This window comes from Manis pentadactyla, chromosome 4, assembly GCF_030020395.1.
Source record: "Manis pentadactyla isolate mManPen7 chromosome 4, mManPen7.hap1, whole genome shotgun sequence".
In the NCBI taxonomy this organism is placed as follows: Eukaryota; Metazoa; Chordata; class Mammalia; order Pholidota; family Manidae; genus Manis; species Manis pentadactyla.
The window spans coordinates 30,564,776-30,629,195 of NC_080022.1; the positions used below are offsets into that span (position 1 = coordinate 30,564,776).

At 49.5% G+C, this 64,420-nt stretch overlaps 5 protein-coding genes across 7 annotated transcripts; 3 read left to right on the forward strand and 2 right to left on the reverse strand.

Moving 5' to 3' along the window:
• Positions 1–1,365: 1,365 nt before the first annotated feature.
• Positions 1,366–13,812, forward strand: LOC130683211 (polyadenylate-binding protein 4). The gene is given in 6 exon segments (XM_057499448.1): positions 1,366–1,543; positions 11,958–12,048; positions 13,131–13,193; positions 13,195–13,217; positions 13,333–13,463; positions 13,696–13,812. Coding segments are annotated over 6 exon segments (603 nt in total).
• Positions 13,813–16,927: 3,115 nt separating this feature from the next.
• On the forward strand, positions 16,928–28,523 carry PPIE (peptidylprolyl isomerase E). 2 transcript variants are annotated; one of them, XM_036876519.2, is made up of 10 exons: positions 16,928–16,994; positions 18,016–18,114; positions 19,188–19,231; positions 19,729–19,755; positions 20,909–20,990; positions 21,505–21,605; positions 23,809–23,932; positions 26,609–26,794; positions 27,796–27,938; positions 28,125–28,523. In XM_036876519.2, exons 1-10 carry the CDS (start codon positions 16,964–16,966, stop codon positions 28,191–28,193), a joined length of 906 nt encoding a protein of 301 aa, XP_036732414.1. In that variant the 5' UTR covers positions 16,928–16,963; the 3' UTR covers positions 28,194–28,523. The 2 variants fall into 2 exon arrangements, with proteins under 2 accessions (XP_036732414.1, XP_057356033.1); XM_057500050.1 differs by having other exon boundaries at positions 16,932–16,986.
• Positions 28,524–33,223: 4,700 nt separating this feature from the next.
• Positions 33,224–58,290, reverse strand: BMP8B (bone morphogenetic protein 8b). 2 transcript variants are annotated; one of them, XM_036876520.2, is made up of 7 exons: positions 57,661–58,290; positions 46,609–46,798; positions 46,062–46,210; positions 38,204–38,398; positions 37,340–37,419; positions 36,703–36,813; positions 33,224–34,835 (listed from the first exon to the last, which is right to left on the reverse strand). In XM_036876520.2, the coding sequence occupies exons 1-7, from the start codon at positions 57,992–57,994 to the stop codon at positions 34,686–34,688; spliced, it is 1,209 nt and encodes a 402-aa protein (XP_036732415.2). In that variant the 5' UTR covers positions 57,995–58,290; the 3' UTR covers positions 33,224–34,685. The 2 variants fall into 2 exon arrangements, with proteins under 2 accessions (XP_036732415.2, XP_057356031.1); XM_057500048.1 differs by having other exon boundaries at positions 37,340–37,500.
• On the reverse strand, positions 42,241–43,998 carry OXCT2 (3-oxoacid CoA-transferase 2). The gene is given in 8 exon segments (XM_036876500.2): positions 42,241–42,875; positions 42,878–42,945; positions 42,947–43,019; positions 43,022–43,198; positions 43,201–43,305; positions 43,308–43,382; positions 43,385–43,862; positions 43,936–43,998. Coding segments are annotated over 8 exon segments (1,281 nt in total). The 3' UTR covers positions 42,241–42,633.
• On the forward strand, positions 50,739–55,090 carry LOC130683335 (uncharacterized). Its single transcript, XM_057500049.1, has 2 exons — positions 50,739–51,431; positions 53,441–55,090. The coding sequence occupies exon 2, from the start codon at positions 53,808–53,810 to the stop codon at positions 54,963–54,965; it is 1,158 nt and encodes a 385-aa protein (XP_057356032.1). The 5' UTR covers positions 50,739–51,431; positions 53,441–53,807; the 3' UTR covers positions 54,966–55,090.
• Positions 58,291–64,420: the final 6,130 nt, after the last annotated feature.

Sequence of the window (64,420 nt, forward strand, 5' to 3'; positions counted from 1 at the left end):
CCTCCTGGTCTTTGTTCAGATGCAACCTTTTCAGTGAGGCCTACCCTGGCCCCTCCATTTAGAATCATAACTCATGCCCCTAACTCCATCCTTCTTGTCTTCCCCTATTTTTTATTTCTTTTCTTTTTTGCCCACAGAATTTTGCACTTTCTAACATCCTACATAATTTACTTAATGTTTATTGTTTTTCATCTGCCTATTTCTTTCCCTTTCTCTTTTTCATTCTGGGACTTTATTTCACATATGTTGGTAAGACTGATGGTGTACCACAGGTGTCTGAGGCTCTGTTCTTTTTACTTCCATTTTTCTTCTCTCTGTTCTTCATATTACATCATTACCATTTAACTATCTTCAAGTTCACTGGTTTGTCCTTCTGCCATCGCAGATCTGATGTTGAACCCTTCTAGAGAATTCTTCATTTGCTGTTGTACTTCTAACTCTAGAATTTCTGTTTGATTCTTTTTTATAGTTTCTAATATTTTTGCAATATCCTATATATTGACTTACCATCATAATATTTTCTTTTGATTTTTTAAACAGTTTCTTTTTAATTATTTGACATATTTATAATAGCCTTGTCAATGTCTTTGTTTACTCAATAGAGCATTTGGGCCCATTCAGGGAGTTTTCTTTGTATGTTTCATATACTTTTGTCAAAAACTGGGCATTTAAAATAATATATTGTACAGGATCATGGGAAGATGGCGGTGTAAGTAGTTCAGAGGAAATCTCCTCCCCAAAACATATATATTTATGAAAATACAATAAATACAACTATTCCTAAAAGAGACACCAGTGGATGCAGTACAACAGCCAGGATACATCTACATCTGTTAGAACTCAACATCACATGAAAAGGGTAAGATACAAGCCACGGCCAGGTGGGACCCAAACGCTCCCCCACCCCAGAAGCCAGTGGGAAGAAAGGAGTCAGAATGGGGAGGGAGTGAAAGCCCAGGACTGCTAAACAACCAGCTTTAGAAATCCGCTGCCAGAGCGCAGACACAAGGTGCATGGGGTGCTGGATATTAGAGAAACAGAAAAGCAAAACCTGTGGGCAGGTCCCTGCAACTGGTGCCCCTGAGAAAAAGAAAAGCGAGTGCTTTCTGCAAGTCTTAAAGAGACAGGGACCCCGTAGCTGGATGACGTTGTCCTGGCACACTTAGCCAGCAGCTGGGAATCCCGGGGAATCTTAGGCGCCCTAAACCACAGGGAGGCAGCGCAGCTCTGAATCCCCTCACAGCACTAAGTAGCCTACCAGTCGTTCCTCTAACTGGTGCGGACCCCAACACACCGGCCCAGTAGTGGGAGAGTGGCAGCGCGTGCCGGGGGCGGAGGCGCCGGAAGGGACCAGGAGCAGATCGCATGCACCAACAGCGCCAGAGGGGACCCGGAGAGGCTTGTGTGAGCCCGCAGCGGTGGCGACCGAACAGCCTGGGTGCAGCTCGCACACACCGGCGGCAGTGGAGCCAGAGGAGCCCGGTAGAGGCCCATGCGGGAGAACCCCATGCGCACCAGCAGCAGAGCCAGAAGGAGCAGGCATGTTCCCAGCAGCTGACCCAGCCCGACGCACAGCCGCCTGGGCCAGACCCAAAGGCCGCTTCTGGCACACAGCTGCCCGGCAGGGGCACCGCTATCACAGAGGAGCGCACCTGGCATGCCTGCCACTTCCCACAGGGCTCCGCGCTGTTCTGATGGAGACCCAGCCCACAGCAGCTTAGGGGACTAACCTGGTGGCTGCTCCGGGAGTGCGGGTAACCGACACAGGCAGCAGAGAAGGGCAAGGCATCCAGCAAGCAGGAAAGGACTTTCTTCTCCCAGCTGACACACCCACAAACTGTCTACAGCCACTGCTATCACCATGAAAAGGCAAAAAAATTTAGTCCAGTCCAAGATAGTTCAGACAACATCTGAGAGAGGATCTGCAGAGAAGACCTAACCAGTCTCCCGGAAAAAGAATTCAAAATAAAAATCATAAACATGCAGACAGAGCTGCAGAGAAATATGCAAGAGCTAAGGGATGACGTCCAGAGGGAGATTACAGATGTCCGGAGGGAGATTACAGAAATGAAACAATCTCTGGAAGGATTTATAAACAGAATGGATAAGACGCAAGAGGCCATTGATGGAATAGAAACCAGAGAACAGGAATGCATAGAAGCTGACACAGAGAGAGATAAAAGGATCTCCAGGAATGAAACGATATTAAGAGAACTGTGTGACCAATCCAAAAGGAACAATATCTGCATTATAGGGGTACCAGAAGAAGAAGAGAGAGAAAAAGGGATAGAAAGTGTCTTTGAAGAAATAACTGCTGAGAACTTCCCCAAACTGGGGGAGGAAATAGTTGCTCAGACTACGGAGGCACACAGAACTCCCAACAGAAGGGACCCAAAGAGGACAACACCAAGACACATAATAATTAAAATGGCAAAGATCAAGGACAAGGACACAGTATTAAAGGCAGCCAGAGAGAGAAAAAAGGTCACCTACAAAGGCAAACCCATCAGGCTATCATCAGACTTCTCAACAGAAACTTTACAGGCCAGAAGAGAATGGCATGATATATTTAATGCAATGAAACAGAATGGCCTTGAACCAAGGATACTGTATCCAGCACGATTATCATTTAAATATGAAGGAGGGATTAAACAATTCCCAGACAAGCAAAAGTTGAGGGAATTTGCCTCCCACAAACCACCTCTACAGGGTTTCTTAGAGAGACTGCTCTAGATGGGAGCACTCCTAAAAAGAGCACAGAACAAAACACCCAACATATGAAGAATGGAGGAGGAGGAATAAGAAGGGAGAGAAATAATCATCAGACTGTGTTTATAATAGTTCAATAAGCAAGTTAAGTTAGACAGTAAGGTAGTAAACAAGCTAACCTTGAACCTTTGGTAACCACGAATCTAAAGCCTGCAATGGCAAGAAGTACATATCTTTCAATAATCACCCTAAATGTAAATGGACTGAGTGCACCAATCAAAAGACACAGAGTAATAGAATGGATAGAAAAGCAAGACCCATCTATATGCTGCTTACAAGAGACTCACCTCAAACCCAAAGACATGCACAGATTAAAAGTCAAGGGATGGAGAAAGATATTTCATGCAAACAACAGAGAGAAAAAAGCAGGTGTTGCAATACTAGTATCATACAAAATAGACTTCAAAATAAAAAAAATAACAAGAGTAAAGAAGGACATTACATAATGACAAAGGGCTCAGTCCAACAAGAGGATATAACCATTATAAACATATATGCACCCAATACAGGAGCACCAACATATGTGAAACAAATACTAACAGAATTAAAGGAGGAAATAGAATGCAATGCATTCATTTTGGGAGACTTTAACACACCACTCACTCCAAAGGACAGATCCACCAGACAGAAAATAAGTAAGGACACAGAGGCACTGAACAACACACTAGAACAGATGGACCTAATAGATATGTATAGAACTCTACATCCAAAAGCAACAGGATACACATTCTTCTCAAGTGCACATGGAACATTCTCCAGAATAGACCACATACTAGGCCACAGAAAGAGCCTCAGTAAATTCCAAAAGATTGAAATCCTACCAACCAACTTTTCAGACCACAAAGGTATAAAACTAGAAATAAATTGTACGAAGAAAGCAAAAAGTCTCACAAACACATGGAGACTTAACAACATGCTCCTAAATAATCAATGGATCAATGACCAAATTAAAATGGAGATCCAGCAATATATGGAAACAAATGACAACAACACAAAGCCCCAACTTCTGTGGGATGCAGCAAAAGCAGTCTTAAGAGGAAAGTATATAGCAATCCAGGCATATTTAAAGAAGGAAGAAGAATCCCAAATGAATAGTCTAGTGTCACAATTATCGAAATTGGAAAAAGAAGAACAAATGAGGCCTAAGGTCAGCAGACGGAGGGACATAATAAAGATCAGAGAAGAAATAAATAAAATTGAGAAGAATAAAACAAGAGAAAAAATCAATGAAACCAAGAGCTGGTTCTTTGAGAAAATAAACAAAATAGATAAGCCTCTAGCCAGACTTATTAAGAGAAAAAGAGAGTCAACACACATCGACAGAATCAGAAACGAGAAAGTAAAAATCACGACGGACCCCACAGAAATAGAAAGAATTATTAGAGAATACTATGAAAACCTATATGCTAACAAGCTGGAAAACCTAGGAGAAATGGACAACTTCCTAGAAAAATACAACCTTCCAAGACTGACCCAGAAAGAAACAGGAAATCTAAACAGACCAATTACCAGCAATGAAATTGATTCAGTAATCAAAAAACTACCCAAGAACAAAACCCCCGGGCCAGATGGATTTACCTCAGAATTTTATCAGACATACAGAGAAGACATAATACCCATTCTCCTTAAAGTTTCCCAAAAAATAGAAGAGGAGGGAATACTCCCAAACTCATTCTATGAAGCCAACATCACCCTAATACCAAAACCAGGCAAAGACCCCACCAAAAAAGAAAACTACAGACCAATATCCCTGATGAACGTAGATGCAAAAATACTCAACAAAATATTAGCAAATCGAATTCAAAAATACATGAAGAGGATCATACACCATGACCAAGTGGGATTCATCCCAGGGATGCAAGGATGGTACAACATTCGAAAATCCGTCAACATCATCCACAACATCAACAAAAAGAAGGACAAAAACCACATGATCATCTCCATAGATGCTGAAAAAGCATTCAACAAAATTCAACATCCATTCATGATAAAAACTCTCAACAAAATGGGCATAGAGGGCAAGTACCTCAACATAATAAAGGCCATATATGATAAACCCACAGCTAACATCATACTGAACAGCGAGAGGCTGAAAGCTTTTCCTCTGAGATCGGGAACAAGACAGGGATGCCCACTCTCCCCACTGTTATTCAACATAGTACTGGAGGTCCTAGCCATGGCAATTAGACAAAACAAATACAAGGCATCCAGACTGGTAAAGAAGTCAAACTGTCACTATTTGCAGATGACATGATATTGTACATAAAAAACCCTAAAGACTCCACTCCAAAACTACTAGAACTAATATCGGAATTCAGCAAAGTTGCAGGATACAAAATTAACACACAGAAATCTGTGGCTTTCCTATACACCAATGATGAACTAATAGAAAGAGAAATCAGGAAAACAACTCCATTCACAATTGCATCAAAAAGAATAAAATACCTAGGAATAAACCTAACCAAGGAAGTGAAAGACCTATACCCTGAAAACTACAAGACACTCTTAAGAGAAATTAAAGAGGACACTAACAAATGGAAACTCATCCCATGCTCCTGGCTAGGAAGAATTAATATCGTCAAAATGGCCATCCTGCCCAAAGCAATCCACAGATTCAATGCAATCCCTATCAAATTACCAACAGCATTCTTCAATGAACTGGAACAAATAGTTCAAAAATTCATATGGAACCACCAAAGACCCTGAATAGCCAAAGCAATCCTGAGAAGGAAGAAAAAAGTGGGGGGAATCTCGCTCCCCAACTTCAAGCTCTACTACAAAGCCACAGTAATCAAGACAATTTGGTACTGGCACAAGAACAGAGCCACAGACCAGTGGAACAGAATAGAGACTCCAGACATTAACCCAAACAAATATGGCCAATTAATATATGATAAAGGAGCCATGGACATACAATGGGGAAATGACAGTCTCTTCAACAGATGGTGCTGGCGAAACTGGACAGCTACATGTGAGAGAATAAAATTGGATCACTGTCTAACCCCATACACAAAAGTAAATTTGAAATGGATCAAAGACCTGAATGTAAGTCATGAAACCATAAAACTCTTAGAAAAAAACATAGGCAAAAATCTCATGGACATAAACATGAGTGACTTCTTCATGAACATATCTCCCTAGGCAAGGGAAACAAAGGCAAAATTGAACAAGTGGGACTATATCAAGCTAAAAAGCTTCTGTACAGCAAAGGACACCATCAATAGAACAAAAAGGTATCCTACAGTATGGGAGAATATATTCATAAATGACAGATCCGATAAAGGATTGACATCCAAAATATATAAAGAGCTCACACACTTCAACAAACAAAAAGCAAATAATCCAATTAAAAAATGGGCAGAGGAGCTGAATAGACAGTTCTCTAAAGAAGAAATCCAGATGGCCAACAGGCACATGAAAAGATGCTCCACATCGCTAATCATCAGAGAAATGCAAATTAAAACCACAATGAGATATCACCTCACACCAGTAAGGATCGCCATCATCAAAAAGACAAACAACAAATGTTGGCGAGGTTGTGGAGAAAGGGGAACCCTCCTACACTGCTGGTGGGAATGTAAACTAGTTCAACCATTGTGGAAAGCAGTATGGAAGTTCCTCAGAATGCTCAAAATAGAAATACCATTTGACCCAGGAATTCCACTTCTAGGAATTTACCCTAAGAATGCAGCACTCCAGTTTGAAAAAGGCAGATGCACCCCTATGTTTATTGCTGCACTATTTACAATGGCCAAGATATGGAAGCAACCTAAATGTCCATCAGTAGATGAATGGATAAAGAAGATGTGGTACATATACACAATGGAATATTACTCAGCCACAAGAAGAAAACAAATCCTATCATTCGCAACAACATGGATGGAGCTGGAGGGTATTATGCTCAATGAAATAAGCCAGACGGAGAAAGACAAGTACCAAATGACTTCACTCATATGTGGAGTATAAGAACAAAGGAAAACTGAAGGAACAAAACAGCAGCAGACTCACAGAACTCAAGAATGGACTAACAGTTACCAAAGGGAAAGGGACTGGGGAGGATGGGTGGGAAGGGAGGGATAAGGGCGGGGAAAAAGAAAGGGGGCATTATGATTAGCATGTATAGTGCATGGGGGGCACAGGGAGGGCTGTGCAACACAGAGAAAACAAGTAGTGATTTTATAGCATCTTACTACGCAGATCGACAGTGACTGTGCAGGGGTATGTGGGGGGGACTTGGTGAAGGGGGGAGCCTAGTAAACATAATGTTCTTCATGTAATTGTAGATTAATGATACCAAAATAAAAAAATAGTAATTAAAAAATAATAATAATATATTGTAGCAAATCTGGATTCTGATTTTTGTCCCCTGAGGGTTATTTCTATTGCTGGTTGTTTTTTGTTTTTTTGTTTTGTTTTGCTATTATTAATGTACAATTACATGAGCAATATTACGGTTACTAGACTCCCCCCATTATCAAGTCCCCACCACATACCCCATTATAGCCACTGTCCATCAGTGTAGTGAGATGCTATAGAATCACTTACTTGTCTTCTCTGTGTTGTACTGCCTTCCCAGTATCCCTCACCCCTGCTGGTTGTTTTTTATTTTGTTTTTTTAGAAACTTGCCTGGATTAAATCTGTAGATTGTCTCTCTAGCTGTGTTCTAGAGTTCTATTTCTCAGTTTTTGTGTGTGTGTGTGTGCATGTGTGCAGTTTTAAAAAATGGTGGTAAAATACACATAAGGTAAAATCTCTCATTGTAACTTTTTTTTTGCTATCATTAATGTACAATTACATGAACAACATTATGGTTACTAGACTCCCCCTATTATAAAGTCTCCACCACATACCGCATTACCGGCACTGTCCGTCAGCATAGTAAGATGCTATAGAATCACTACTTGTCTTCTCTGTGTTAGACGATTCTCAGTTGTTTTTTAAACAGTCTTATTTTTTAGCTTGGCTTCTTAGGGGTCTCACTATCTTATGGCGACATGATTAGTCAGAGGTTTTGCACAAATACCTTGTGCCTCTGGGGCTTCCACTCTTTGCCTATAAGTCTGTGTGTGGGTTGAGGAGCACGTTCAAATTTGGGGTGCTCTTCAAATCTTCCCAAGCTTTTCCTTTCCAGAGGGTCCTCCTGGTACCTCCTTGTGCATGTTCATAGTCAGACAGGGAGGTGCCCAGAGCTTGGACCCTGTCGGTCTCTGTATACATAGGTGCAGACTTTCAGCCAGGCAGGGATATGTGAAGAGTCCATCCAGTCCCTCTACAGCTTTCTCATTTCTAGGATCTCCCTGTTAAATGTCTGGCTTGACTTCCACCTGGGACTGAAATATCAGGCTAGCAGGCATAGGGGCTTTGCCAGCTCAGTTCCTACTGAACTCAATATTTTTACTCACTGTGTTACAGTACCGCTTGACATTTGCTTTTGCCCTCCACTGTAACTCACTCAGCCCTTTCCATCAGCAAAGCTGCTGATTCTCACAGCCAGCCTTACCCTCGTGGCATTATTGCACCATTCGTGCTGGAGCAGGACAGAGAGATGAGAGCAGCCCCAGGCAAGGGCACCACACATCCCCTGGTCTCACCTGAAGTTCAGCAGTTTTTCATAGATAAACATTTCTCAATTGATGTGCCTTTACTCAACTTCCAGAGCCCTGAAATGGTTGTTTTTGACAATTTTGTCCAGTTTTATATTTGTGTTTTTGGTGGAAGGGTTTGTGAGCTCTTTGTTCTACCATCATCATAAGTCCTGTCCAATGGACAATTTTTTTATTGTAACAAAATATATGCAACATAAAATTTGCCATTTTAACTATTTTAAAGTGTACAATTCAGTGGCATTTAGTACATTCAGTGTTGTACAACCTTGATCACTAACTCATTCTGGAACATTTTCCTCACCCAAAAAGAAACCCTGTTCCCATCCAGTAATCACTCCTCATTCTCCCCTGTCCTCAGTCCCACAACCACTAAACTGCTTTCTGTCTCTACAGATTTGTCTATTCTGGGTATCATATATAAATAGAATCATACAATACGAGGTCTTCTGTGTCTCGCTTATTTCATTTACCATGTTTTCAAGTTTTCTCTATGCTGTAATATAGATCAGTGCTACATTCCTTTTTATGGCTGAAGAATATTTCATTATCTATATTATAGATTATATTATATACATGATATGATATAATAACATTCCATTATATATATTATACACTATATTTTGTTTACCCGTTTATTTGTTGATAGACACTTGAGTACCGTTTCCACCTTTGGCTATTGTGAGAAGTGCTGCTATGAACATCTGTGTATGTTTTTTGAACACCTGTTTTCAGTTCTTTGGTTCTATACCTAGGAGAACTGCTGGGTCATATAGTAATTCTATGTTTAACTTTTTGAGGAACTGCAAAACTGTTTTCCACAGTAGCTGCACCATTTTACATCCCCATTAATGATGTATGAGGGTTCTAATTTCTCCATATATTTGCCAGCATTTGTTATTTTCAAATTTTTTTTTTACCCTAGCCATCCTAGTGAGTGTGAAATGGCATCTCATTGTGTTCTTGATTTGCATTTCCCTAATCACTGATTACATTGATCTCTTTTTTTCTATATTTTTTCAGCTTTATTGAGATATCATTGACCTATAACACTGTGTGAGTTTAAGGTCTATGTGTTGATTTGATATATTTGCATATTGCAAAATGATCACTGCCATAGTGGTTAGCTCACACTTCCATCATGTCACCCAATTAACATTTCCTTTTGTGGTTAGAACATTTAAGATCTCTCCTAGCAACTTTAAAGCACGTAATAGAGTATTATTAACTATAATTGCCATGTTGTACATTGTATCCCCAGAATATATTCATCTTATAACTGGAAGTTTGTATCTGTTTACCAATATCTCCCCATTTCTGCCCCCCCCCCACTCCTCTAGTCTCTTTTTCTATGAGTTTGGCTTTTTTAGAGTCCACATATAAGTGATGTTAATGACACTGATGTTACCATACACTTGTTGACCATTTGTATATTTTCTTTGGAGAAATGTCTATTCAAGTTCTTTGCCCATTTATTAATAGGGTTCTTCAGTCTTTCTATTGAGTTGTAAGAGTCCCTTATACATTCTGGATCCTAGATCCTTATGGCATATGCTATTTGCAGATAGGTTCTCCTATTTTTGTTATAATTTCACTCTCTTGATAATTTTCTTTGATGCACAACAGTTTTTAATTTTGATGAAGTCTAACTTACTATTTTTGCTTTTGTTGCTTGTGCTTTTGGTATTTTATCTAAGACACCATTGCCAAGTCCAAGGGACAATTTTAAAGCTTACTAGTTTACTGTACATTGTTCAAGGCTGAGTCCCACTGTTTGCAAATGTTTTTGTCTTATTAACCTCATCTAAAACTTCACTCCAGAAAAAAAGATAACTTGGAGAAGAAAAATCACATGTAACTATAACCTTTACAAATTTTTAGTCTACTGTTTAAATGCAGGAATCTATAGCAACACATGGGACATAGACACAAACTGTACCCAAAGTGAGCTTGAAGGAGTTCAAACCATTTTGAATCACTAAGAGCTGGATCTCCAAGCAAGTGCTTGTAACTGATTCCAAGTATATTGGAGACCAATTCTACAGTTAAATTCCCAAATTAGCTTTTATAGAATACAATATTTATTAAGGATAAGTTAAAAATGTGCTACTTGAAGCATATTCAAGAGTAATTGTTTCAACTTAGTCCATTGAAAGTATATTTTTCAGAAGTATTTGTGACTGCTATTGCTCAGAGTTGTCTGAGCATGATGAGAATAAAACTGACTTTCTAGTTATTTTTTTAAATTAAGGTACATACAATAAAATGCACAAATCTTAGTGTATAGCTTGATGAATTCTGATGTGTATATACACCCATGGAGTCATTGTCTTGATCAACATACCAAACATTCTCACTAATTTTTTGCCCCTTCATCTATTTTGCCCATTCCTGAATCTGTTCTCTATGTTTATGACTGTTTCCGTTTTTTTTTCATTTGTTTTGTTTTTTAAATGCCACATTTAAGTGAAATCATATGGTATTTGTCTTTCACTGCATGACTTATTTCACTTAACATAATACCCTTTAGGTTACCAGTGCCCTAGAATCTGGTCCTAGATAGGGCAGGATATTATGTTGTCCATTATGTATATATATGGATATAATGCTGTCACAAATAGCAAGATTTCATTCTTTTATGGCTGAGTAATATTCCATTGTATATATGTACATGTTTTTCATCCATCCATCCATCAATGGACATTTAGGTTGTTTCCTTGTTTTAGCTATTGCAAACAATGCTGCAATAAACAGGAGTGCACGTAAATTTTCAGATTAGTGATTTTGTTTTCTTTGGGTAGATTCCCAGAAATAGAATTGCTGGGTCATATGGTATTTCTATTTTTTGTTTTTTTAAAAACCTCCATACTTCTTTCCATGGTGGCCATACCAGTTTGCAATCCCACCGGCTGTGTACATGGGTTTCTTTCCTTTTTTCCATATCCTCAGCTTTCTAGCTGTTTTATTATTGTTTGAAAATTCTCTACAGATGACACACCCCTTTATTGTTTTCACCCAGAATGCACTCCTTCTACTGCCCTGCTTTTGCTGTGTCACTGCTTTTCTTGGAAAAAAAATGATTCTCAAAGTGTGCCTCGCAGGTCAGCAGCTTCAGTGTTACCTGGGAACTCATTAGAAATGAACATTCTCAGCTCCAGCCTGAACCTACTAAATTAGCAACTCTGGGAGTGGAGCTCAACAATCTGTGTGGTAACAAGCCCTCCAGATGATTCTGATGCAGGCTCAAGTTTAGAACTGCTGTCTGAGAATATGGTACCTGCCCTATCTAGGACCAGATTCTAGGGCACTGGTAACCACAGTGCTATGAGAAGACACTGTAAGGCAGGAAAAGTGGCCACCAGCTCTAGGTTCTGGCAGACCTGGACATCTGTCTCTCTTGCTGCCAGTGAAGTGTCCCTGAATAGCAGAGAGAACGTTGTAGCTTCTAGTTCTTCAGTCTCCATGGTACAGACACTGAATCAAAGGAAGACTCCTGGAGACTGTGGTTGTGGATGGTGTTAACCTGGGCATGATGGGTGTTAACCTGACTTGTTACCGCTGCTGTGTGGCACTTAGCACCTAAGCCACCACACATGCTCATCCTCCTCCTTGGGCTGTGGCTCCACATACGTGCACGTCCAATGTCAGCAGCCCATGTCCTGTGATTCAGCCTCTGAAGTGGAGGCCCAGGAATCCAGTGTGCTAAGAATAGAATTTTCCATTTCAACATTATTTGAAAGAAGGTCTTCTCTGCTTCATTCATCAGGTATTAAAACTTCACTAACTGCCAAGGAATCATGCAGTGGGCTGGGGTTACAGCAGGAAGCAAAGTGACATGGACCCTGCTCTCAAATGCTCTTTCTCTAGTAGCAGAGAAGGGGATAAAAAAGAAGTAGATACAAAATCATATTAAGTGTGAACATGATGTCTGATTGCTCCCTTCAGAAATGTGGAATGGAAACCAATACTCCCCATTCTCCTGTTCATTTCACCTACTAATTACACTCTCTGAAAAAAATGTGATTTCTAAAACTTAATGCTGTGTAAAAGATAGGAATCCTTTTGTACAGCCTTCAGGGGCCTGCTTTGAGATTCGAGATCATCACTGATCTCACAGAAGCATCTAGACATTGACATCCAGAAATATCTAATGTTTCCAGAACATTTTATGAGAGAGGTAATATGGTATATAATGTAATAATTATAACTGCTTTGATAAGCAGATCCTTGGCCCAGTCACTTCTGGGAATCCTTCCAAAGCAAATAATATAGGTTTTAGAAAAAAGCTGTGCCACTAAAGATAGTTGCTGTAGCTTTGTATACTCAAAATAAATTCAATGCTCAGTTATTATTTTGCTAATGTGACCAAATTACTTGAGCTCACTGGGTGTCATGAATAAAATGGGGAGATGATATCTACCTGAAAAAGTTTGTGAGGACTAAATATCCATGGGATAGCTGCCTAGTAATAGGCCTCCCATAGAACAGCTGTGTTCTGTGTGGGCCCATTTCACCTCCCCTTTCTAATCATATTGCACCTTATTACTGTATGTATATACATGTGAGGATCTATATAGTTTTTTATATTCTCACCACCCTTGTCTCAGGGGACTGAATTTGCTCAGGGACTGTTGACTCTCCTCCCCTCCCCTGGCATTCTGAATGGTAGCATTCAGGCGTTGAAGGGTTGGACTGTCCTAACCTTAACCCCCGAGTGTCCTTTCTCCTTGGTGCTAACCTGCTGCCTCTCCCGGTCCCCAGACACCCCAGCCTGCTGTACACGTGCAGGGGCAGGAGCCTCTGGCTGCCTCCTTGCTGGCTGAAGGACCAGAAGCAGATGCTGGGTGAGTGACCCACGTGCCAGCAGAAGAGCCAGCCAGAGCCTGGTACTGGCCTGGACACCACTGGCCATTCTTTACTGGGGTTCAACCTGGTTTTTAATTCAATGTCTTCCCTCAGGAGAACATTTGTTCCCACTCGGCCAAACCATGCATTCAAACCTGGCTGGAAAGATCACAGGGATGCTGCTGGAGATCGACAATTCCGAGCTGCTGCACATGCTGGAGTCCCCTGAGTCCCTCCGCTCTAAGGTGAGCTGCTCTCGGGCCCTGTGGGCTTAGCTCACTCAGCCCCAGGGGACCAGGAGCAGCCTCTGGCCCCCAGGTGTGTCCCATGACCCTCTCTCATGCCTCGCCTGTGGTCTGAGGGCTGCTGTGGTGCAGGTATTTGGGAAAGCGGTCAGCACCCAGAGAAGCTGCCGCTGGGCCTGGGCACCAGGGGGCAGAGGGGCTGTCCCACTGAGCACCTGGAGCTTTCTCACAGGTGGATGAGGTGGTGGCTGTTCCGCAGGCTCATCACGCCAAGAAAGAAGTGGCCCAGAAGGTGGGCACTGTGGCCGCTGCTACCTCTTACACAAGGAAAAACCGCATGTTTGGCTAATTTTGTTTTCTGCTATGGTTTTGATCTGTGAACATCATCCTAGAAAAGCAGTGGTGGATGGGGGATGTTCCCTGCTGCAATTGCCACTTCCGGGGGCAACTTGGGCGGTACTTACCTTTGGCCTAATCTGTCATCTGAAGTTAGAGAAAGGGACGCCTTGTGAATTAGAAAGGGCAAACAACAGTTTCCACAGCATGTGGGTTTTTTGACAGAACCAATTCTACAGTTCTCCAACACCAGTGGGTGTCCAACAATTTAGTTCAGTTCTGACACTAAGTACCTGGAGTTAGCACAGACCCACAGGTTAAGGGCTCAGTCCCACAAGACTGCCCCCACTTCAGACACAAGCCACAAATAGGGTCCCCGTGCTACCTGCACTTCTGCTGAGCCAACTACGAACTTGGGGTTCCAAACTGCCCCCCTTAGGTTTGATAATTTGCTGGAACAACTCACAGAACTCAGGAAAAAGGTATACTTATGATTACAGTTTATTATAAAGGATATTGGGAACAGCCAAATGGAAGAATGCATAGGGCAAGGTGGCAAGGGGTGGGGCTGCAGAGCTTCCCTGGCTCTCCAGGCACGCCCCCTCCCAGCACACTGATGTGTCCACCAGCCCACAAGCTCCCCAAACAAACCCCCATGTATGGTTTTTAGGTGTAGTTTCATTATCTAGTCAAATTGATTAACTTACTGGTCATTGGTGATTGGATTCAGTTTCCACTCCTCCTCTCCTCCCTGGAGGTCAGGGGATGGGGCTGAAAGTTCCGACCCTCTACTCAAGTGGTTGGTTCCTCTTGCAGTCAGCCCCTGTCCTGAAGCTATCTAGGGGCCTGTGATGGTTAATTTTATATATCCACTTGATTGGGTCACAGGATGCTCAGACACTTGGCTAAACATTATCTCTAGGTGCGTCTGTGAGGGTGTTTCTAGATGAGATTAGCATCTGAATCTGTGGACTCACTGAAGTAGGACTGCCTTTCCTAGTGGGTGGGGCTCATCCAATCCACTGAGCGCCTGAATGGAACAAAAGGTAGAGGAAGGGAGAATTAGTTCCCTTTTCTGCCTGACTCTGGGACATCTCACCTCATCTTTTCCTGCCCTGGACTGGGATTTACACCACTGGCTCCCCTGGTTCCCAAACCTTCAGACTCAGACTGAATCACACCATTGGCTCTGCTGGGTCTCCAGCTTGCAGATCATGGGACTCCTCAGCTTCCATAAGCACATGAGCTAATTCCTCATAAAAAAAACTCTCTCTCTCTCTCTCTCTCTCTCTCTCTCTCTCTCTCTCTCTCTCTCTCTCTCCCTGTATATGTAAATATAAATATATATATATATACTATTGTTTCTGTTTCTCAGCAGAACCATAACACAAGACCACAGTATGAGTTGCCTCCTTTGTGTAAACTCAGGTATGGTCAAAAGGGGTTCATTATGAATAACAAAAGGCAGCCCTATCACTCAGGACTTCTGTGCCAGGTCCTAGAGACAAAGACTGACTATATACTTTTTATTATACCACAACCCATATAAAGGATACCTGGTCAGATTCTTCTTGAGAGTGACTTGTTGGTCTGGAATAGTGAGTGGTACACAAGGAGATCTCAGAATCAGATTCCACAGCCTCATTTCTACGAGCATCTCCCTGGTTTGGCCTGAGGTTGGTAAGGTCAGCTGTGTGTGCAGTCACTGCTTAGCTCTGGGAAGAGATGCACAGGGCTTGGTGTCAAAGTGGGAAGACAGACATACACCTGCCCACAGTTATATGGTGTGTTCCAGTCAACTTGGGGACCACGACCTCTGTGTACAGAAGCTTGGGTAAGTGAAACCTAACCAGGACCTCTGACAAGGACTGGTGAGTGCCTCCACATGGAAAAAGAAGAGAACCAAATGAACAGAGGCAACTGGAAGGTGCGCAAGGTTAAGCGCCAGAGCTTGTATGGAGGCTGGGGTTGACTTGACATAGCCATGGCCCTTGTCAAGGGCTCTAGGAGCCTTGTTAACAGAGCAGTGATTTAAGAAGGGAGCACTAGACCGTTTAGGTTTATTCTGAAGAAAGGTCACTCTAGGAACAAGCTGGAGAGTGGGACAGAAGGAGAAAACCACCCAACTCTTCCTAGTCTGTTGCATTAACCTCTTGGTCTCAGGGTTCTGTACAATGCATTCTGGGTATAGTGGTCAGAACACTATTTTAGAACATAAATGTGACCATGAACTAACTCCCAGTTACAACCTTCAGTAGCTTCTCAAAGCCCTCAGAAACCCCACATGGCTTATAGGGCCGAGCATAGTGTGGCCCCTGCCCACCTTTCCTGCCTGATCTCATGTCCTCCCTGCACCCCACCTCTGGCCTTCCAGTTCCTTGAGTGTGCAGAAGCTGTCTCCTCTCCCTGAACTCCTTTGCCCTGCTTCCTCCTCTCTCTGGCTCCTCTTCCTTCAGGTTTCAGCTTAAATGTGACCCAAGGAAGTCTTAACCCACTGCCTTGTCTAAAATAAATGGTCCCATTATCTTCTACCACATGCTTCAATCTGTGATTCGTATCTTGGTTGGTTTATTCCAAGAGTCGCAACCTTTTTTTCCTCAAGAGCCAGGTGGTAAATATTTTCGGCCTTAGGGGCCACAGGTCTCCCGCCCTTGCCATGTGAAAGTAATCACAGACAGTACTCAAAGGGATGTGCATGGCTGTGTTCCAATAAAACTGTGCTTATGGACACTGGAAACTGAATTTCACATAGGTTCACCTGTGAAATATTATTCTTGTTTTTATTTCTTTCGCACTATTTAAAAATGTAAAAAACATCCGTAGCTCCCAGGTTATCCAAAAACTGGAGGGCAGAGTCCTAGGATCTGCATCTGCAAGCCGGAGACTCAGCAGAGACAACGGGTGACCCAAACCTCCCCGACCCCTAGTGTACTATTTGCGGACCTGGCTGACTGGCCGAGAACTGTTTCCTGCGGCACTGAACACCCGGCGCCTGGACCGGCTGCTTCTTCCATCGCTGGGCGCAACACGCCGGCCCCCGCGCTTGCTGCGAACCCGCGTGGTCCACGTGGTCCACGGAGAAGTGGGCGGGGCTTGCGGGGGCGGGGCCGTGGGGACGGGGGCGGGCCGAGCGCCGGCTTCCGGCGGCAGAGCGCGGGAGCAAGATGGCCACCAGCAAGCGAGTGCTGTACGTGGGTGAGCAGGCGCGGGGGCTAGGCGGTGTCTGGGCGAACCGGGCTGAGGGGTCCGGCATGGGGCGGGATGCGTCTCCGGACTCGAGGGCCGCGAGCCGCTGTTTGGGCCCGATCTGTGGCTGTCTTGCTTTGCTTAAGCTTGTTAGTCCGAGACATAACGATCTTTCCGGCTCCCCGACAAACCCGCTCAGCTCTAACAGGACCCCTTCACCTCCCAGGTTTGGAGGATCGGTAGGGGAATACTATGGGCTTATAAATCCTCTCACCCATTCATTTTACAAACACTGGCTGCAGGGATGGCTCCAACCTGGGCCCTGCTCTAAAGGAAGGTGTTCCCAGAGTAGCCAGGTAAAAGTGAGAGTTGCCTCAGTAGTACAGTTGGATGAGCGCGTTGATGGGAACGTACAATGATGACATGGCCCTGGGTTCAGGGGGAATGATCCCTCCATCTGAAGGAGTGAGAGCAAACTTTCAGGATGCTTGAGTTAGCCAGGTAGCCAAAGTAGAGGCAAATGTGTTTATGGAAGGAGAACAGGAAGAGCAAAAGTCCAAAGGTGTGAAATAGCCTTTCCCTTGGGGGAAGGGGGGGCATTTTCCGGAAAACCAGTGAATGGGGAAGCAAAGGGAAAGAGACTTAAGAGGTGGATAGGGCTGGGGTTATGATGAACCTTGTATACACTGCTGTGCTTGTACTTCATCCTGAGGAAAACTTTTAAAGGAGTTTAAACAGGTAAATGATGGGTTAAAATCTGCATGTTTCTAGCATAATTCTAGTTGGTTGTGTAGAGGAGAGACAGGTCAGTTAAGCTGTTGCAGAAATCCTGGGGCTCTGTGAGGGTCCGTAGGAAAGGTGAAGAGAGGACTTTCATAAGTATGGGTGAGGAAACATGAGAGGGTTACATAGGAGGATAGCAAAGGACTGGAAGGAATGACCCCTTTCCTTGGCTATTGCATGCTAACTGGTCTGCAGGGACTCAAGAGCATGGGGACAATGGCTCAGAAGGCCCTTGGCTTCTTTGCAGGTGGGCTGGCAGAGGAGGTAGATGACAAAGTCCTTCATGCTGCTTTTATCCCTTTTGGAGACATCACAGATATTCAGATTCCTCTGGATTATGAAACAGGTGAGTTATTTCAGTATGTCTTATATTCAGAATTCTCCTACTAGGAAAAGAACTTTAAAATTTTTTAAGTCATACCACAGTGCATTCTAAATATGGGTGGTATATAGGGCAGTTCAGGAGGGCGCCTCAGTAGGGCAGCGTGACAGTGATCTTGATGCAGAAGGAATGTTTGGAGGCTTATGCTGCAGAGAGTCTCTTCTGCTGGATTTGAGATAACACAAAATCTTCAAGAGCCCAGTAGAAAGGTAGGTTTGGAGTACATGGAGATCTTACTATTGTTTCAGACTACCTGCTGGATACCCCACTCTACCTGCTCCCTTTTTGGCCCCTGTGCTATTAAACAGGGCAGCATGCAGGAAAGCATAGCCCCAGTGGCGGGCCTGTGGCCTCTGCAAACCTGGATACGTTTTCCTCCAATTGGTATCGTGGTTACAGTTTGGTTTTCTATTTTACTTTTGGCCATTTTTTTAAGATTGGAGTTTTAGTCCAGCTTTTTTTTATGTTAGCAAGGTTTTTAAACTCTCTGGGCCTGGGATCTTTATCTTTAAAAAACAATTCTGTAAGGTAATACTGGTTCTCTAAGGTTAGTTGGTTAATTAAACTAACACTGTTGTGTTTGGCTTTTCTAGTCAGGTCAGCATTTTCCTGAGGATAAAGACTGAACATCCTTATCCAGATGTTAGGATCCATGCTTTATGCACAGTTGATGCACAAACTGTGTATTTGGAATGAATAATTGATAGGTTAAGTGTCTTCATTTTTCTAGTTGCCTTTCGGGCAAAGGTTAAGGTTTTTAATTGGCGTTAGTAGAAGAATTGAATGCTTATTTTAAAAGATTAAAAGTATAGTTTATTACTTAGCTATGTTCACTAAAAGACAAAGTTTGATATTGCTTGAAATGTTGTTTAAATTAGGAAGAATCAATAAATGAGATTCCTTCTTCTTAAGTAGTGACTGGGTAGAATTTCTAGGGCCTGGGTATGCTGTGTAACTGACTTCACTTTCCTTGGGGCCATCTACTTCTTTCCATTGCCCCATGTGATAATTACTTGTTTCTTTTTCCCCTTTTTCAGAAAAGCATCGAGGATTTGCTTTTGTTGAATTTGAGTTGGCAGAGGTGAGAATATCCTGTGTTACCTGTTTGGTCTTTGGCTTGTGTTGGTGGTGGTCCTGATTACAAAGAGAGCTGTTCTCCATGTGGTTAGGTTTCTGGGCTTCACGCTGATTCTTCCAGAGTCAAGAAGTGCTGTTTGAAAGAAAGCTTCCCTCACTTAATCAAACAGTAAACTATGGTTAATGTCACAGACCTGCCAGGTGCTGCCCCTGTTGCTCTGCTGAGCTCCTGCAGCTCTGTTCATGGAACATTCTTGCCTGGCAGTGCTGGTGATTATGTCTTAGGCCTCCAGTGGATGGCAGATTGTTCTGTCAACTGCCCTAAAGTCAGCTGGGAAGTGCGCTTTGTTAGACACATACATTCCAACCTAGGCAGAAATTATAGAGGTAACTTTTTCTTGAGCGTGCGCATGCATGCACGTATGTGCTTGTGTGTGTGTGACTGAGAATGTGTTTAGACACCACAGGAAGCTAAACTTACACCTTGTCTTTTCTTGGCAGGATGCTGCAGCAGCTATCGACAACATGGTATGGTTGGGAATCATCATTCTTGCTGCAGTTGCTTTTTAGTGGTGCAGAGAGGGTCCTTGTTCATATATTGGTTTGCTGAACCTCCAGCATTACAAGGTTGTACTGGGAAGTAAAAATTATCATAGTGTGAAAATATTCACTGTGAATTGATTACTTTTAAGATTAGTCCTTACTCAAACATCCTTCCCACTTAGCAATCATATAAATCCTAATCATCCTTTTTGGCCAATCTCTCACTGGCTGCCCCACGTCTAGGGTAATACATTGAAAACACTTTGTAGGTTGATTGCACAGTGAAATTGCATATTTTGCAAAAGAGGTAGGATTTCATGAAGCTGAGACCAATTAACAACTGAGAAGAGAAGTTCCATCAGGATAATGACAGGGTGTGACAAAAATGATTTGAATATCTTGGAGAGGTCCTTGGGGAAAATGATGAAGCTCTTGAATATTTGTGCCCTCTGTGAGATCCTTGTGATTTTCTTATTACATATGAAGTGCAAAGATGTCTTGTCAGACTGTTGATAGAATCTTGTTGGAAAAAATACTACAAGTTAGTCAGCACCTGTTACCTCTTTGTTCTACTAATTAGTGCATCATTAAACCTAAATTATTTTAACTATAAGAGGTTTATTTTCCTTATCTTAGTTTTAACACAATAATGTCCCCATCAAATCTTTTTTTCCCCTTCACTTTCTATGATGAAATTTTCTTCACTGCTCTAAGTAGATTCACATTAAGCGACCTTTCCTGGTACTGATTTTCTCTGGATAATAAGGTTCCCCTTTATTCCTATTCTCTGTTACCCATTCATCAAACATCCCTCAGCTCTCAGAGATCATTTCTCACCATTTCAAAGCTGATCTTGACTTTTGAAGGTGAACTCAGGTACTTGGAAACTACGTCTCCTTGTAGTTTCAGAGCCCTCTGAACCCAGAGTTACTTTTGGTAGCCCAGGTCTTTGCTGGTATTGAAAGAAAGGAAGTGTGTACGGCTCCAGGGAGATTCCCTGCAGTCCACCGGCCGCTTTGTGATGGCCCAGGGGTAAGGGAGAACACATCACGAGCATGTCTCAGATGTACCAGAAGCAAATGGAAAGCTGTATGACTCAGCCTAACAATTTTAGCAGCTGGATTTTCAATCCTTTCAGAACGAATCTGAGCTCTTTGGACGGACAATTCGTGTGAATTTGGCCAAACCCATGAGGATTAAGGAAGGCTCTTCCAGACCAGGTAAACGGGGGCAGCCACAGATTCCCCACACACCCTCCAGTGTGACCTTGGTCATGTTTTCATTCCTGTTTACTCGGAAGTAGCTGCCGATTGCCACTCCTGGTGGGTAGGAGTAGAGATGGTCCATGTTGATAAAGGGAATGCACCACGTTTGTGGGGAATGAATTTTGAGTTTCTCTGGGTAATTGTTTCCATTACGAGGGAAACCTTGCCTGTTCTGTTGTCTTTCCCAGTTTTCTCAGCACTGGGTGCCTGATATATTCCATTAAGGACTAGAACTGACAGGGCTACATCTCTCCGTTTGGCATAGCTTTCTTACTGAGCCCTGCTAAGAGCTCGACTGCAGGGCTGACATTCCCAGTGGGAACTTTCCTTACCCTTGGGAGTCCCCAAAGCAGGGTCTTCTGGCTGAGAGGGCCCTGGAGCTGTGGCCCACTTCGCTGACAGGGGAAGCTCAGTGGCAGCTGGCTGATGGCCGGACTTCGTTCACCTGTGTTTGATCCCTTCCTTTCAGTTTGGTCAGATGATGACTGGCTGAAGAAGTTTTCCGGGAAGACCCTTGAAGAGAATAAAGAAGAGGAAGGGTCAGAGCCTCCCAAGGTGGAAGCCCAGGAGGTGAGGTTGAAACCTGTGCTTCTAGAGGAGAGGCTGGTGCTTTCCATAGGAGACTGGTTTTTTTGTTTTTATTTTTAAGTTTTTGTGGAAATTTGCAAATGTATGTACAAAAGCAGAGAGAATGAAAAATGAACTCTTAGTATTTTGGTGAAGTGCATTAAAAAAAGAAGCTTTAGGTCTCTCGTCCTTGTGCCATTTTTTGATTGCCCATGATGAGGAGGAGGCCCAAAGTGAGGGAAGTGGTGGGTGCTCCCCTCACTCCTTCACTGAAACGTTTGGCACGGGGCTGGCTGTCTTCCTGGCCCTCCTGACGCTGGAAAAGTGGGACAGGGCGGTGGTACCTTCCCTAGAGTCTGCACACAGGGCCGAGGTTCTCCCTTCCTCAGAGAAACCTCCTGAGGTGCAGCTCGCCTCTCTGACCATTGCTGCTCCGGCTTCCCCTCCCCTCCTTGTGAATGTCGTCCCTCTGGATTTCCTTGGCTGGGCTCAGCTCGGCTGGGCTCGTGGCATCTCTCCCTCTCTCCGTCTCTCTCCTGGCTGCAACAGTAGCCCTCGCTGATTTTTCACAGCCTCTTCTGCACTGTTGACTTTCTAGTGTGTTGAGCTTAAGACGTTTCTGTAGCAAGTCTCGTGGGCAATGTAAAGTTGCCTAAAATGGGTGCCCTCCCTTCTCTCCGCCTGTTCACCCTGTTCCTCAGTCTTGGTAATGTTCAACCATCCATCCACACATGGACCAAACCAGAAATTGGGATCAAAGCAGAGTATATAAATGGCCTTTACAGTCAGTGGAGTGACCCTAGGTCACCAAGACCCCTCTTTATCATAGAGCCAGCATGTTGTTATCTCCTGCTAAGTTCTCTTAAATCTTAAAGTCCCTCCTCCCCTGTTGTGCCATCATCCCAATTTAACCTCTTGTCTCATTCCGACTATTGCAACAGCTTCTCAACTAGTCTTCTGGCTGCAGTCTTGGTCTCCTCCATCCTTTATAAAACAGCTAGAATGATGTTTTAAAGCCCAGGACTGATCACCTGACTCCCCTGCTGAGAACTTTTCTGTGACTCCCCATCACCTGTCCCACGGGATAAAGTCCGGGAGGGGCTGTCCAGTTCTCGTCCCTGCCCACCTCCCTGGTCTCATTCTACCTCTCCACCTGCAGTCCACACCTCCCACCTTGGTAAATCCAGTCTTTGTATTTCCCTGTCTCTGTTTCGTACAGGCTACTCACATGCTTATCGCCTTTCTCTTTCTAGGCAGTAAATTCTGTAAGCATCTTATTAATTAAAAAGTGAGGAGGGGGAGGGTGATTAAGAGCATGGACTTGGGGATGGGGCAGGTGGTTTCGGTTTGAATTCCAGCTTCACCACTGACCACTTCTGTGACTTGGAGCAAATTACTGAACTTTATTGTACCTTGGTTTTTTCATCTGTAAAATGGGCATAATAGTGTACTGATCTCAAGGGTGGTTATAAGGATTAAATGAGTTACTTACACAAATGTTCAGACTAGTACCCTGCACATGGCAACTGCTACTGCTATTGTTAGTAGCAAATAATAGGACCCTCGGTGCCTAGCATGATACCACAGCATGTGTTTGCTAAACTAAACCACAAACAAGTTACAAACTTTTGACTTTCTTCTCTGAAATGAATGTGGTGACTGTATTAAATGTCTCCTTATCCTTTGCTTAGCCTTGTCTACTTGGAATATAAGTCAAGGCCCAGCTTCCTTCATTGTATTCCAAGCACTTGAGTCCAAGCCAGGAGGCTGCCCCTTGCCTCCACTGCAGCCAGCCTGCAGACATGCTGGGCTCAGCAGAGAGGGACAAGGTGGTGCTACCTAAATGGGTCTTTTAAGTGGAGTATGGTGGGTTTGACAGTGTTGAGACTTGTGTATTGTGGGCCAAGCAAGTGATGTTCTGTGACTGCAGGGCAGGGTGATGCCAACTGGCTGGCTGAGCACCAGTGGATGAGATAACGCGCCTGTGGGATGGGGATCAGGTTCGATGGTGCTGAGGTCCCTGTCCATAGATGTCCAGCTGGGTGCTGCGTCCATGGCCTCTGCCTTCTGCAGCCCCGCCAGGCCCTCCCTGTCGTCACCTTGCTGCAGCCCGCTCACTGCCCTGGGTTCTGGATGTGCGTTCCAAGCACTTTCCTACTCGGAGAGTCGGGGATCCTCTCTAACCTAGCAATTTTTCCTGCACCAGGGAGAACCCACTGCAAAGAAGGCCCGGTCAAATCCCCAGGTGTACATGGACGTCAGGATTGGGAACAAGCCTGCCGGCCGCATCCATATACTCCTTCGTTCCGATGTCGTTCCCATGACAGCAGGTGAGCAGGACGCGCTGGAGGCCGGAAAGTGAGCCTTCTCAAGGCCCTCACTGCCTCAGTTCTTGGGCCCCTGACCTTGTTTCCGACCTGAGTTGATTTGTGGCATCTCAGATCCTGGCTCATCCAGTAACAAATGAGCCAGAATAGGCATTTTTCGAAGCTTTGTAAGTGCTGGTTTCTCATCTTATAAGGGGATTAAAAAAAAAAATACAAGTAAATGTGTTCTTGGTTAAGAAAAACAGAATAATCAAGAATACCATGCACATATATTCCAAGAATATTGAAGGCAATAAACCTAGGTCTTTTTCCCTCTCCACATCCAGTCCTCTCCAGAAGTAACTACTGTTATCTTTCTAGTTTGTTAGACATTCTGATTCTTTTTTTGATCTAAATTTTATTACATAGACATGTGGTTTAAAAAGTCCATTTTGCAAAGCTTATTTTGAGAAAGCCATTCCCCCAGTGCTTCCCCACCCCGCCCTGCCCCACCCTGCCCCACTGCCAGCGCCATTTGCTGCTCCTCAGAGGCAATGGATTTCAGCTCTTGGCCGATTCTGTGGTTTTCACCTCCGTATTGGTAGATAACAGATTTATGTTGCTACTTACTAGTTTTTTCATTTTAAACATTATCTGTGGGCTCCCCACTTCAAAAGGTAAGGAGTTAGCTTCTCAAGTCACCTTCCCTGCCCCTCCCTCTTCCTTACATGATTACCATGAGTTTGGTGATTGGTTAGGCCAAGGTTCTTCTCTGTAAGCATCACACTGTGGTAACTTCCTTTCATGCATAGCATTTTGTTTCCCTTGGAACTCACAGTTGTCTTGTTCTCACATTTGCTTAGTCTTTTAAGCACTTATTCCTGAGTCTTTCCCAAATTGCCCTGCCCGTTTAAATCTCTCATCCTGTTCAAACCCACCAGAGAGTCTGTTAATTGAAGTTTCTCCTTGGAGCCTTCTGACCTCCTCCAGCCTGGACCAGTTGCTTTCCAGGCCCACTCACAGCTGTTATCTAGAATCACCTGCTTTTTGTCTCTTATGTTGGAACATCTGTTGTCTTCTTTTTTTATTTATTCCCTTATTTCAGTAAAGGACATACTTCTGTAGCTTCTGTGGACTTACTCTCCACAGAAGAGTTTGGGAGGTAAGTTTTTTGAGACTGATGTCTGAAAATATCTACCTTTCCACTTAATTGAAAGTTAGGGTGTAGCATTCTAGAGAAATCCAATGTCATTCTGATCCTTGGTCCTTTTTATGAAACCTTTATTTGTTTCTGTCTAGAGCCTAGTTGTCCAATACAGTAGCAGCCCCTGGCCATGTGTTTAATAAAGTAAAATTCAGTTGCTCAGTTAGACTAACCACGTGCTTAATTGCTGTTAATGCTGGTCTAGATTGTGCTAGGGTCTCTTTCTGTGTTCTCAAATTTAGTTTCCTGTGTCTGTGGGACTGAGGTACCCATGTCCTTGCTGACTCGACTGAGGACTGTTCCCAGCTTCTAGAGGCTCTTGCTTTTTTTCCTCTATCTTCAAGCCAGCAACAGTGGATCAAGCCCCTCTCACATTTGAATCCCTCTTGCCTCTTTTTCCATCACTTCTAACTCTGGCCTCAGCTGGGAAAAGTTCTCAAGTTATAGTCTCAGGAGTGTATTAGGCCCACCTGGATAATCCAGGCTACCCTCCACATCTTGAGGTCCATAACCTTAATCACATGTACAGAGTCCCTTTTACCCTAGCATATCCTCAAGTTCCAGGGAGTGGGGCATGGACACGTTGGGGAAGCCATTATTCTTTGGGCCACACCCATCAGTCAGGACAGTCTGTCTTATCCTTTGGTTTGGGGAGATTTTCTCAAGTTATTTCTCTGCTTTTATCCCCTCTGATTTCTCTCTTGTCTCTTTCTGCAACCCTCCTAAATATTCTTTAATCTACTTTCTGTCTGTTGATTTGCTTATTCTGGATATTGTATATAAATGGAATCATACATTAGTTGTCCTTTTGTGTCTAGCTTATTTCACTTAGCCTAATGTTTTCATGGTTCACCCATGTTTTAGCATGTGTCAGAATTTTTTATGGCTGAATAATGTTCCATTGTATGGATACACCACATTTGTTGATGGCCACTTGAGCATTGTTTCCACTTTCTGGCTATTATGAATAATGCTGCTAATGAACATTCATGTGTAAGTATGTGTTTAAATCTGTGTTTTGGATTATTTGGGGTATATATCTAAGAGTGGAAATGCTGGGTCATATGGTAATTCTATGTCTAACTTTTTAAGAACCTGCCAAACACAAAAGTTTTAATTTTGCTGAAGCATAATTAATTTTTTTCTTTTGTTGCCTGTTTTTGGCATCATATTTAAGAAACTATTGCCAAATTCAAAGTTACAAAGATTTGCCCTGTGTTTTTTTTCTAAGATCCTGTTTGGTTTTTCTTTTACAAAAATCTCTTTACCACCGACCTAGGGTGCAGCTGAGCTGGAATGCATACGTTCAGTCCTTCCTTAGCCAGAACCCCCTGTAGTCCTTCATATGTCAGCGACACAAAGGTTTATAATGTGCATGTCATTTTTTAGTGAAAATATAAACATGAAACAAATATAATGGTTTTTCAGAGTCTGGTCACAGACGTTTGGTTTAATTTGGTTTTTAACCTCAGCACCTTCTCCTTTCTCAACTCCAGAGAATTTCCGTTGCCTGTGCACCCACGAGAAGGGCTTTGGCTTCAAGGGAAGCAGCTTCCACCGCATCATCCCTCAGTTCATGTGCCAGGGCGGTGACTTCACCAACCACAACGGCACCGGGGGCAAGTCCATCTACGGGAAGAAGTTCGATGATGAAAACTTCATCCTCAAACACACGGGACCAGGTGTGGGGTGACGCGTGGGGCCGCGCAGGGGCAGAATGGCTCTGCGGGGTGGAATGAGCGTCTGGCTGAGGGCCTGCGGTCTGCGGGAGAGCCGGCTGGTGACCGGGTGGAAGCCGTCAGCCTGGCGGGAGAGGAGCAAGCTGCTTCCGTTGACGTACCGCCCGCCCCGCCTCCCTGCGCACACTCCCTAAGGCCGCGCCCGGCCTCTGCGCGCTGCCATTGTGAGCCCTCTCCTCTTCCCTCGGCCTCACTGCCTCTCCGCGCTCTCAGACTTGCCCAGTAAAAAGTCACAGTGGTTGGTCCCCCAGCAACAGAGAAAAAAGAGAACCATAACATTCCACTTGAAATTTATGACTACACTTCTTTGGGGGCCCCTCGGCCGTCTTACCTGACTCCCTAGTGGATGTTCCGTCCCAGTCAGATGATTCCGTACCTTCCTTCACTCTGAGACTTCCAGGCCGCTGCCTCCGACATCTTTCCGCACATGCGCACTCTGGCTTCCCTCCAAGGACGGGCACAAGCTGTCTTCCCTGAGGCCAGCTCCTCTCTCGTCATCCTCTTGCCCCTACTTAGGGACTTGGCTCCTGCTGATGTTTCCCACTGCCTTGTCTGATCATTTCCCCTTCTCTGCTAGGTCAGCCCATCAGCATAAAAACATGCAGTATCGTCTTTTAAAAAATATATCATCCTTTGACTTACATCCCCCTTCAGCTATCATGCCTCTGGCATTCTTTTTAAGCAAAACTTCTTGAAAGAGTTGTGTAGATTCCATCCCTGTCTTCTGTTCTCCTCACCCCCCCTCTTAACCAGACTTCCCCACCTATCCACTGAAACAACTCTTATCAAAGATGCCAACAGCTTACATCTTGCCAGTAACCATTTCTCAGCCCTTGTCCTGTTCCATTTACCGGCAGCATTTCCATGGCTGCATTTACTCCACAGACGTCCTCTGAGGGCCAGAACCAGGGTAGTGGGAGCTGATGTGCTCGTCCTCTCCCCAGGCCTGCTCTCCATGGCCAACTCTGGACCAAACACCAATGGCTCCCAGTTCTTCCTGACATGTGACAAGACGGATTGGCTGGATGGCAAGCACGTGGTGTTTGGGGAAGTCACGGAAGGCCTGGATGTCTTGCGGCAGATTGAGGTGGGTGGCTGCCCGGCCCTTGCTGACAGCCCCTTGGGAGAGCTTGGGAGGCTCTGTGGCCTGGAGGGAGGGGCCTAGCTGCTTCTGCTCTGGTTGGGAGTGGGCAGGTTGGGGGGCAGCCCTGAGCTGCTCTTTACTCTCCACCCTCCCTCCCCTGGTTGCCCCTCTTCTGTTTCACCCACAAAGGCCGAAGGCAGCAAGGACGGGAAGCCAAAGCAGAAGGTGATCATTGCCGACTGTGGGGAGTACATGTGAGATGGGGCCTTTTCTGCACTGTCCCCACATGTCCAGGAGCTGTCAGCCCCGGGAACCGCACCTGAGAGTGTCCTGTTTGCAGCAAGCAGGAGTTTGTGTCATAGCCCTTCTCGGGGTCACCTTGGAGCAGCTCCTCTGTGGGAGTGGCCTGGGATCCCTCTGGCTCTTTCCCAGCGTGGCCGTGGGCCTGGGAGCTGGTACAGGCCCCACCGCCCCAGTGTGGACAGGCTGTGCTTAGCCTTTTCCAGGCCTTTGCTTCCAGGGCCTTTCCTGGGCCCACCAGTGTGGCTCTGGATGTTTCTTCTGGTAAAATAAACCCTAGTTCTTGTGTTGCTGCCTCCAGCTAGTTCCTAGGAGTTGTGAGAGATGATACCTGTACTGTCCCACTGTCCTTCCAATGGGTTTCAGCCCCGGACAAGTTCACTGTGGATTCAATATGACCAAAGAAATGACAGTAGAACATTCTTGGAGTGAAAGGGATTATACCCAATTTTATTCCCATGGTGGCAGGTCAGTCACTAGAGTTCCATCCATTCAGAGTGAGTCTGCATGCAGCAAGCCGTTCTCTACCTCTGGGCCCCGCAGCCGTCTCAGTCTCTGTCCTTGGCACTGCCACCACTCCAGCCTCTGCTCTCCTGCAGCCTTGCAGCCGTGCCACCGTGTCGTTGTGCAGAGCACTGGGCGGAGCTCTTTTTATAGTCACTACTGACGTATTGCCCACACATGTGTAGTGAGCTAGCCGACCAGGGCCAGGTGAGAATCCTGGCCACAGGAACCTTCACTTTATCCACACCCCCTGAGATAGGTTGCTGACAGGGTAGGGCATAGTGGCTTCCCCACAGCTTTTCTTTGCTCCCTTGGGTGGATTCCCTGAGATGCCAGGTGATATAAATTCAGGCTAGATACTCTTGTCAGACCATTGTCAGGACAGTAGAAATCAAAGACAGTGGGAAGTTCCTGTCTTCTGCTGCCTTTCTGCCGAAACTCATGCTGGCCAGTGTTACAGCCAGCAGGTGTACCTATCAGTCTCAAAGATTCATTGTTTATTTGTTCACTTTAATCCTATAGAATTTTTTAAATGATATTTTATAACTCAAAGTGCCTGCTCTATGCCAGGTACTATGCTTATTTGTTAGGAGACTGACCAGCATACTCTGGGCCTAATCCAACCTGATGCCTATTTTTGTGAATAAAGTTTTATTGGCACACAGCCATATCTATCACCACAGTGGCACAGTTGAGTAATTGGCAATAGGCACTGAATGGTTCTTATATTAGAGTTCTCCAGAGAAACCATATATATATAATGTTTATATGTATTATGTTTATAGAAATTTATTTTAAAGATTTGGTTCTGTGATTGTGGGGCTGGCAAGTCTTAAATCTGCAGGGCAGGCCAGCAGACTGGAGACTTAGGGAAGAATTGGTGTTGCAGTTCAAGTCCAAAGACAATCTGGAGGCAGAATTCTCCTTTGGGTGACTTCAGTCTTTTGGTCTTAAAGCCGTCACCTGACTGGATGGGGCCAACCCACATTATGAAGGGTAATCTGCTTCAGTCCACATCTACTGATTCAAATATTAATCGTATCTGAAGAATACTTTCACAGCAACACCTAGACTGGTGTTTGACCAAAAACTGGATATCATGGGCTAGCCAAGTTGGCACATAAAGTTAACCAGCCATATAAAATTAATACAGTCCCAAAGCCTTAAATATTTACTACCTGAAACCTTACAGAAAAAGTTGGCCAACCATTGAACAAGACAGATGGTCTCACCTGTGTGGGCTCACAGTCTGGTCCTCCTGTGTGCACCATTGTTTGGAGTTCAAATGGGGCTGACTTGTGTCAGTGAACTGGGCAGCCAGGTGGACATAAAGAATCTCTCACCAGTAAAGACCCTGAGCAGGGACTGAGCCCTGTAGCCACAACATCTCCCTGTGGGTTGGGTTACTTAGACCATTCAGAATCCACTGGGCTCGGCTGTGGCCATCACTAGTTAGTCAAGCGTTGGGCAGGCTTTAGTGAGGCCACGGTGATAGCAGTGGCCTCAGGGCTTTCACGAGAACCAAGAAAGGATGTGAATAAAGAGCTTTGCACAGCCAGCCTCCCAAGAGTGAACTGACTCCTGTGATGATGACCTTACAGATCTCTCTACTTCTCCGATAGCCTGGGGAGGCTGAGACCAGTGAGCTGGTCAGAAAGCTCAGGTTTAGAGTCACTGGGTGCCCATGCCCCTTCCAGTGCTCTACCTGGGTGTCCGCAGGTGAATGTCACTTTGCTTTGTCTTCGGCAGAACCCTGGACAGAGTTAAACCGAGGCTCAGGTTTAGCTGGCAGTGGCCTCAGGGCTTTCACAAGAACCAAGGTCAGCCAGGACATCACTGCAGAGCTGGGACTGGAAGCTTGGCCTGCCTCCCCTAGTTGTCATGGAGTCCTGAGAGGTTTACTGAGCTCTAGCCTCAGTCTACAGCAGGGGCCCAAGGCCCTGGGGGGAGACAGTCACAGTCCACCTGGTTGGTCTGGACCCTTTGGGGAGACACAAGGAAACAGGGCCCTTGCCTGCCAGGCGGGAGGGTGACCCAGAACCTGGCCATCTACTTCAGCTACTCCCAGCTGTTGCTCTGTTGTTCGGGAGAGCTCTGGCCAATGGGAAGTGGACCCGGAGGCACCGTGGGGCCTTTGCTGCAGCCCAAAGGATAGAGCTCCTTTTCTGGGCTGCCTGGCTCAGGTCCAGGGTGGCCTCCAGGACCACCTTCCCACTGTGCAATTGCTCCATTGCTCCAGCATTAAGACTGAACACATGGCTGTTTTGCCAGTGCGTTCCCTCACTAACTCCTTCGCTGTTGGGCCCCACCCATGTGCTGGCCTCTGGTGGCTGCACTAAGGAAGAGACCAGGATTGTGCCAGGATTCGTTCTGTGGCTGTGGGAGTTTCCTAACAGCTTATCTGCCTCCAAGTGCTGCCAGCACAGTGCATTCGCCACATCCCTAGGAAGGGATTGTGCAAACTGCTTTGTAGAGGTGAAAACAGTCTTGTAGACTTCACATGATACAAAACGAGGGAGCTGTGTTTTCAAAAAATATTTATTAATGGAAATTTTCACCATATAATAAAGCAAGAAAAGCATAAAGCAATTTATATAGTATAATATGATCCAATTTTGTAAAAATATTTGTAATATATAAAACTCTGTACTTATCCTAAAAAAAAGCTGAGAAATAATTACCAAAATATTTATAGTGTATTCATCTGTGCCATAGGACTGTGCTGATTTCAATTATATTTTAATTTTCTAGATTTTCCTCCAAAACTGCTTTATTTTTGTAATAAATGAAAAACACATTTCTTAAAAAGTGGGCCAAGTGCTTGCATTAGAGCCTTCACATAAGTAGTAAATGCTGGGATGGATAATCCTCCACTCACATTGCCAAAAGAGTCATCTGGTGGGTACTGGGCACCCTCAGCAGGCTGGTGGGATCCCTGTGTCTCTGGCAACACAAGATAAAAGTTCACAGCCCTGGCCATAACCAAGCACTTGCCTCAGGCCTTTAAAGCAGGTGAGAATACAAGTCTTGTCCCCAAAGGATTACAGTATGTAGGTTTTTAAAAAAGCACTGCTCTGAGATAAATACACCACCACCCGCAGAATACATTTTGGGAGGAGGTTTAGTGCTGTGCTCAAAATTGGCAAATTCATTTGCAGTAATACCAATGCACCAGCTGTTAGGCTGCCAGACCCTGTCTGAAGTGTTTGTGTACATAGCTGGTCTTAATAGCTTGGAAGGAAAGAACCAATATCCTGCTCTACAGAGGAAGGAGAACCACGATTCAAATCCATTTGGCTCCAAAAATATGTACTCTTGCTATGCTGCCTGTTTTCCTGTTTCTTAAGGATTTTTTCAGAACCTGAAAATGTTTTACTTCCCTACCTCAGAAGACAGTGAACACTAACATGATGACGTGGTCTCCAGGCCAGTGTTGCTCAGACTGCTGTGCGTTACTTTTTAGCTTCTCTTCCCATGTGTTCTCCCTTCCTGTCTCATCGCTGTCAGTGGGTCTGACCTGACCACCCTCATTTATCTTTCTAGACTGGTGCAACCAGATAAACAAGCCATGCCCTGGGAAAGGGAAATAGTGGCATCTGTGCTGCGTATCTGCGGCCTGGTCACCCACAGCAGTCACCACGCCTGCCTCAGCAAACGTGTAACTCATGGAATAAAGTGCGTGGCCTTTATGTCTATCCACAAGTGTTGCACTGCTCAGGGCTAGTTTTCTATTTGATTTCATTTACTAGTTGGATGGATGGCAGAATTTGCTGGAAGTCTGACATGGGTAGGCAGGCAATGATGTTTGCCATCGTCCTGCATGAAAAACAATTGCAACTCCTAGTCATTCCTACTGTCCACAGCTTGACTGATAGGTAAGGTATACTCCATATCTATAACTTGTGGGGACTTGAACATTCCTGGTGCACCCCTAATTATGCCAGGCTGTTGACTGGGCACTCAGAATACTAGGTAGAGTAAAAAATTAATTGTCAAGATAATTGGCTAATTTTAAATTTATAATTGCCCAAAGATGATTCTTGATGCTCAAAGAGAGAACTGTTAGATCAGTACTAGAATAGCAGATAGGTTCCATGTTATGTGTCAACTCTGATTCATGACAGCCACCTGAGCTCCAAGTTCAGAGTTACGGCTGCATCTGGGCTCAGTGTGAGAAGGGCTTGCAGATACTTTCTCTGGTAGAAGGCCCTTTGGAGATCAGAAAGTCCAATACCTTCATGTTACAGATGAAAAAATGCAGTCCAGAGGAGGAAGCCACTTATAAGTCAGGTCTCCTAGGCCAGAGCTTAGATCCCTATACTGATGGGGAACCTGCCACCTTCCAGACAGTCAGTGCCCACCCTCTGTATACAGGGAAGGTATCTTCTGCACTCACTCCCTAGTCCAGGTGGAGGGTCTGCTGTCCCACAGTGAGGCCCCAGCCTCTCCCCTTGCCCGCTGCTGCCAGACCTGCTCTCCTGGGACCCCTCCTCAAGGAGCACAGTGAATTCCAGAGATACGAATCCTCAGGCACATGTTGCCCACCTCAGCTGGGCTGTGCCTGTGGGTTGAGGCTGGACCAGCATCTGCTTTTAATGACAGTATTTCAGGGTTCAGGCAGCTGGAATCTGTCTGTCTCAGCAGGTAAATTAGAGGGTTGGCAAGTCAGAAATCAAATAAACACTCCAGCTACCGGTGGGGGCTGCTCCAAGGAGAACAGTGGTTTCCAGGAACCCCCACCCAGGTCAGCCTAATTACTGCCTGTCACTCTGCTGGGACAGGGGCCTTTTCTTTGGCTCATAGGCCCTGAGAAATAGGACAAGGCTCCTGGGTTATGCAGATTTTGGTGACCAAAAACAGCCTGTTTTTGACAACTGGACACAAGCAGATGCCAACAAGTTCCTGCCCTTGCTTGGTGCCTGGTCACAATCTGCCCACTGTCACAGATGCACTGCTCTGGGTGAAACAGTGAAAACAGCATGGCAGAAGACGGCAGTCTTCACTTCACATACCAACTTTGATCGGTTGACAGTTGCAACCTCAAGTTCTGTGCTAATCATTTTGAAATTCAAATTTGGAAGAAAAAAATAGCAAGATTGATATTGATACCTGCCATGCAGAAGGGAAAGGGAAATTGTGTCCTCTGCTAGACAGTCATCTTAGGCCACCCAGTGCATTCACCATGCTTGGCTCAGTAAAAAAATAGCATTTCCACAGAGCTGAGCTGAGAGTTCAACATGCTGACAGATGAGTCAGTGAAACCCGAGATTTTTTGTTTCTACTAAGGCTAAATGCCTTCAGACAAGCAGAGGAAGATCAAAGCAATAAGATGGGAAGATAAATGCCACTGGCCTTAGCCTAAATCATGATTGGCTCCTCCTTCTTGACCCACATGCCTACCTATGGCCAGCAGTTTGATGACTTAGATACACAAATATTCAACAGTAAGTGCCAGTCCATGTTCTTTTCACAGAAATGCCCCATTTTGCACATGGGAGAGGCAGGCAACCTGAGGTGCACTGGACCCTGTCTCCACATACCTGAACCCTGTAGTGAATGGTAAAGAGCCTGAGGTGGCTGTCTTGGGCCCTGGGCCATCCCATATCTGCCCACAGTCTGGCCCAGCAATAGGCATGGACGGGTCCTCACACACGACTGTTGTGCAAACCCCAAAGAGCCGGCCAGCATGTATCTCTGGGAAAGGGGGCTGGGGCAGTACCTTGCTTGATGACTCAGGTCCCCAGGACTGGAGACCGGAAGTCTGCTGCAAATCACAGTGAAGGGGTAAAGGGATCTGGAGAGGATCCAGCCCTGGCTGGAAGGGCAGAGTAGCATGGACGGTGTTGATTTCTGAGCCCCGCCTGCCTGAGATTGGGCTGGGTTTGAGGGTTTCCGGCCTCCAGAGGGGCCGGGTGCAGGCGCCTCACTGCAGTGGCCCAGGGTGGCTCAGTGGCAGCCGCAGGCCCTGACCACCATGTTGCGGTGCTTGCGCAGGATGACGTTGTTGCTGCTGTCATAGTACAGCACGGAGGTGGCGCTCAGCTTGGTGGGTGCACAGCATGCCTTGGGGACTGCGTCTGGCTTCATCAGGTGCACCTGGCCAGGGAGGGGACGGCAGGCAGAGGCATGAGCTCAGCGCCCTTCTCCCAGGACCCTCCCGACCCGGCCCTGGGGTCACAGCTGCTGGCCCTCCCCTGCTCCGTTCCTGGCCTGCAGCAGGGCAGAGCTAAGTCAGTCTGCCCCGGCCCGCCCTCATGCACCCCTTCCCTGACCCTCTGCCTCAGGCCACATCCTGGACGCCTGCCTGCTCCCTGCCACACCCACCCCCTTAGACCCGTGAACCTGCTGGTCCCCAGCACACAGCGCGCCTGGAGCCCAGTCCCTGTGCCTGACGCCTGCAGCACTGGCCCTCTGGGGTCCCTGCCCATCTGTAACGTCCCTGATCGTGTCTTGTCGGCATTAGCTCTTTATGGTCTGTCTGCCTCTCCAGACTGTGAGCCGGTGGATGTTCATGAACACCTGGATAGAGCCTGGAATTCTAGGTTCACCCCAGGGTGTTCAACGCTGTTAATACCCAAAGCACTTTTCACCCCTCTGATGACCTCTAAGGCACGTACAGACGAAGGCCGAGGGCACAGAGGCCATGTGACGTGCCCAGAGTTACCCAGCTTCCTGGCAGGGTGGCAGAACTAGGACCTAGGGCAGTGGGCCTGCTCCCTTCCTCCCAGACAGCTTCACCCACCATAACCAGCCTGATGGACGAGGCTATTTCCAGCCTCCCTAAAAATATTTCTCCTGAGGCTTGGCAGGATGAGTGGTATCTCTGCTGGACTCCAAGTCAGGGCCCCGGGCAGATGGCCCTGGAGGCGGCCCTGAGCTATCATCAGGAGGCAGGAGAGGAAAGGGGACTTGCTTCCATCCACCTACTGGGGCCATAAAGCCTCTTAACCCTCATTGAGGCCATGAAGCAGGACCAGGATGCAGCTGCCTGACTGGGGAGCCCAGCTGGAAGCGTGGCCCACATACCCACTGCCCAGCCTGTCGCAGAAGCCCCATCTCTGAACCAGCCTGCTGGGAGGACTGGCAGCCAGGCACTGAGCTGCCCTGGGGCCCAGTGGCCTCCCAGGGGATGCAGCCCGACTGGGAGGTGGGTGCCGCTGCTCCCAATGTCCCACCTCTGTGGCTGGCGTGGCAGTCAGGCCCACGTGAAAGAAACCAGGCAACGCTGCCCGCCTGCACCAGCCATGGGGCTCTAAGGGCTGGAAACCAGAGGGCCTCTGCTGAGTTGGGACGCTGGAGAGAAGCTGGGCACCATGGGGGTGCTGCCATTCTGTAACTGCCCTAGACCACAGCTCCACCAGATGAGTGATGAAAAGCAGCAGGCTTTTATTCCATCTGGCACCAAACAGATTGGCCTGTGGAGTCATGTGCCATTCCATTCGCTTCATTCTGAGCCACTGGGAGACCAAGGCAGAGGCCCTGTTGCTCGCTGGATGCATGTTGTGCGTAGGACCCATACCTGAGACTCGTTTCTCTGGCCAGTGGGTATGATGGTACTGTTTTTTCTCATTTCCAACACAAACTTACTGGACATGTGCCTTGTGCCAGCCCTGCCAGGATGGGGGGCACAGAAGTGTCCCAAGATGGTCCCAGTCTCACAGCCTTGGAGGGGAGGTAGGGAAAAGCTGGGGACAGTGCAGAAGGTAGTCAGGACCCGTGGGAGCAGTGCAACCCTCACAGCAGGCCTGCAGGCCTGGAAGGTGAGCCTGGATGACCCGTGGCAGGGAAGGACCACAGAGGTGAGGAGCAGGGTGAGTGCAAGGGGCGAGGCCCAGGGCCACCAGGAGGCCCTCCCAGTAGAGGGACCAGCAAGTGCAAAGGCAAGGGGTTGGGAAATGCACATCCTGGCCCTGCTGCTGCAGGAGCGACTCCCCCAAGGCCCCACAGAGGGGCAGGTACTGACCAGGGACTGCAGGATGGCGTGGTTGGTGGCATTCATGCAGGAGTCCAGCGGGAAGGAGCACTCCCCATCACAGTAATAGGCTGAGTAGCCCTGGGGGGCGATGACCCAGTCCTGGCGGAAAAGGGGAGAAGGTGAGTCCCAGCCCAGTGCCCCTCGAGCCCCCAGGTGCAGCAACTGGCATGGGACCAGGGCTGTCCTTGCCTCAGCCTCAGGGCTCAGCAGCCTCCCCACAGAGGCCCGGCACCCACACCGAGCCGCTCAGCACAGGGCCCAACCCCGCTCTGTCCCCCGCCCAGGCCATCACCCTGGGTGTTGTCCTCCCCCAACTGCTCCCATTGCCCTCGGCTCCCGCGGCGCACAGGACAGCAAGTGCAGGGGTGCCGGCCGTCCTTGGTTTCCCTGTTGGGGCTCTGACATGTTATGGCTGAGGATTCAGGATCTCCATTTTCATGTTTGTTACCAAAAAACCCCTTCTCACTATAAAAGTAGCACATTCTCTCTTCAGGAAACAGGGAAAACACAGAAGGAAATACATAAAGAAATGAAAATCACCCATACTTCTCCCTCCTCCTGGAGATACACTTAGGATGGTCAGGTGCAGATTGTCATTTAAGAAAGAAGGAGAGTCAGAAATTACCAGCCAGCCGAGGTCCTGGAAGCTGACATAGAGCTCGTGCCGACGGCACACGTGCTGGCCATCAGAGCCGTGGACGTCATCTGCAGGGGACACATGCAAGGTCTTTTCTGGGGCTCCTGCTCTGTGCAGCTCCCATGGGGAGCTCCCGGGCAGGGGCCACCCTGATGGGCATATTTGTTGAATAAAATGAGTGATGAGAAACAACACTATCTGGTCTCACAAAGCCCATCTGGGAGCTCTGCTGGTGCCGTGACCCAGCTCGAGAACCTTCGAGGGCTCCCAAGGGCCACGGAGTAACCCCATGTTCAGCCCAGATGGCTCTGACTTTCATCTGCGGGCCTCCGGAGGCCCCAGTCACAGTCCAGGGAAACCTCGGCAGCAGTGCCCCCTCCTCCCTTACTGCAGGGACACCTCTCCTGCCACCCCCTCTCCCCAGGTTCCTGTGACACCCCGTGAAGGGAAGGAGGCCGCTGGTCGGGTCGGGATCCCTGATCCCGAGGGGCTCAGCCTCGGGCGGAGACCCTCCCGTAAGGAAGTGTGGACCCTGCAGGGCTCCCCAGGGAAGAACCAAGGGCTGCAGGGGGGGGCGCTGCCTGGAGGAAGGGCTACTGTTCTGACAGGTCTTCTGAGGGAAGGCCTGGTGGGCCAGGGGAGGACAGAGCGGGTACTCCCAGGGGCAGGGGCGGAGGGGGCAGAGCTCAGGGGCCCGAGAGGGAGAGTGCGGGGCCGGTCCTCTCAGGGCTTGTGTCAGGAAGGTGGCCGGGGGAGACCATCGGCTTGAGCCCTACTGAGACCCCAAAGGCTTGTGTGGCCACCACCTGGTTCTCACCAAAAGACCGCCTCGGCGCCAGCCCCGGGCCTCACCAAAGATCCCGGGGAGTTTGTGTGGGTGCGGCAGCTCGTTGGTTTTCTTTGGCGGCCTCCTCTTCAGGGGCCTCGCCGCCCGAGGGGCTCGCACGGGGCTGGGGCCCACCCTGAAAAAGGTGACCATGAAAGGCTGTTTGGAGCGCGGTGCTTGTCGCCCCAGCAGACCAGCCAGGCCAGGGTCCACGCTGCGCCCTGAGACAGAGGAAGGAGAGACGGCGGTCACCCGCAGGTGGAGGCCCTGCACGTGAACACTGCAGGGCCCTCTCTGCCAGGCTCTCGGCAGGCCCAGGAGCATGGCAGGTAAGGGCTGGAGGGGTCCCACTGTCCTGGGTGTCCTCCGGAGCCCAGAGCCCAGGTCCTGCTGCGGTCCCAGCAGGCAGGTGTGAGGGAGACGGTGGGGAAGAGGGCCTGGTGTCCCCCAGGGTCACTCTTAGTGATCACCGGGAACACTGCCATTAGGGAGGCATTTTACAGGTTGCAAAGTCATTTTGCATTGATGACCCCGTTTGTCTTTACCGTTACTCTACCTCATACTTCACTGAGAAATCAGAGTCACACTACAGGGACTCTCAGAACCAGCATTCCCACTGAGGCCTGGGTTTGAGCTTCTGTCCATACTTCTGAGGATGTCACTGTGGGATGTATGACACCCAGCAGCTGCCAGGACTCAGTGAGTGCTTGCCCTGCTGAGCACTGGCCAAGGGCAGGGTGCTGACTGTCCCTGATGCCCACAGTCGGGACACCAGGCTCAGCAGGGTGGAGACGTCTGAGCAAAGCCCCAGAGCCAGGGCTCAGCCCACTGCGGTCTAATTCCAGAGCACATGCTCTTGTCCAGTAAAGGCCTTAACCTCCCGGTTTGCGGCTTAAAAAAGAAAGAAAAGGCCGCAGGCAGGGAGAAAACTGGGGCCTCAGCCTAGGAACAGTGCAGCCCATACAAGTGGGACATTGCCCCCGACCCGCTTAATCACCAAAGATGTCATGAAAAGTGCACTAATTGTCCCTGGAAACGTTGACTCCACCACCAAAACTATCTCCCTTTATCGCTGTGTTTCCAAACGACTGCTTGAGTTTCAATTGTCAAAGCAATATAACAGCTGTTAAGAAGCTTTTGAGAAAGCCCCCTCCCCTACTCCACATGTCATTTTCATTTTTCTGGGGCATTTTCAAATGTCAATTTCGGTTTTACACAATTGTGAGCATCACAAAGCAGTCTGTATTTTTTCCAACCTTTCCACATAAACATTTTCACCATTGTTAAAGTCTCAACGAACATTTCAAATGTATAAAATTCCCTTTAGCAAATGACCATCATATTGAGATATTAGCTTATATTTAGGCATTTCTGTTATTTCCTGGCTTTCATTACAAAGATGAGAATGAACAGACCCTCTTCATTTTCTTTCCTATGGAATTTTCTTAAACAACAGGAATGATTACTGACTCAGTTTTATGCTTCTGAAAATTTTGTGCCAATTGTTCCATGTCCATGCACATTTCACCTCAATGTTGCTACATAGATACAAGCACAGTTACATACATGCACACACATGTCTGTATATATAGGAACACACTATGTGCATTTAAATGTACAGTATACAGATTACACATATGTCAACACACGGTTGTTCCATTAGCAGGTCTAATGTGATTCTCTGTCATACACTAAATGTCAAGGGCGTTGCCTGCCCCACCCACAGTCCTGCTCAAAGGTCAGCCTTTAAAACAGCTGTGCTTTAGACCCATGTCCATGGGCCATAGTTGAATGAACATCTAATCAATCCGGAGACTAACCTTTGACCTATGACATCATCTGCCACACATGAACATGCTGGGCCCATTAGAGGCTCCACTGAGGAATGATCCTGCTGTGAAGGTTGTCAGCTGCAGGGGCTGATGCCCCAACAGAAGCCATTTGGAAGAGTTTGGATCATGGCGAGTCAGTCACGAGTTCACAGTGGAACTGTGAAGATGCTGCGGAACCAGGAAGATGTGGAGCTGTGAGGTGCACACAAGCCCTGGGAGCAGAGGGACGAGGCCAGTGAGGCCACAAGGGGAGGCACTGGAGGAGATGGCAGTGGGTGGGCGGCAGTCAGATGGCACCGGAGTGCAGCTGACACATGGGGGCGGCCTTCTAGGCCTGGGTGTGCAGCTGCCCTGTCCCTATTCCCTGGAGAGCTCTGTCCACTGAGGGGCCAGGGAGACCAGTCAGTGCCCCCAGCCTGCTTGTGCAATTTTCTGATCGAGGATCTGATTGGGCTGCCCTTTGTGCAGAGGGAGTAACAAAGTAGATCTTTACCGACAAGTTGCCAAAGAGCTCCACAGAGCAAGGCTGGGGTTGGGCGCTAGGAAGCCGTTTGGAAGGCTTTACAGGCCAGGTGACCTGACTGAGGATCCTTGGAAGCAGCTAACCCAAGGTTCTCATTTTACAGAAGCACAGCTAAGGCCCAGAGACACAGCAACTCTTCAAGGCCCCAGAGCAAGCGCAACAGGGCCAAGACGTCCCTACCGTCCCCATGCAGACTGTGCAGAGGCCTGGCTTGGCTGGGGGCAGAGGGAGACGACAGGGGACTAACACCTGGGAAGGAGCCCCCGGGCCTCCTGCCAGAGCCCAGAACCCCAACAGGTTCTGCTTTTTGCCCCACCCATCCTTGAGCAGGGCTCCCTGACGCCAGTTCTGGCAGAGCTGGGAGCATAAGGAGCACTGGGGCCTGGGGTCCCTGACCCGAGACCTGGCCTTGAGGTGTGTGACGGCCAACTGTACCTTTGGCAGGGAGGGGGTGGGCAGCCCTGCCTCCAGGTGTGGCCACACAGTGGCCTCCTCCTTAGGCCCCTGTGGAGGAGGCTGTGCCTCTGGGCCAGGGGGGCACCATGAGACCTCACCCCACTTCTCTGAGTCTATCCTACCCCATTAGGGCCCACATCGTGGCAGCTCACCTTCCCTCTCCTGTCCCGGGGCAGGTGGTCATACCCTCTCCCGACTGTGCCAGACCAGGATGTTCCCCTCTCCCCCAAGGCTTCTCCTGCTCCGGCTGCCACCTGACCCTTCCCTGCAGCCCTGCCCCACCTCAGCCTGCAGCCACGAATGTGACCTTAGGGCCATGCTGAAGGACAATCAGGAGGCTGGGTTGAATCGCTAGGAGAGAATCCCAGCTGTGGCCCAGGTCTTCTTTGTCCCATAGGTTACTCCCTCATGAACGAGGACTCAACCCTTTTCCTTCTGTTACTGTCTTAACGGCCCTCTAACCACAGCCCCTGGGAGCCTCAGTCTGCTCCACGCTGCTGCTAGAAAACTCCCATAGCCCAGGGCAGATCAGGTCCTTTAGTCCACCTCCATCCAAAAGGAGGCCCTCTGTCCACTCCTCGACATCCATTCCACCCCCAACCTGGTCATGGTCCCTGGCCGCTCCCCCTACACCCCAAGGCTGTCCCCTCAGCAAGCACCCTCTCCCATCTCTGTTTCAGGATCGGGCCCTTCCTCCTGGGGCAGGCCCCAGTGACACTCACACACACACAAACACACACACTCTTTTTCATCTATGAGACTAATTTAGGATCAAATACCTCACAATCTTTTGGATTTTAATGAAGTATTAGTGAGAGGCTGGTTTGGGGCTCCCTAACAGAGAGGAAGGGTCTAAGTGTCTGCTCTGGATGACACAGGAACACCATAAGTGAAGACGAGGAAACCCACCTCAGTCCATTGGCTAGGTTTCTAGAACTCCTATCATAAGCCACAACCTTGGCCATATGCGGATGGACTGTTATTTACAGTCCAACAGCAAACTTCCTGGTGGAATAGCAGCACAGTCTCTCCCCTTCCAGCTGCTCCTCTTAGCAGTCCCATGGCCCACCTAGACCATCCTGCTTTCCTTCTAGAGACACCTATTTAGCTATGAGGAGGAGATTTGTGGGGGCAGGGGGAGGCATAGCTACAGGTAAAAAGGATTTAGCAACAAAATGAACGGTCACAGAAGAGAAAGAAGGGCCAAAGGGAAAAACATTTCATTCGCACAGCATTTCTCCTATCACAAATTCACATTTACATTTGACTGTTTTTCATGGTCCTTGTAAAATGGGGGAGGGTCTGGGCAGAGTCATTCCCTCTCTCATCATTTTTCCCTATGTTTCATGATTCCTGAGGAAGGCACTTCACTGAAATCCCTCCAACGGGATCATCTCAAGCTGCACAGAATTTACTGGAAATAACAGCCAGAGGGGGCATCCAGCATCCTCAGTGATGGCAGACTGTTCTCAGTACGCACAGCATGTACAAGACCGATGCCCAGGTTTTCCTTTGGTTTTTCATTCATGTCTCTCCTGAGAAGACAAGGTCTCTCCAATGGTAGCATGTCTGAGATGCCAGAAGAAACTGAGCAAATTGCTCGTGAAATATATAAATGTGACTCCGACTTCGTATGGATGAAATCCTATGAAGTTGAAATGAGCACACCCTCTGTGAGCAAGGTTTTCTCCCCGAGTCTGGCTGTGATCTGCTGCATGGGTCTGGATCAGGGGGGGATGGTGAGGCCACACCCAGTGCTCTTTTCGATGTCCTCCATGGTCAGTCCTTGCTTCCTGTGCACGTCAGACACGGCCTCCTCGGTGGTGATGCTGTTGCGCACCAATTCCATCAGTGGCATCATGCATTTCTCCAGAATTGGGGGTTGGCAGCCTTGGTGCTGTGCTCCGTGGTGACCACCATCCTGGTCTTGGTGCTGGATACCATCACCCACACACCATGCCTTTCACCTTCTCTTGGGTATCATCTAGTCGGCCAGGTGTCCGTATTTGGAAACCCGTATGGCTCCAAGCAGGTCAGGTACATGCGTCCCCCTCGAATCATGTTGAATAAATCATCACTGGAGACAAAACAGCCATTAGGAAGAACGCTGACTCTCTGCTTGCCTGCATTGATGAGATCTGCGTCCACCTTATCTTTTAATGGGAATGGACCCAAGCCTAGGATCCCATTTTCACTGTGAAGATGAAAATTACATTTGGGCTGATGTAGTTGCTGGCCAGAAGAGGGATTCTGATGCCCAAATGAGCATACATGCCATCCTCAAATTCAAGGGCTGCCCGTTGGGTGAGGCGTACCCCTTATCACCTGCAGGCTTGGCTTGTCCACCTCCCTCTTTCCAGAGAGTTAAGCACTCAATTCTTTCCTCATATTTCCCCCCTGTACTAGTGGGTCTACATAAATGTTAGGCACGTGGATATCTTCCGGAGCAAACAAGCCCACACCCACGATTCCTGCAGCCACCACCACGAGGTTTCTGCAGCCGCCACGACGGGGTTTCTGCAGCGGTGCACACAGACGCGCTGAAATTCTGGGGCTTCGCCTGAAGGTGAGGTGCCGCGCAGGTCGGCCTCCAGTCGATCTCCAGAGCTGACTCCCGATGGCGATGTGCCGTCCTCGTAGGGGCTGACGGGCGCACCCCCTTCCCGGACCAGGGTCCCTAGGCCTTGGGGTGCAGAAGGCGGGCACCCGGCTCCGCCTGCGCAGATGTGCTCGGCCACGGTGCCGTGGGGCGTCGGCTCCAGGTCCAGGCCGCCCGCCGAGCCCTGGGCTCACACAGCGGGATCTGCCCCGCGAACGGGCGGACGCAGCTGCTGACCGCGGCCGGGGTCTTCGCGTGGGCCTCGAGCAGCGCCCCTGTCAGGCTCTCGAGGACCCGCGGGGCCCGGCGCCCCGACCACGGCCTCCGCGCCGTCGGAGGCGTCCTCACGGCCTCCACCCGTGTCTCTGTAGGACCTGGCGCGGCCCGAGCGCTGCTGGCCACACCACACATGCCTAGGCCGGCGCGGCCCCGAGCGGCGACAGGGACGCAGCGCCCGAGCGCCGCCGCCGGCAGCCTGGGCTCCGCCTCGTCCGCTCGCGCTCCCGCCCCCGGCTCTGGGCCTGTCGCCGCAGCAGGCGCCAGGGCGCGTCACAGAGCAGGGAGGGCGCCGGGAGGTGGCGCGCCGGCCCGCTGGTGCCCCGCCACGGGCCTCGGTCTCGGCGCTCCGAGGGGGCCCGGGCCTCCCGGCCCGACGGACGGAAGGCGGTGGGACCTGGCCCCGGACTGGAGGGAGCCGGGAGGATTCACTCGGGGAACGCTCGGCCCTGCCGGTCCCCTTCCGTCTGCAGTGCTACCTTCCTTGTGCCATGGCTGGACACCCACTAACATCGCTGGTTCCCACACGTGTCTCCAGCTGTCCCGGATGCGTTTCCATATGGACGCCTAGCCGAGCTCTCAGATCGCTGCCAAAAGGACAACTCTTCATCTCCCACCTCAAGCCTATCCGTCTTTTTCCCGGGAAAAAGAACCGTTAACACACCCACTAGCTCACCCACATTGTCCTTGATTCCTCCACCACAGGGCTCCATTTCCACCGGCTCCCCACCAGCCACTCACAGCTCTCGGCTGGACACCGCAGGGCTCTCGCCGCCTCTCGGGACTTCAAGCTTCGCCCCCACAGTCCATTCTCCCCCCGAGGTCAGGGGGTCTTTCTTTTATATATACAATAAGTAAAGGTTTTTAAAAAATAGTTGAGATTTACAGAAAAACTGAACATATTGTACAGAGTTCCCATATTTTGGGAAATGTTACACTTAAGGTCCTATGGTCCATTTGCCACAAGGAATGAACCAAAACTTGTATCTTATTATTAAGTAACACCTGGATTTATTTGGATTTCATCAGTTTTGCCCAGTGGTCTCTTTCTCTTCCAGGATCCCATCCAGGGTCCGAACGGCATTTAGTCATTACAACTCCTAAGGTACCTCAGGGCTGTTATAATTTCAGAGTTTCCTTGGCTTTGATGACCTTGACCGTTCTGAGAAGTACTAGTCAGATATTCTGTAGAATGTTCTTCAGTGTGTCTGATGTTTTTCTCAGGGAAAGACTGGGGCTGTGGATTTTGTAGGAGGACGGCACCGGTGGAGTGCCCTCCCTACCCCATCGCACCAAGGGCACTGGGGACCCACAGGACTTAATCACGTGGGCCCTGGTCACCTGGCCTAGGCGGCGCTGCGCAGGTTTCTCTGCTGTAAAGCTACTTCCCACCACGTCCATCCCGTACTTCGGGAAGCCAGTCACCAAGCGTGGCCCACACGGAGCGGGGAGAGACGCCGCACCTCCTGTACGGGCAGGTCCCCAAGGGTTCTTTTTAAAAAGCTGAATGAGACCCTGTCATCCTCTGTTGCTGTTAAATACAATAAGCTTCCCTAAAAAACCAACACCTTGCCTGGTTTACTGAACTCAGAAACCCCCTGCCCACCTGTCCACCTCCTCTCCTCCCTGGCCTTCCTTGCCGCAGCCATGATGGCTCCTGGCCAAAGCTCAAACACACCAAACTTGTGTCCACCTTCAGCCTTTCTATCCCCACCGCCTGGGATGAAGGAGGCTCCCGCAAACACCTGTGAATGAATGAATGCGTGAATCTTCCCTCTACAGGTGAGAACCCTGAGGCCAGGGAAGGTCAGTAACCTGCCAAGACCACCGAGTTAGGAAGCTGCAGAGCTGGGATCACACCCAGGCCTCTCTGATCAGCCCTGAGGGTGCAACCACATCCCTCCAGCAGAGCCCAGCCCTGACGCTTCCACTGTAGAGGCTGCTCCCAGAGTGAAGGAACCACCCGTTTGGGGAGGGAAACCATGAATGACTCAGACCCTCTTAGCAAAACAAATGTTGGTTCTGCAGAGGAGCAGAGGGAAACGCCCACAGGCAGGGGGACCCTGGATGTCCCGCACTCAGGGAATCTTACCCCCTTCACCCACAGGCCTCCGAGGTGGGGAGGGGATCATCACCCCAGTGGCCAGCCTCCAAGGAGCCCCAGGGAAAAGGTTCACTGCTGGACCCCTGAGCCTTACCATCCTCTGTTTCCATGTAGAGGCGGAGTCCCAGGTCCTTGTTAGGGTTCAGTGACCAGTGGTCACTGGCTGCTGTCACATCCAACACCAGCCAGCCCTCGTCCTCAGCTCGGAGCGTCTGAAGATCCAAAAAGAACAAGTCAGACTCCCTGTGGACACGAAAGAACAATTAACCGAGGGCCGGCACAGCCGCCTTTGTGTGCCCAGGGCCCTCCCGGGGGACTGTTGGTGGGCGTCTGCCATGCCTGGCTTTGGCCTGGGCACTTTATGTGCAGCATGTCACTGTATTGAACATAGGAAGGTGCTACTGTACCGTGTGCAGAGGGGAAGCTGAGGCTCTGGAGCTCGGTGACCTGTCCAAGGTCCCACCCCCAGGATAGCTGGGAGGGGGCTGGACACCGGGACTGAGTCTGGGCCTTTCCCCGTGGTGCCAGGGGACTCATGCTCCCCAGGAAGCTCCCCTTCTGTCCTCTGGGAAATGTCCCCCCAGACCTGAGCCAGACACACTGAGGGAGGCCTGACCAGGGGCAGGGTGAGGAGCAGGCACCTGTTGGACTGCTCCCTGACCACCTCGAACATGCTGATGTGGAGGGTCCTGTTGAGCAGGTGGGTGCTGGGCAGCTTGTAAATCCGGAACTCGGCGGCTGTGACCTCCTCCCCCACTGGGATCTGGGTCAGGTCAAAGCGGAACTCCTTCCAGTGGAGCTCCTGGTGGCCCAGGGCTTGGTTATGCTCCACTGCAAGACAAAGCAGGGGTGACAGTCACTCGTGGTTCCAGACTCAGGCTTTGGGGTGGGCAGAGCCAGGTGTGAGTGGGGCCTGGGCAGCCTTGTGGGGCCCGTGCTCTCCTCTGCAAACAGGCTGCTCCCAGGTTCCGCCTCCAGGCGAGAGAGGGAGTGGCCAGGCAGTGCAGTGAAGTGCCCAGCAGAGAGCCCAGCACACGGCAGGTGCCAGGATGGGAGCTTCCATTTCTGGCCTCTAAGCCCTAACCCCAGCCTGCCCCACTCAGACCCCTGCTGGCTCTGGGACCCCAGTTGAGGCAGAGGACAGATCCCTTCCCTGGGGAGAGGGACATCAGACCAAGGCAGGAAAGGCCACAGGGGGGCAGGGACAAATGTAAGTGCACGGCCGTGGGACGGGGCAATTCCAGGGTCACCCAGGTGTGTGGATGGGAGGTGGGGGGAGCCTGCACTGACACTGGAGCTGTGGCCAGAGGGGTGACTGTGAATTTGCCATGAGGTCAAGGGATTAGGACACTGGGAAGGAAGGGACCCGCGTGAGCTGAGGAACGGACGACAGGCACAGAACACCGCAAAGGCCAAAGGGCAAAGGATGGCAGATCCCTTTGGAACTAGGTGAAGGAGGAAGGAGGGTGGGGGACAAGGAAAGGAGCAAGAAGAAGCAAGGTGGGAGTGACAGCACCTGGGGAGGCCCAGTCAGGTGCTGCGGAAGTTGGAGGGTCTCAAGGCATGGTGGGATCTGAGAGGCTTCCTGGAAGACATGACACCTGAACCAACCTTGATGGATGGGACAGAGTCTTGGCAGCTGGAGAAGGTGGCAGGGGAGGGCATTCTAGGCAGAGGGGACCTCACACACACAGGCGTGGGGTGAGAGGGCACCCCCAGATCGGAGGTGTGGGTCAGGAGCGTGAGGGCTGTGGCCTGGATGCAGAGGGCTGGCCTTCTGTCCTAGGAGGGTGGGCTGCGCCTATGGCCGGTGGGGGTCAGGGTTCTGGCAGCAGGGGAGTGATGTGGTTTGGGGTGGAGCCGGAGATCCATGGGGAGGAAAGGGTGAAGCCCAGGCTGGGGGTCCCAAGCCAGCTGTGTGGCGGGCCTGGTGTAACAGTCTGGGGAGGAGGTGGCAGGTGTGGCATGAATCCCACATTACCCAGCTGCCCAGAAAGGCCCAGGACGGTGCATTTAGGGCTGTCTCACTTTGGCCTCCTGTCACTTTCAAACAAATCTGTGTTTCCGGGAAGCGGGTGCGGGAGCCGCCCAGCACCTTGCCCAAAACCCAACACTGAGATTTTAATGACATGTCTGTGAGTCTTTTTAAAGATTCTCTCTCTCTGGCTCTCGGGTTCAGTGATCATAAGTCCCCAGGCTGGTGGCGGAGGCGGATGTGGGGAGCGCTTCCTGTCCTTGCGGTGGGGACCTGGTCCAGTGACGGGCAGGCCAGCAGCTGTGCTGGGCGGGGACAGTGGACACACATTTAGGCAGAAGATGGGCTTTTCATCCCCGGATCCGGGAGGAGAGGACACAGAACATCCATCCTCCAGCGGGGTCTGGACATGCAGGAAGTGCCCACCCGACAGCCAGGCTGTTTCAGAGGCAGCGTGACCCGGGTGGACCTGGGTCCTCCCGCACAGGCAGAGGGTGTGGAGGGCAGGGTGCTGGACCTTCACCAAGTGATGCTTGCCATGAGCATTACACAGGGGTCCCTCCTCCCTAAACACACATACACACACCCGGCTTTGGTGACAATTTCCGTGGATTCCAGGGCTGCTCAGACCACCTCAGATCTTCAGGGTGAACTGGGTAAAGGCTGTTGGCTGTCACAGGGTGCAACACCGAGTGAGGAAGGGGGTCTCAGTTACTCCTTTGGCCCGACTCCTCTCAAAGCTTCATTAAGTGTGTTGCTGCCCCAGGCACAGCGGGGCACCCAGCTGGGTCTGGGGGCTCCCTGGGATCTCTGCCTGCAGACCTGACACTGATTTCATGTTGCATCTGGGGGTAAGCAAACAATGTGTAAACATCCCCTGCCCTGTGGCCTCCTGCCCTTGATGACCTGGGGCCCACCTGCTAGCTCAAGAGAGGCTTGTTCAGCTGATCTGACCCCAGTTCCAAATTTCTATCCTGTGTTTTAAGTAGTTTCAGTCTAGGAAACTGCCTATCCTGGCAGTTCCAGGCAAGCACTGGAAGATGGGACATTTTTAGGAAAATGATTTTAACCAAAAATTGGCAAGATCTCCTGAAGTGTGAAACTAGGTAAAGAGAGTAATTCCCTTATCTGACTGTCAGTGGGGAGGGTGGGGAGAGGCCGCCTTTAGATTTGCAGCTTTTTCAGTGGCTGTTGTGATGAGTTACGAGAGGTATTTTCCAAAAGCTGTTATTCTTGGAAAGCATTTTCTGGTACCTCTACTTCCCTCTTCATAACTGTGCAGACCAAGACTGCTTTAGCCAAAGAGGCAGCTTAAGGCAGCCTGGAGAGCTCTGGCTAGTGGTCCTGGCCCTCTCTGCAGGCCTGATCTTGTACCAACTAGGTATGTACTTCCTCTCCTGGTCTCATCTCCTCCTCTGTAGACTGGGAACAAGGATGCTGCCCAGCTTTAGTCATAGGGCCACAAGGGGGCTTTGTAAAGGGTCAGGCAATGGACTAGGAGGGGTGGCCATTCAACAGGAGTTTGGATGAGCCTGTCCTGCAGTCTCCCAACTTTGTGCCAAGACATGATACCCTCAGGACAGCACGTCAGAAATCCCACGGCCATGGGGCAGAGTGGGGGGGAGTTTTGAATGACCTTTTTCTAAATATGTGTATTCATTTGCTATTTGTTTATTCATTAATTTATCAAGTTCAATTCACAAACAAATTATCAAGTTCTTACTGTATGTAAGGGTGTTCTGAGCACTGGGAATAAAGCAGTGAGCGAGACAGGTAGGTCACATCTCTACACTCACGGGGTGTCCAGTCTAAAGGCAGACAGATATAAACCAAAGAAACAGTGAAATAAGAGATGTCATTTCTATTTTAAGTGAAATATACAGAGTTATGGGCTTAAGAGTAATGGGAAAGGGGAGGGGGTGCTTTTCACAGGGTGCTCAGAATGGCCTTTGAGAAAGGAATAGGTAGGAGCAGACATGAATATTCTCACCCGTTGCTGGTAGGAATGCTGCAGAAAGGAATTCTTCAATATCTGTACTCAATACCCTGGCAAAATTATATATGAATTTTCCTTTTGACACAACAATCCCAAAGACCCATGGCAAAAATATGAAAAGATACAAAGCTATTCATCAGACACGGGGGAACAGACAAAGCTACACCTGGCTTGCTAGGCACTTCTAAATGTTTACTTCCCACAGAATAATAAAAGCTGCCAAAAATGTTCAAACACTGAACCAGGATCTGTCTGGGGTAGCAGCAAATGGATTTACTTTCTGAATCACCTTAATGTGGCTTCCGGAACAATAAACAATCATGAGTCACCAACATGTGCTAAAGGGACCTTGGTCCTCTCCAGCCTCTGATAAAACAAGGTCCAGAACCCATGTTGGGGAAAGGGCCGCTGCAGGCGGGGGGTGACCACTGACCATGGCTGCCACCCATGTTGTCTTTCCACATCTGAGGCCCTGCACCCGCCACTCACAGTCTAGATCTCCAGGTGCCACACCCTGTGCCCACTAGCCCACCAGCAAAGGCTTCAGCTATTTTTGTGCCCTGGACAAAGCTTAGAATCACCCTGCTAACCTGGGTCTCTCTGGTTTCTGACCAAAAAGTAAGACACCCTTCAAAAGACACCCTCTTCCTCTGGCCCAGAGTGGCTGAGAAGAGAATAAATCTGACTGTCTGACGATCCTTGCTGCCCTCACACCCCTCCCAGCCTCAGCTCTGCCTCCCAGGGCCCTGCACTGGCCCAGCCCGTCCTCATGCTCCTGGCCTCTGGCCGCAGACGCCCTCCCCCGGAGTCCCCTCAAAGCCATTCTCTCCTGGGTTGTCCCCATCCCACCTTGTCCAAAGGCTCCTTCCTCAGTCCACCTGTAGAGGCCCCTGTCCTCCCTGACCCCACACAGGTCAGCCTGCCGGCCTCCCCCTTTCCCCTCTGCCAGGGGCCCCCATCCCTGGTTCACCTCCCGCTGGACGGTGAGCAGCTTGAGGGCAGGGACCGAGCAATGTGGGGCGGAAAAGGGAGGCTCTCAGTGGTCCACTCCTCGAGCCCCTTGTGTTCTGGGGCCAAAGGGGGTGCCAGGCCCTTCTTCCCAAGGGCTCCTGGTCCCCAGGACAGTGGCTCAGCCTCCAGCATCTGTAGGCTGGGACATCCTGCTGCTCTGAGTGGCGTCCACAGCACAGTGTGACTGCATCAGAAGACACCCACGTTTTCACTTGTGGGACTTGTCCCCGTTCACGGCCCCGCCCCCGAGGTGGAGGGCAGGCTCCCCCAGGGCCCTGGAAGCGGACAGGCTGGGCCTGTCTGGCCAGTCCTGTGCTTAACAAGGCCAAGGGGCCCACTTCAGACTGGAAACCAGACCCGGTCTCCACGGCCCAGACAGAGGAGCCGCAGAATTGATCATCCATCGGTCTCGCATCCCGAGGGCTTCCTCCCACCCAGAAATCTCAGAGCTGCTGAGAGGGGCCCCAGGCTTCATTTCTGAAGTATTTTTGGTCACTTCTCATTACTGACTTTTTTCAAGAGCTGTTCCCATAAATGACTCTGCCCTCATAATTACCGTTCAGGCCTCAGACGGCTTTAGTCCCCAAATTAAAAGGGACACCCACACTCCACCACATCAGGCCTGCCAGGACCCAAAATAGGCCCAAGGACATTGAGCAAGAAGGATGTGACTCCCTAGTTCAAGCCCAGGGAAAGTACTGAACTGTGGGAGTTTTCCAGGAAGATGTGGCCGCGGTGACACAGCCTCTCCTGTGGGGACAGGTTCCTACGAGGAGGGGGTCTGGGCGTATCACCACCCCCCATGCCTCAGCCCTGTTGGGCCCCCATCAGCCGGTGGGTGGGCGCAGTCTTCAGTTAGAGGTAGAAGGGCCCACAGGGCAACCCTGTCTGGGTGGGGAAACTGAAGCTCAGGAGGGCAGGGGAGTGCCAGGGTCACTTGCTAGTCTAGACCCTCCACGTGGACTTTCAGACTTGGAGCCCACATAAATGAGTGGCCCTAGACTTCCCCTGGGGGGCAAAATTGGTATAGGGTCACCTGTCAGCAAGGTTCTTCTGCTAACAGTTTCCCTGAGAAGGCCTCTGAGGCCACCTCCCTCCAGGCAGGGCACTGTGGGGCCCGGGGTCCCAGGGGAGGGCCCAGGGAGATACAGCGCCCCTTGTCAGTCTCCACAAAGACGTGGAGGCCTGGCCCTGCCTCTGCCCCACCAACCAGGTCTGGCTGAATCCTGAAGAGAAGATCCTAGCAGCACCATAGCATCCACTACAAATAGCAAGTCGTGGAATGGCAGCCTGATCCAGGAACTGTGCTCTTTACCACTCAGCTGCAGGTCCCTGTGTAAATGACTGGGGTGGGAGGGTGGATAACACACCATGCCCTCCCCTCATAATACTGGCTGCAATTTATGAAACAGTGCCAGGCACTTGCTAAGTTTCTAATGCCTTAACCTATTTAACTGTTGCACTATAATACAGGCATTATTACCCCAATTTTAAAGGTGAGGAAACTGAGAAGCAGACACTTTTAAGTAACCTGTTCGACATCTCACAGCTCTTGAGTGGCAGACCTAGGATTGAAACTCGATGTGCTGCCAGTTGACAGAGTCTCCCATATGTTATACACTACATCCTCAGACCTTATTCATCTTATAGCTGAAAGTCTGCACCCTTTTATCAACCTTTCCCTATTTCCCCTACCCACACCCCATACCCAACCCCAGCCCCTGGCAGCTACTTTTCTACTTTCTGTTTCTCTGAGTTTGACTGTTTCTTTTAGATTCCACTTGTAAGTGATACCATGCAGTATTTGCCTTTCTCTAGCTTATTTCACTTAGCATAAAGGCCCTCGGGATCCATCTATGTTGCTGCAAATGGCAGATCTTCCTTCTTCCTCGTGGCTGAATAATATTCCATTGTGAATATGTAACACATATTACTTATCTATTCACAATAGATGGACACTGAGGTTGTTTCCATATCTTGGCTGTTGTGAATAATGCTGCAGTGAACGTGGGAGTACCAAGTATCTCTCCGATATCCTGTTTTCATTTCCTTTGGATATATTTATATCCAGAAGTGGGATTGCCAGATAATATGGTAGCTCTGTTTTTAACTTTTTGAGGAACCTCCATAATGATTTCCATAGTGGCTGCACCAATCTACACTCCCACCAACAGTGGACAAGGGTTCCCTTTTCTCCATGTCTTTACCAATGCTTGTCTTTTTGATGATAGCCATTTTAAGAGGTATAAGGTGATATCTTGCTGTGGTTTTGATTTGTATTTCCCTGATGGTTAGTGATGTTGAGCACCTTTTCAGATGTGTTTTGGCCATTTGTGTATCTTCTTTGGGAAAATGTCTATTCAGCTCCTCTGCCGATTTTAAATCGGTCAGATTTTTTTTTTGCTATTGAGTTATGGGAGCTCTTTATATATTTTGGATATTAGCCCCTTATCAGATACATAGTTGGCAAATATTTTCTCTCATTCCATAGGTTGCCTTTTCATTTTGTTGATGGTTTCCAACAGGCTTTCTCTTCCCAAGAGTTGAAGGTAGGTCCCTTTTCTCCACATCCTGTCTGGCCCCTAGGATGGTGGGCCCTGTGGATCCCAGATGACTGATGCCCTACCCCATCTCTTCAGTGTTTTCTCATCCTTCTGGAATAAATGGTCTCATATAAAACATGATGACTATATTTGATAACATTCTATTACATAACTGAAATTTGCTAAGAGAATAGAACTTAAATGTACACACACACACAGATAAATATGTGAAGTGATGGATATGCTAATTAACTAGATAGGAGGAATCCTTTAATAGTGGATGTTTGGGCATGTGGTCATCACTGGGTGCCACAAATGCCTGAACAGTCCCACAGGGTGGGTGGCACAGGGGCTCCATTTCACAGAGAAGGAAACAGATCTCCAAGAGGTGGACAGGAAAGTCCAGGCCACACTGCAAGGAGGTGGTGGAGTCAAGGTGCAAATTCTGAGTCCCAGGTCAGAACCCTCCACCCCTGTCCTGCCTGCCCTCCCACTGTCCATCCCCTCCTGCTTTCCAGGTGTGGCGTGTCCCTGTCAGGGCCACTTGACCATCATCTCCGTGCCTTACGTACACACCATTTGTCTCTCCCACTAGGCGGCCAGCTCCGTGAGGGCGGGTGTTTCCTTCCCTGTCCTGTCCCAGTGGCGAGAACCATGTCTGGCACAGAACAGACACCACATGACTCTTTGCTGAGTGAATTAATGAAAAAAATGAAAGAATCCCCTAGTAAAAAAAACAAAGAAACTGAGCCTGGACTCACTGAGGCACAGTGTTCGCGGGGCTGGGAGGTCCCGGGGCTGAGCGGGACTCGGGCCAGGTCCCTCAGCCCCACTCAGCCCCGCTGCTCCCAAATCCAACAGCCTCGGGTCATCAACACCCCCGTCCTGGGCCTCCTGAGAGCATGGGAATCAAATAATCTGGGTCAAAAGTGGAGATGGCTCCATTTACTTTTGGCGAGACATCTGCCTGTGGTGCTATTTCTGCCTCAGTTTCTCAGTCTGGCACATGGCACCTGCCACTCCACTGACACGGGTGGAGAAGGATTCGGGAGGAACCTGCAGAGCTGGCCCTTCCTTCGTCCTTTCCCCCCCGAGGCGGGCCTGGGCCGGCCTGAGGGGCTCCGGCTCCAGCCAGGCACCCCTGCTCTGGGGACAAGGGGGTGGAGGTGCTGTGAGGAGGCACCTCCCACACATGGAGCCTCGGGGGCAGGGCTGGGAGGCCCTCGTTTTCTGACACCATCTCTACAGACTGGACGGGAAAGCAGAGGCCCAGAGAAGGGAAGGGACGGGCCTTGGACGTGGAGGGAATCAACGGCGGCCCAGGCGGTACAAGAACCTGGGGGTTGCCGCCCAGCTCAGGGCTCTCCTCTCCCAGAGCACAGGCGGTGCCAGGCAAAGGCTCTGTCTGCTCCCCGTGGGCATCGTTCCCCACCACTGTGCCTGGACCACAAGGGGCCCAGAGTCTGCGGCTGAGACGGACAGACAGGCCAGGCAGGGCCCCCGGCTCTGACCACAGCCCTGGCCTCCCAACACGCACAGTCCTCAGGACGGGCTCCTAACGCTGCTCAGACACAGGGCCCTGACTGAGGGCCTGTGGGACGTCTTCTGGGTCCTCCGGGCTGCCACTGACGATCAGGGGCCTGGAGGCACCAGGTCTGGCTTCTCAGGAGCCACGAGGCCAATAAGAGGTGGGTTTGGAGCAACAGGTGTGGAGCCTGGGTATGGGTGCTGACCCCACAGCCACTCTGCCATTAGCCTCCTGGCGGTTCAAGGGCCTGGGGCTCCAAACAAGGGAAGAATCCTGGTGGGTGTCTAATCCCCACATACTGCCTAGTAATTACCAGCTGAAACTACCCTGACTGGAGGAGTCCTACCAGTGTAATTAGTACATCAGAATAAAACAGGCCCTCTGACAGCTGGCTGGGCCCGCCCACAGACTGGCCTTCCCCTGAACAAGGATCTGCTTGTTATCCCACAGCGTGAGAGAACTTACATCTTAAGGAAGCAAGCAGAGATGGTGTGGGAAGAAGCCGGGATTTGGAATCCACAGCCTGCCTGATGTCATGGACATGCTGTGTGGCCCTGGGCTGGCCACTTACCTTCTCTGAGCTCATGAAAAGGGGTAAAACAGCTTCACATGTTGCTATATGGATGAAATGAGGAATTATAAGGCTGTGGAACTTCAAATGCTAGTTTTGACCTAAAAATAGGTAGAAACATCTTTAGATGGCTGTTAAAATCTGTCTCTGGCTTTCACATGTGTGTAAGATACACGGGGATGTTCCCCTCACATTGGCACCAAGGCTGGGCATCAGCTGGGAGGGACCCGGGTCAGCAGAGACCAGGCGCAGGCTCACCGTACAGGAAGGGGGCTGACTTTGCTCCTGCTCTTCTATCAACTAATTACAACCTGAGGATGCATCAAGCCCTACCACTTCCATTTTACAAGGAGGGTCCTGAGGCTCAGAGAGGGTGAGGGACTTGCCCAAGATCACACAGCAGAGGCAGGAGTGAACCAGATCCTCCTGAGCTAAGGGCACTGCTTGATTCACAGCAGGAGCTCCCCAAGGCCATGCTCGCCTTGACCCAGGGGATGCCAGGGAAGCAGCAGCACATGGGCTGGGCCGTGACTCGCCCTAATGGCTGGCTCCCCTGGGGACGTGCTGGGGGCAACTGCACCCACAGCTCTTCTGGTCCTGAGTCCTGGGGCAGCCTGTCCTGAGGCCAGAGCTGCAGCCTCAGTTCCACATATGGTCTCCTCTGTCCCCACCCCTGCCCTCCAGCCAGCAAGGCGGCATCCAGAAGCACCGACCCAGTCCCGTTCCCAGCAGTGGGTGACACCAAAGGGTGACAGCTGCCTCCTGCTCACTGCTCAGCTCTGGTCTGTGGGGGACAGAGGCCTCTTTGGCTGGCCCCTCCTCCTGCCCTGGTACAGGAAGCAAATGGCTGAGCACCCCACAATACCTGCGCTGCTGTCTCCTGGGTTCCTCTGCCTACACTCCTCGAATGCTCTCTCCACCCAGAAAGCTTACCCTCCTGATGGCAGGAATGTCACCTGGATGTGCCACCAAGCAACCTGGGCCTGTCCTGGCTGGGCCACGCAGAGGCTGTGCTATCCTGGGCATGACGTCGCCTCTCTGAGCCTTGCTGTCCTCATGGGAGGTGGAGGTGAACATCAGGGCCGTCAACAGGCTGAGGGAGGCTTCAGAGCGACGCTGCAGGGGAAGGGAGGCTGCGGGCCTTGGCTGGGGTCCTCTCCCTGCCCTCCAGCCCACCGCTCTCCCACCTCCCACTGAGCTGTAGTCCTTGAGTCCCCAGGTCCAGTCTGGTGTCTGCCCCAGCCCAGACCCTGCTCCCCACTGGCCACAGACAGGAGGAAACCTGGATGTGGGACAAATATTCACGACTGTAGATTAAAGAGAGTCTAGTAATGGAAAAGACGTCTTTGAGAACCTTAAGGGTAAATGGCTCCATAATGTGGAGTAAACTCTGCAGAGAGGAAAACCTGGCCTGGGCCTGGGAGATCAATCAGGGCCCCAGCTGCCCACAGGCCTGGGTGCTCACTGCATGCCAAGCCGAGTCCCCGGTTCTGGCCCACAGACTGCCCCACTGCGCTGAGACTTCCCCACATGGTCCCCTGACAGCCGGGCTCCACCTTCAGGCCCCAGGCCTCCCGCCCAGGGAGCGGCTACTGGGACTGGACTCAGGACCTCTGGGCTGTCCTCCCAGCCTGTGATGATGTGAGCGGGGTTTTCTGCACTGCACTTTGTCCCTCTACTCGGCACTGCCCTTATCATGGTGACAGCATCACAGCCGGTTACTCATCCAGACTGTCTGCTGGCACTGCCCAAGTCCACCCTGGGTCCTGCCTGTGGGTGTGGGGGGCTCGGTGAATGTGCGTCCCTGGGACTCACATTCCTGCATTGGCCTGCGGCTCCCACATCATCGACCCCCCACGCCTTAGACCTCACCGTCCTGACCCCGGCAGTCCCCACTCCCTGTGAGTCCGTGTCCACCACAGGGGGACCCCCAGCTCACGGCAGGGCGCTCACACTGGCCCGGGTTGTGTGCACTCCCCGCAGCTGGCGGTCAGGCCCCCGAGGGCCGCTCAGCGCGAAGGCAGCCCGGCCACCGCGGGGTCACCGCCCATCCCGGTGGCCGCACTCACCCATGTTGACGAAGCTCATGACCAGGTCGGCGCGGCCCAGGCTCCGCGTGGGGGGCCCGCCGTCCTCGTCGCCGTCGCCAGCCATGGCGTGGTAGAGGTCCAGCATGAAGAGCGGGGCGGACGCGGGCAGCCGGGCGGCGGCTGGGGGCGCGCGGGGTCGGGGCCGCCCGGGCAGCCCGAGCACCGCCAGGATCTCGCGCTGCATGTCGCGCCGCTCGCGCGGGCCCAGGCGGCGCTGCAGGCAACCGCGCGGGGGGCGCGGGCCGGGGCCTCCGCCGCTCAGCGCGCACAGCGCCAGGCCCAGCAGCCAGAGCCGGCCGGAACAAGCGGCCATGGCGGGCGGCACCGGGCCGGCGCTCACCGGGCGCGCATCCACTCCGCGGCCCGAGACGCCAGACGGCGAGCGGCCGGTCCGACTCGGGTCGCGGGACGGGGCGGGCGTCGGCCGCGACCGCAACGCTGTCCCTGGGAGCGCCCTCCGCGGGCCCCTGCCGCAGCTCTGGGCGGTGAGCACGCGGTCGTCGCCGCCGCACGGCAGGGGCAACCCCGGGGCCTGGGGCTGCTTTGCGTCGTGGCCGTGCCGTCGGCCCCACTACTGCCGAGGCCCGCTCAGGGGCAGGGCGGCGGGAGCTCCCGCAGGAGCATCCTCTGCAGACCTGCCGTCTGTGCGGTGCGCCGCGCGGCCGCCGGCCGCTGGTCCTGGCCCCGCCGTCGGGTCCCGCCCCCGCCAGACCAGACCAATGGGAGAGCAGGGGCGGGGCCAAGGCCGCGGAACCACCGCCCCGGCCGCGCTTCGGGGGGCTGCTGGTGTCGCGGGTTGTGGCGACCCCGAGATGATACCGGCTGCTGGGTGGTGGCAGGGTAGCCGGGTGGTGGGCAAGGCCGTCCGAGCTGTTCCCCCAGCCTCTGGCCGCGGTCAGGGGATCCCTGGGTGGCGGCGCATCCGGGGTAACCAGGACCCTGCGCTCCCGCGGGGCATGTCCTTGAGCGTCCTGGCCCTGGAGGGAATCCCGAGTCTCCGTCTGGCTATCAGAGTCACCCAGCGGCCCCACCCTGGTGCGCAGAGTGTCGTCCCAGGATCCGAAACCCCTCAGTCGGGTCTAGAGATAGAGGGTCCCCGGGGGTGAAGCCGTGCCCGCGGAATGGGACACATTTCTCTGCCAGCAGCGACGGGCCCAGGTTTCCCCCAACCGCGGCTGCTCGACGGCTCCTGGCGCCTACCCCGCTGTGCCCCTGTGTGCGCTGCTGGGGGCTTTTCTTTCCTGGACACCTGCTCCAGGCGCACCCACCCCCACCTGGCTCCCGCGTGCTCCCGGCAGCGCAGTTTTCCAGCAGCCGCATGGTCACCGCCGGCTCTAGCTGTGCGTCCTGCGGCCCCTGGCGCTGATCCAGCTATGCCCGGGAGATGCACATCTCCTCCAGCGGGGCCCAGGAGCTCTGGGGCCCTTCTGGAGCGCCCGGAAAAAGCCTTTGTGCATCTTAATTGTCATGGCCTCAGCGGCTTGCAAAGGAATGCATCTCATGGAACTCCTCAAACGACCAGTCCAGGGAGCACAATAAAGGCAGGTAATAATTAGCACTTACCATGTGCCAGGCATGTTCTGTGTATGTCCTCTATCACCTCTTTAATGCTCACACATTGTAGGGTAGATTCCATTTAAGACCCCTCTTTTAACAGATGAGGAAACTGATGCACACAAAGGTTAAGGGATTCCCCCTGCACGCAAGGGTGGAGTGGGGCTGGGGCAGGTGGGCATGTCCAGGTGAGTTGTCCAGTGGAGCCTGGAGCTCCTGAGTGGAGTGGGGTACATGGTGAGGCTGAGGCTTGGGTTCTGCAAGGGAGGGACCACAGTATACAGACACCGTGATGATGGTGCCCCAATGCTGTTCTGGTTAAACCTCAAAATAAGTGTATGATGTCCAGTGAAATTCATTTTCCCATAGTCACTTCAAAATATACTTAAATGTCAAATAAATTCTTAATCATTTGCTGTTGCCTTAACCACATACCTAGTTTGTCTTACCCAACAGGTAGATTCCCACACCACATCTCAGGCCCAATAAGGATGCGGAACTTTATCATACAGATGATGCATTGAAAGTGCCCCAGGTGAGACCAGAGCCTGGATGCAGAGGGGACCTGGGTTGGAGGGAAGGAGGTTGGAGGCACACCCACAGTGGGACAGAGTGGAAGCAGTGGGAGGGCTGGGAGGGAGACAGTGGCCATGGGAGGCGGGCAGAGGAGAAAGCTGTGGGGAGGCTGAGTCCACAGCACTTGGTGCGGAGGCAGAGGGCAGTAAGAGGGTGTCCCTGTGTCAGGCTTGGTCATCCATGATGATTTCTTTAGGATAAATTTCTAGGGATGGGATATTTGGATCATACACAGTTTTTAAGGTTTTTGCTACACATTATGTTACCCAAATAGTATGAGAGCACCATTTTCTTTCACCTTCACCAACATAGGCATTACTGTTAAATACATAAATAAATCTCTGATGATTTGACAGGTAAAGACACCTCTCTGCTGGTGTAATTTGCATGTGGGGGTATTGCTAACTGCTCTCTCCTCCTCCAAACTCACCCCCCTTGGCTCCCAGGACACCTGCTCTCCTGCTTCTCCTCCTTCCTCCCGACTACTCCTTCCCGCCCATTTGCAAACACTGACATTCTGCTGGGGTCTGTCTGCAGTCCTGTTGTCCCTCTTAGACTTTGAACCTCGTGATAAGTTCATCCCCCTGAGACTTCAGTGCCACCATATGGGGATGCCCGAATCCCAGGTATACCTCCTGTGTAGACCCTTTCCTGGAAGGAATCAATGACTGATCTGACATGACCACAGCCAGAAACCTGGGAGCCAATGGAGGTCCCTCCCTCCTGCTGGCAGTTCAGTCTATTGATTCTACCTTGTGATGCTTGTTGAACCCCCCAAGCCTTCCCACACCTCCTTATACTTAACATGGTTCATGTAGCATCTCCTTCACTCCGGAGCCTGTAACAGGCTGCCAGCTGGTCTCCATGTTTCTCATCTGATTCCCCATCTCTCCCTCATCCCTCACTCTCTACACTAAATTTCTAAATAAAAATCTGGTGTCTGTAAATGCCTTAAAATCCTTTAATAGCTTTTCACGGCTTTCAGAATTTCCCAAACTGAGGTTTTTAAGGTGTTACTGCAAAAAATAGTTTGGTAAGCATCGTATGCTTCCTTTCCCTGCTGAAGAACCCTAATGCAATTGGCACTCAGCTCTGGGAAGTCCTCTGGTAAAGAAACTGCTTAGCTTTAACTCAAATGTCTTCCAAATGCATTTGACCATTATTTGGTGGGGGGCTGAGGACCACATTGTGGGGACCAGGAGGGTACTATGTGATCAAGTGCCCAGCACTTGTGATCAGACCACCATGACCTGTTCCCCGCTGCTGACCCCTCTTACCTAGTCACTAATGTGTACACTTTGCTCCAGTCACAGAGAACTACCTGTGGTCTCCTCACTTGTCCTGCTCTTGACATTTCTGTTCATCTGCACATATGGTTTCCTTTACTGAGAATGTTCAGGTCCCCTTTGTCTGTCTGGTCAAGTATTACCTCCCTTTAAGATGCGGTTCAGTCAACACCTCCTCTCCCTGTTGTCCTCTCTACCTTCATGGGTAGACAGATCTCTCCCCTCCCAACTCACTCTTCTCAAACTAAAAGGCATTTATTTATTTCCAAGTCTGCTCCCTCCATGTCCTCTGAACTTCTTGGACACTATGATGTAGGGATTGTCATCCCAGTTTGCCTTTGGATCCGTGTCAGGCTCATGTTTAGGGTTTCGATAAATATTTACTAATATCAAAACCACAATGAGATACCACCTCACTCCGCTCAGAATTACCAGTATCAAAAAAGCACGAAATAATAAGTATTGGCAAGGATGTGGAGAAAGGGGAACTCCTGTGCACTGTTAGTGGGAATGTAAATGGGTGTAGCCATTGTAGAAAGCAGTATGGAAGTGCTCAAAAAACTAAAAAGAGAAATACAAAAAAAAGAGAGACAAGCATCATACAACCATAATCCCACTTCTAAATAATCTACCTGAAGAAAATAAAACCACTAACTCAAAAATATGCACCCCTATGTTTATTACAACATTATTTACAATAGCCAAGATATGGAAGCAACCTAAGCGTCCACGGATAGATGAATGGACAGAGATGTGGTATATATGCCCAGTGGAATATTACCCAACCATAAAAACGAATGAACTCTTGCCATTCCTGAGAACATGAATGGAACCTAGAGGGTGTTATGCTAGGTAAAATAAACAGACAGAAAAAGTCAAATTCTATATTATTTCACTTATATGTGGAATCGAAAAAACAAATGAACACACACATAAAAAAAAAAAACAGACTCAAAAGTACAGAGGACTAATTAGTGGATGCCAATGGGGAGGAGGGGAGGGGGATGGGTGAAATAGGCGAAGGGGGTTAAGAGGAACAAACTTCCAGTTATGAAATAAATGTCATGGAGATGAAAGACACAGCATGAATAATATAGTCAATAATACTGTGATAACTTTATATGGTGACAGATATAATGCATATCCATTTATCATGGTGAGCAGTTCATAATGCATATAATTGTTGAGTCACTATGTTGTACACCTGGAACTACTATATGTCAACTATACTTCTATTAAATATTTAAATACATTTTTAAATTTAAATAAATAAAAATTTGCTGTATTTACTAGTCTCCAAAAAAGGGTAGCCTCCAACCTTCATGAATCCTTCCATTAAGAATTGTTCATTATTGTACAGGAGGCAATGAGCACAGAGCTGTGTTGGAATGTGGGTTTTGATGGCTAGCAAGGCTCACTCTGTGCATATGTGGCTGGTTCTCTTGCACACCAGCTACAAATACAAATCCATGAATTTTCATTACTGAAACACAAGGTTAAATTCATGATCACAGACCTACTCTATATAGAATATGAAAAAGAAACAACAATTTACAAGAACAGAGAGAACAGTTTCCCCTTAGAAAGATTGTACAGGAGTTGAGATTATCCAGTGTTATCACCGACTCATTTAACCTTTGCATTTTGTGATCTGAGGACCTGTTTAATCCTATCACAGGATCCTCCCCTGTCCAGAGCTCCTACGCCCTGACCATGCCAGACCTAGAGGCCGCCACGGGGGAGGTACACTCTAATGCCTCATTAAATGACTGCTGAGGAGCCTACAGGGTGCTTCACTCTCCTTCCTTGTCAGCTGCATCCAGGAGGCTGGAAAAATCTAGCTCCTCATGTCCCAAGGTGCACTTACATGACAAGAAGAAACTGAAAAACATAATGAGACAGTCCTTTCTTCATGGGGAATCTCCAGTCACCTCCTCTTAATGGACTAAATGCTCCAATTAGAAGTCAGGGATTGTCAGATGAGTTAAAGAGAAAAAAAAAACAACAAGAATAAATGCCAAGCTGTAAGAGATGCATTATAAATAGAAAAACACAGGTTGAGAATAAATGGATGGAGAAAAGATATATCATGCAAATACAAGAATAGAAAACTGGAGAGATTCTATTACTATTAGGTAAACTAGTCTTCAAGACACAGGATATTAGCAGATGGTGATAAGAATGTCACCTCATCAGAATCCATCCTACTGAAATAGGAATACGTTATGCAGTTCAACATGACAGGTGCTGGCTACACTAAATATCGATGTATATGGTTCCAGAGTGGTTAAAAATTCTCACAGTAACTTTTGGTGTCAGTGGAAATGGTATCTCTGAAGGTTTCTAGCTGAAATTAAATTAATGTTGTTCCCCAAATGTAATAGGGGGTGGGGGTAGGGGTGGAGGAAATCTGTCAAGGTGAAGTTTATACATTGCCGAATCTGAATCAAACAGATTTTGGTGAATTCTTTGGGACTGACACAGAATCCCAGCAATGCTTTGTTTAAACACACAGAGTGAGGAGCTGCCTCTCTGATAAACAGAGATACAGGCTCTCTCAGATTTCTTCTCCCCTAGGTGGTCAACATGAGAGGAGGGGACCCACAGGTAGACGACCCAATGGTTTTGCCCACCATGCAGCCCAGATCTCATCCCTCATCTTATAGACATTCATGAGGTTCATGATGAGGTCCAAGACCGCATGCATGAGCCAGTCCTTGGCCAGATGCAGCTCCACCACTCAACCAAGTCCTACAAAGCTGCCACACACTGGCCCAAAAACAGCAGGGCCTCCTCCAACTTGTGCTGCCTGAGAAAAGCACATAGACCTCACTGCTTTTGTGAAGCCAGGGGTCACTTTCTTTATGAATGGCCCAACTGAAGGGGAATATTGCCTGAAGTCTATATAGAGAGTTCAAGAGAAGGGCCTCCATGTTGGAACAGTTAGAAATACAGTTAAAAGTTACCCGATGACACCAAAAACACCAGCAAGAAAAGAAAAAAATAGACCAATTGGACGTTTGGACTTCACTAAAATTTAAGATGTTTGTGCATCAAAGGACACTATCAGAGTAAAAAAGCAACCTACAGAATGAGAGGAAATATATGTAAATCATATATTCAATAATATCCAGAACATACAAAGAACCTTTACAACTGAACAACAATAAAACAATCAACCAGTTTAGAATAGGCAAAGAATTTAAACAGACATTTTTCCAAAGAAGATGTATAGATGGCCAATAATCATATGAAAAGATGCCCAACATTACTAATCATTAGGGAAATACAAATCAAAACCACAGTGAGGCTACCACTTTACA

Excerpts from the sequence above, each read along its gene's own strand:
- PPIE (XM_036876519.2), top strand. The coding sequence starts at position 16,964 with ATGGCCACCAGCAAGCGAGTGCTGTACGTGG. Across the intron at positions 19,756-20,908 it reads CAGCAGCTATCGACAACATG|AACGAATCTGAGCTCTTTGG; the intron begins GTATGGTTGGGA and ends CAATCCTTTCAG. Across the intron at positions 26,795-27,795 it reads CCTCAAACACACGGGACCAG|GCCTGCTCTCCATGGCCAAC; the intron begins GTGTGGGGTGAC and ends TCCTCTCCCCAG.
- LOC130683335 (XM_057500049.1), top strand. The coding sequence starts at position 53,808 with ATGCCTGAACAGTCCCACAGGGTGGGTGGCACAGGGGCTCCATTTCAC.
- BMP8B (XM_057500048.1), bottom strand. The coding sequence starts at position 57,994 with ATGGCCGCTTGTTCCGGCCGGCTCTGGCTGCTGGGCCTGGCGCTGTGC. Across the intron at positions 37,501-38,203 it reads CAAACTCCCCGGGATCTTTG|GGTGGCCCCTGCCCGGGAGC; the intron begins GTGAGGCCCGGG and ends TATGCCCATCAG. Across the intron at positions 34,836-36,702 it reads ACGCCATCCTGCAGTCCCTG|GTGCACCTGATGAAGCCAGA; the intron begins GTCAGTACCTGC and ends CTCCCTGGCCAG.